The sequence below is a fragment of the Lactuca saligna genome, chromosome 6 (genome assembly GCF_052625555.1).
Source record: "Lactuca saligna cultivar CGN05327 chromosome 6, ASM5262555v1, whole genome shotgun sequence".
Classification (NCBI taxonomy): domain Eukaryota; kingdom Viridiplantae; phylum Streptophyta; class Magnoliopsida; order Asterales; family Asteraceae; genus Lactuca; species Lactuca saligna.
Genome location: NC_136422.1, coordinates 153722073 through 153794161, shown reverse-complemented (window position 1 = coordinate 153794161; position 72089 = coordinate 153722073). Strand labels below are relative to the sequence as shown.

Below are 72089 nucleotides of genomic sequence, written 5' to 3'. Positions count from 1 at the left end.
TTGAAAGAGTTACGATTGTTGATCGGTTCCTGAAGTCGTTCTTGTAGTTATAGTTATTAGAATTATCCAAGTGGGAGACTGTTGGATTAGGTGTCCAAGTTCATAACTATTTCTGGAATGTACTTGACCCGATTAGCATGGTCCATTTGGGTTGCATGGCATTGCAACATTTGGATAGACTAAATGAGAGAAAGGACACTTAAGGATTATTAATATATTATAAGTTCTAATATATTAATAACATTATTTAATTTGTATTGATCAAAGAATTAATTTGGAATTAATTAAGTGATCAAAAAGAGACTAATTAAAGATATAGGGTTGATTGTGTAAATCATCTATTCTTGTATAGTGGGCTAATGATCCATGGTTTGTATGGATTGGGTTAAAACGCATAAGGTGCTCCATGAATAGTCCATGGAGGTTACAAACCCATGGATCATGGAAAATGGAAAACCATGACAATTAGGGTTTACATGGTGTAACCCTACTTGTACCACAACTATATAAAGACCCCTAGACTAGAAAATTGGTACTACTTGTACAAGAAAAAGAGGGTTAGCCGATTTTGAGGTGTTAGTGAACTTCTCTCAAGGTTATTCCAAGTGTTGTGGTACTGTGTGAGACATTTCAGGCATCACACTTGAGGTGCTAGGCTTATAAGGTTCTCAAGGAATCCAAACAACAAAAGGTATGTTCTTCTTCTAGCATTTATGTTTAAAAGTTCTTCATGCTATGCTAGACAGGTTAAGAACCTTGGAAAATCAAATTTGCATGTATCTTAGTCAAACATAGAACCAAGGTTTCTAGGGTTGCATGTACACATTAGGAGTGTTAAGATGCTCAAAACCCTTCAATTGACTACTATGTTTCAGCCACAGAAGTGTTTGGACAACAACTCAGTTGTGTTCGATATTTAGGAAAAGGAGCGTCCGGGTCATAGGAGGAAGTTAGTGTTAGTTATCGAACAGAAAATACAGGCCATGAGGTAGTAAGGTAGTAAGATTAGTGAAGGTGCAGTGGGAAACATCAGTCGGGTTGTAATAGGTAATGGAAGTCGTGGGCATGGCGCGTGAGCAACAGCGGGAGTATGAGATGAGGAAGCATTATCCAGACCTTTGCATCAGCAGACTCCGGGGACGAAGTTTAGTGCAATTGGGGGAGATTTGTAACGCTTGTTCCTGATATCAGTTATTTTTCAAATATTTATGGTTTTGCACTGGGACTTGATGAGTTGAGGAGCCCAACTCGACAAGTAGAGATAGATATTAGATGCGAGACTTAGTGTCTACTCGACGAGTTGGAAGGCCCCAAATCGACGAGTAGATGTTGTAAAGGAAAACCCTAATTTTTAGGGTTTTTTACCCTTTAAAAGAACATATGGATCATTTGTGGCCTCCTTCATCATCCTTACTGTCCAAAGAAAAACCCTAGTTGTGATTTAGTGCCTTTTTGAGTGTGTGTGTGTGTGTGTGTGAGCTTTGGAAACTGAATCTTGTGCTCTTTGGAAGGAAACTTGAAGATTGAAGAGATTTAAGTGAGGAGGGGGATATAGATCCGACATTTACCCTGTGTTAGCAACCATTTCGAGGGGGGTAAAAAGTCTTTACCTTAACTTATTGTTTCTTAGATCTTCTCCCATGTAAGTTTAGTGCATTTTTAGCCTAATTTGGAACCATTTTCGGAGTCGAGCATGATTTGAAGTTGTGACTTCTGATCTAGACACCTTAGACCTCCTTGGGCCCAAAGATTCAAGCTTTATCAAGATTTGGCCATCCTTCATGCCCTAAACCTTCTATTAAGCTTAGTTTTAGTGTTTTAGCCTCTTGAGGCCTTACATGCACGTAAAGTTAGCAACTTTACGTGATATTTCGGTCCTAAGGGACTGGATATGTAGTTTGGGGCTTTAGATTCGACTGAAAGGGATCAATATGTCAACACAGGGGGAAAACTCGACGAGTTTCCCTGGCAACTCGACGAATTGGATTGGGTATTCCGTTTTCGGTATACCGAGTGAACTCGACGAGTTGGTAAGATAACTCGACGATTTGGTTATGTTTTTCCCAGGTTTTCTGAACAACTGAAGGAACTCGATGAGTTTCTAGATGCACTCGACAAGTTGGGTCAACATGGACTGTTGACCTTGATTGTTGACTGTTGACTTTGACCACAAGTTGACTAGGGTTGACCATTCAGCATCTTAGGCCTTTTTGGTATTGGGACTTCTCGAGTTAGGCCCATTGATGGATTATTGACCTTATAGTGTTAGGTTTTTGTTTGGGTTTGGGCCTTAATTTTGGATCATATTGGGCCAGGGGTAGAATGGTTATTTTACCCCATGTATAGATTGAGGGTTATAGTATGGAACCCAATTGCTAATTGTGTATATTGATTAGAAGTGGCGGCTCGGGAAGCTGGCGGGGCAACAACTAAAGATTTCACTCGGGAAGATTCTGCATTCGAGGTGAGTCTTCTCAGCATACCAATGGATCTAAGGCACCAAGACCGACACATTTTATGATACATGGATTGTTAATTGATTATGCATCATGTTGGTATGACTCTTGCATGGAAGACCCCAGGGGTTCCCGTGGTAGTAGATTGAGACCATGTGGGGGGTTCCCATGGCATTGGTGTAAGACTTCAGAAGGTTTCCATGGCATGCTAGTATATTTGCATGTTTAGCTTGCATGAAATTTCTTGGTAATAAAGACCATGTGGTGGTTCCCATGGCAGGAAGACCATGTGGGGGTTCCCATGGAAGGTAATTAAGACAACATGGCGATTCCAGTAACACTAGGTGTAAGACCTTGGAGTGCTTCCATGGCATCCCTATATGTTGTAAGCATAGCTTATATGGTTATGTAGCTTATATAGCTAATATGGATTATGTGATTATGTGGATTGTGTGAGGTATGCTCTGGAGAACTCACTAAGCTTCGTGTTTACAATTTTGTTTATGATTTCAGGTATCATCATTTTGGAAAGGAAGGGCCCGCTTGGATCGTAGCGCACACACATGTGTTTTCCACAATGTGAGATTTTGGGATGAACTCTGATAAATATTTTTAAAGTAGAAATGTTTGGGTTAAATGGTATCGGTGTTTTGATTAAAATGAAAATGAAACTTTTACCCTAAATTTTTAGGTCGTTACAAGAGGGTTTGTATTTATGGGTGAAGCAACCACAGTTGTGGATTGAATCGATTTCAACAGGAGACATATCATATTCCAGTATGAGACGAAAAATCCTACATTTGTTTGCAGATTTGAGCATCCGTGGGTAGTCAATGGTAATGGTGGCGATCTGCAGAGAAGTGTATTTCATGAGAAAAATGGATGCCCATATTATGGGTGGCAAAGGGGTAGTGATGGGCTATCGGATAGGCAACATATTTTTTTTTGGTGGTGGAGCTCCGATGAGAATAAAATCAAACAAGGGAAGAGACGAAGAAGATGTATGTATAGCAGTATAGGGTGGGGGTGGGATATACCCCTTTTTTACTTTTTCTATAACTTATAAATAGTTAAAATGTAATGAAAACAATTCTAAAAACAAATATATATATATATATATATATATATATATATATATATATATATAATGGCAATAAGGTCATTTTATATCTATCAGGGGTGAAAAACATAATAAAACCAAACCAAAAGGATTGTATGAGTGCAAAGAACAAAGTTAGGAACGAAACGCATAATTCTAACTAGAAACCATAAGGAATTTACTCTAAAAGAATAATAAAAATACAAACTCTCATATAAAATATAAACTAAACATGCATCATTTAAATTCCAAATACAAATTATCATACGAAATCCAAATTAAACATACATCATTTAAATCTCAAATACAATTTATCTTACAAAATCCAAATATAAATTATCATACAAAATACAAAAACATAATAAAAATCTTACATATGGGTTTTGTTTTAATAAAGCTAGAACGTCATAAAAATTCATATGTTGTTTTATTTTTCAAATTTTATACTTAAAACTCATATAACAATATAAAAAGGCAAGGACCATTACTAGATTATAATTTTCATTCTAATTTTCCTCTTCACAAGCAGAAAGGCACCCTTCTATTTTGTCCATGATTTCCTTTTGACTCACAGCTTCAACCTTTACTTTACCAATATGTCCTTCAATGCTCGCCAAAAGTTCACTAGGATCCACCAAAATTATATACCACTTACCATAATCAATCATTGCATTGGATTTATCAATAATTCTACTAAGATCAGGTTCAATATGAGTATTGAAACATATATCTTCTAATTCAAACCTTCATTCCATGACCATTTCTCTCATTCGACTCGTTTTCATTTTATTCTACCTCTTAACTTTTTGGTAGACCTGTCCATGGAGCGGGTTTTAACCCTGATTCGCTCCAAACCTATAAGAACTTTACGGGTTTTGATTGTAATTTTTGATTCGTTTATCGGTTTACAACCCATACCCATTTACCCTTTTATTAAATGGGTTGGGTATGGATCATTATCGATTCCCTCCACTTATAATCCGTCTCATATATATATATATATATATATATATATATATATATATATATATATATATATATATATATATATATATATATATATTGTAACATCCCGAAATAGCAAGAGTTGTGTGGAAGGGCTAAAAGTGTAATTTGGGAAGGAGTGACTCGTCGAGTCCATGGATGGACTCGGTGAGTAGAGTCGCGACTTGGTCGCGTGTTAAATAGCCGACTCGGCGAGTCATTGAGATTTTTATTTTATTTTGATTGGGTTTTTAGCTTTGAGTTTAGGTTTTGGTTTTGATTTGTTTGATTTCATGATTGATTTTGATTTGATGCAAGTGGTGACCCGTGGTTGTTAGTAGTAGCTGGTGATGACAACACTGTGGTGGTGGTTAGGTCATTGAATAAGAAAGATGAGATGATGATGTTAGATAAGGTTGTTGTTTTGATAATTGAAGTAGTAACTAAAAATATTAATAAAATTGTAAAAAGTAAATATATTAAGATATGTTAGGTATAAACTTAAAGAAAAACTGAATAATAAGTACGAGTTAAAAAAATTAAGATCAAACAAACAAATTATCCAAAACCTCAGGGTGTAATTTGCCAAAGTTTTAACCTCCTTTTGTTGGGGTCTTTTTGACTTTTAGACATATCTGTGGACCCAATTTATGTATTGTTTAGAAGAAAACCACGCATCAGTGGCGCTTTATGGTTTCTTGTTTTCGTTAAACGGTGGTTTTAACTTGTCAACGTCTTGATCGATGGAAACCCGGCAAATCAAAACCTGGTGGTCGGTTTACAGTTTTGGTATATTCACTCCCTCGACCTATAAATACACAAATTTTCAGATTATTCCTTCATATCAAGCAATTAGCAAACTTAATTCTCTGTTTCAGCGATCAGATAACAAGAAGATTAAATGTCGAGCACTAACCAGGTGATTCGATGCAAAGGTAAGCATTTCATTTTTCTTTTGTGATTTCCCTATCAAGAAGAAAAAGTTTGGTACGGTGCTTGATGATGAGTGTAAATGTGACAGCGGCGGTAGCATGGGAAGCCGGAAAGCCACTAGTGATTGAAGAAGTGGAGGTGGCGCCACCCGAAAAAATGGAAGTTCGAATCAAAATCCTGTTCACCTCCCTGTGCCACACCGATGTTTACTTTTGGGAAGCCAAGGTAACCAATCTACTGGCCCTTTTACTTAAATCTCTGTCAAAAACTCAAATCCTGAATCTTCGTTTCCTTCCTATGAACTTTTCAGGGTCAGAATCCCGTGTTTCCCCGAATTTTAGGACATGAAGCTGGAGGGTAAGTTTTATTCTTGTATTAAATAGAAAAGGGTTTGTAATCGGATAAAAAATCTGATCAATTTAAGTGACGTGAACAGGGTCGTGGAGAGTGTTGGGGAAGGAGTGACTGATCTTCAGCCCGGAGATCATGTTCTCCCTGTTTTCACCGGAGAATGCAAAGAATGTGCTCACTGTAAGTCGGAAGAGAGCAACATGTGTGACCTTTTGAGAATCAACACCGATAGAGGAGTCATGATTCACGATCAAAAATCTCGATTTTCCATAAACGGAAAACCCATTTTCCATTTCGTCGGAACTTCAACTTTCAGTGAATACACAGTCGTTCATGTCGGCTGTCTTGCCAAAATCAACCCTCTTGCTCCTCTTGACAAAGTCTGTGTCCTCAGTTGTGGGATCTCAACAGGTAGAAAAACAAATTATAATCAACATTCTCCGATTACAATTCTAATGGGTATTTTCTTAACCTAAATAATCTTCGTGTCTTCAGGTCTTGGTGCTACTCTTAACGTTGCAAAACCTAAAAAAGGCTCATCAGTCGCCATTTTTGGATTAGGAGCTGTGGGGCTTGCTGTGAGTTTTATGGAACTTTTAACTTTCTCAAAAAAGGCTCATTCATGGCCAAAAAATAAAAAGCTAATGATTCTTGTTTGTGATCAGGCTGCTGAAGGTGCAAGAATTTCAGGGGCTTCAAGGATCATTGGAGTTGATCTCAATGCCAACAGATTTGAGCTTGGTAAGATTTTGCTGCATGAAATTGTAAATAAAAACTAGACATATGATATGATTGATGAATCTAATGTAAATTTTTTTGGCTTCAACAGCAAAGAAATTTGGGGTGACAGAGTTTGTGAACCCAAAAGATCACACGAAACCAGTACAAGAAGTGATTGCAGAGATGACAAATGGAGGAGTTGACAGGAGTGTTGAATGCACGGGTCATATTGATGCTATGATATCTGCCTTCGAATGTGTTCATGATGTATGAATTTAATCAATTCATCTCTCACTCATATAATGAATTAATGATTCATGTTTAATTACACAATAACAAACATTGAAAATTTTACAGGGTTGGGGTGTTGCTGTTCTTGTGGGTGTTCCACATAAAGATGCTGTTTTCAAGACAAGTCCATTGAATCTGTTGAACGAAAGGACTCTGAAGGGAACCTTTTTTGGAAACTATAAACCTCGATCAGATATTCCTTCTGTGGTTGAAAAGTATATGAATAAGGTAACCCGTTTTATAGCTTCAAAGTTGAATTATAATAGAATGATGAATTGAAATCTAACTAGTGTTTGGTTGATATGATTTTGTGCAGGAACTTGAGTTGGAGAAGTTCATAACACATGAAGTGCCTTTTTCTGAGATCAATAAGGCTTTTGATTTGATGCTTAAAGGTGAAGGTCTTCGATGTATAATTCGGATGGGAGAATAAATGGAAGGGAAAGTTTTTCAGAATGTTGTATTGTGGTTCATAACATATGACGAGTCTTCTTTGATCTTATTATAGATAACACATCGAGTGCCTTCTTTAATCTTATTATGTATGAATGTATTGGTAATGAAATCCCAATTTTCTCATCATACTGCAGTAGATAGCTTTTTTGTTTTAAAGTTTAATCCTCTTACCGATTTAATAGAACTTGGATGTTAAACGGTTCATGATACGATACTATGCAGACCTTGAACATTTAGCATTCATGTATATCATAGATTCTGCAAAATCGAACATGCAACTCACCTTGGTTTGATGTTTTATTGTCACCTTAAGCTCCATATGTATATAATTACGATTTCTACGCTTTCCCATCTAATATTTTAGTATATGATCACCTCTCTTAATGTAACATCGTGGATTGGATAAGAATAGTAACTATAAATTTCGGTAAATAAATATAAATTAGAATCTAAATAAACATTCATCAAAGTAACAAGTGTATCTTAAAGTCATTATATATTAACACAACTAAGATTGTATAACAACCACTTAGACGTACTAGATGTTTACTTTGGACACAATAATGTCATTGTGTCTACCTCGAGTGCAGTTCAATTGCCCACTTTTTATCTATCAAGGGTATTGTGGTAATGTTGATTTACAAGAACGATGTTATAAGGACGATTAAAAGCGAAGGTGTCGGTTAGAAATTGTCAGGATCGCTATTCATTATCGTATCCCAAGAGTCGATAGATGATGAGAGTAATCGTAGTCTACCCTTGACGAGTGTTAGTTGTTGTGTAAGTAGGTAGTAATAACCAGAAGCTATGGTTGATGGTATGTGAAATACTATTGGTTAAGAATCCTCGGAGGCATTGAATAACAACTTTATGTTGTGGCGAACATCAATTTTATTTTGTGGTGCATATTAGTTTTATCATGTGACGTGAGTGGATGATTCATAGTTTATTACACTGAGTCGACTCCATGAGTCGACTCCATGAGTCATGTACATACCGTCGTGGAATCGTGGAATAGGAGGGTAAGGTAAGGTACGTGTGTGTTAAATTTTGGAATTCGAGTAAGGTATTATCAAGAGGTTGATATCCTATCTAAAATAGAAAACATATGTGATTCTCAAAAAGGTTGTTTGATAGCTATGAATGGTAATGATGTTGTTTGGATGGCAATATTTCGTTGTTCTGTATTCTCAAAAAGGTTATTTGATTGTTGTTGACTGAGTTTAATGTTGACTAAGTTAGAACTTCTGACTGAGTACATATCCCATTGAAACTATGTTGTTTGATTATATCTTTCAGTGACTGTGGTGAATAATGAAAAAAGACCATATTACCCTTATGTTGTATATTGTGTTGGATAAAATAATGAGTAAATTACTAAAATCGTCATTATGATTTAGTTAAAATTACGTGTTTTGTCCTTAACTTTAACGTCCCAAAAATCTAAGGTAAAATTTTCATTTTTAAAACAATAATTCATATAACAAATTGTTCTCAAAACCATTCATGATAAAAATAACATTTAATCAAGAGAGTAAAAATTAGCAATGCGGAATAAAATCTAGGGAATGTTGTGCAGTCACATCGGACCCTTCCCTTTCGAACCGGAAGTACCTGAAACTATAAACATAAACCGTAAGCACAAAGCTTAATGAGTTCCCCCAAAATACCACATATCATACATATCAATGGGCCTAGCTCGCACATTGGGTTGAACCCATAATAATGGGTCTAGCTCATCCTACTCATTGGGCCCAACCCAACATACAAATAGGCCTAGCCCGTTACACAATGAGCGTAGCCCATGCTAGAATAATGGGCCCAACCCTCTCATGAAATTGGGCCCAAACCTACATGCATGCCCTTGGGCCCAACCCATCACACAAATGCAAGAGTCATAAAGACTGATACCGAGTTCCTCACACTGAACACATCCAAATTACGCTTATTCAATAATTAGGACAGTTTCCCGCAATTCTAGCTCCAATTCATATCTCCCCATTACAATGGGTAAAATACTATTTTACCCTTCCTATAGTTGGCCCAACAAAGCAAGGCCCAAAGCCAAAATGACTCAAGGCCCAAAAAACTGCCCAAAGTCTATCCAGGTATGTACGCCCTTTTTTTGCTCTCAGACCATCTCTATGGTTCTATTTTGTTACGGATTTAGTCCTTAAAAGAAGTACAATGACACTAATACCCTTATATATTTATTTTTTATTTTTTTCATTATTCATTTATCATTTTTTACAAAAGAAAAAAAGGACCGACCGTCCCTTTCCCATTTCTCTTCTAGCAACCTAGAACATCACTACCTACCTCATCGATCACTTGCACCACCGCACACCCATCACAATCCTCATCAGAAAATGAATAACCAAAGCTAAATTTTGCATAAATCAAATGAAACACAAAACTAAAATCGGAAACCATGACCGCAACCATGCAACACCATTACTTAACCTGTTTAAAACCCCCCATTGCAACCCTGCAAAACACCGCCACCATCCAAACCATTGCTACACTCATTGGAAAATTGATACCGGAAATCAAAATGAAAAGCAAAATCATGAACCCTAAATGAAAAGCAAAATTCATAAACCATATAAATTAAAACCCTTGTAACCAGAATCAAAATTAATCCACATAACCAAAATTGAAATTGATTTCTTTAGATCAAGACTCCCCGAAACCATAAATAAATTCGATTTCTAGGTGAGATTGATTTTTCTTTCAGGCTAAAGAATATAGAGAGAGAAAGAGGTGTAACGCTTGTTCCTGGTATCAGTTATTTTTCAAGTTTTTAGGGTTTTGCACTGGGACTCGACGAGTAGATATCGATATTGGACGCGGGACTTAGTGTCTGCTCGACAAGTTGCAAGGCCCCAACTCAATGAGTAGATGATGTAAAGGAAAACCCTAATTATCAGGGTTTTGTACCCTATTTAAAGAACTTATGGCTCATTTGTGGCCTTCCTCGTTATCCTTAATGTCCAGAGAGAAACCCTAGTCGTGCTTTAGTGCCTTCTTTAGTGTGTGTGTGTGTGTGTGAGAGAGAGAGAGAGAGAGCTTTAGAGAGTGAATAGTGTGCTCTTTGGAAGGAAACTTGAAGATTAAAGAGATTGAAGTGAGGAGGGGGCTATAGATCTGACATCTACCTTGTGTTAGAAAGCATTTCGAGGTAAAAAGTCTCTGCCTTGACTTATTGTTTCTTAGATGTTCTCTCATGTAAGTTTAGTGCATTTTTAGCCCATTTTGGAACCATTTTCGGAGTTGAGCATGATTTGAAGTTGTGAATTAAAATTTGGACACCTTACACCTCCTTAGGCCTAAAGATCCAAGCTTTATCAAGCTTTGGCCATCCTCCATGCCCTAAACCTTCTATTAACTTAGTTTTAGTGTTTTAGCCTCTTGAGGCCTTGCATGCACGTAAAGTTAGCAACTTTACTTGATATTTCAGTCCTAAGGGATTGGATCTGTAGTTTGGGGCTTTAGATTCGACTGAAAGGGATCAATATGTTAAGACAGGGGAAAACACAACAAGTTTCCCTAGCAACTCGACAAGTTGGATTAGGTTTTCCCGTTTTTGGTATACTGAGTGAACTCGGCAAGTAGGTTATGTTTTTCCCCGGTTTTCTGAACAACTGAAGGAACTCGTCGAGTTGCTAGATGCACTCGACGAGTTGGGTCAACATGGACTGTTGACCTTAACTGTTGATTTTGACTTTGACCATGAGTTTACTAGGGTTGACCATTCAGTATCTTAGGCCTTTTTGGTATTGGGTCTTCTCGAGTTATGCCCATTGATGGATTATGGACATTATAGTTTTGGGATTATTTTTTGGTTTGGGTTTTAATTTTGGATCATACTAGGCTAGGGGTAGAATGGTCATTTTACCCCATGTATAGATTGAGGGTTGCCAATTGGGTATAGTGATTAGAAGTGACGGCTCAGGAAGCTGGCGGGGCAGCAACTAACGATTTCACTCGGGAAAATTTTGTATTCGAGGTGAGTCTTCTCATCATACCAATAGGTCTAAGGCACCAAGGCCAGCACATTTTATGATATGTGGATTGTTAATTGATTATGCATAATATTGGTATGACTCTTGCATGGAAGACCCCGAGGGGGGGGGGGGGTCCCGTGGTAGTAGATTGAGACCATGTGGGGGTTCCCATGGCATTAGTGTAAGACCTCATAAGGTTTCTATGGATTCCTAGTATATTCGCATGTTTAGCTTGCATGATCTGTCATGGTAGTAAAGACCATGTTTAGCTTGCATCCCTATACGTTGTAAGCATGGCTTTTGTGGTTATGTAGCTTATATAGCTAATATGGATTATGTAATTATGTGGATTGTGTGGGGGTATGCTCTGGGGAAATCACTAAGCTTCGTGCTTATTATTTTGTTTATGATTTCAGGTATCATCGGTTTGGAAAGGAAAGGCCCAGTTGGATCGTAGTGCACACACCCGTGTTTTCTGCAATATGAGATTTTGGGATGAACTCTGATAAATGTTTTTAAATTAGCAATGTTTGGAATGTTTGGATTAAATGGTATCGGTGTTTTGATTATAATGAAAATGAAGTTTTAACCCTAAAGTTTTGGGTCGCTACAAGTTGGTATCAGAGCCTTGGTTTGAGGGATTTAGACATACTCTTCAGTGTGTTTGAAATCAAACTGAGGATCTGTAAAATTTTCAAAAGAAAAATGTTCTCGAGAAAAGAAACTTGCTAAGATAAGAAAAGGTTGTGGTGCTTACAATCCGCCAAGCTCAAGTAAGTTTTCCCAGAATACATGTATATGTTATTTGTGATGACTTTATTTATGAATCAGAGAATCGAAAGCTAGTTAGGGGTAGGAGAGATGCTTTTATATGTTGTATGAGCTGGTAGAATGGCATGCTAATGCTGAGTAGTCAGCGATAGATTGGCCTGATATGTGATGCTTGTAGCCTTGGAGATACTGGATGCCATGCTAGAATGAGAATGACTATTGGTATTGGTAACTGCTAATTTTATGCTTTAAAATGTAACACCTATTCCAGTCCAAAAAGAAACCCTAGTTGCATTTTGGTGCTTCCTTAAGTATGTGTGAGCCTTGGAGGGTGGAACTTGTGCTTTTGAGAAGGAAACTTGAAGGTTGAGGAGATTGAAGAAAGGAGAAGGCTTTGGATCCAGCATCTACTTGTTGTTAGCATCCATTTAGAGGCGGTTGAGTTGGATCAGTGTGTGGGATATATCTAATCTTAGCTTGTCAGTTCAACATTCGAGAGGCGAGTCTCCTCACCATACCAATGAATCTAAGGCACCAAGGCCAACCCATTTTATGATATGTTGTATACTAGTTGTAGTAAAGATATGTGGTATGATAGTTAGCTATATTCTAATTGGTATGCTAATGATTATATGATACTTGCAGGGAAGACCATGGGGGCCCATCATAATTGGACAAGACCATGTGGTGGAGCCCATGACTTAATAGTTAAACACCATGTGGGGAGCCCATGCAATTCGAATGAAAGACCATGCGTGAGAGCCCATGGCTTGTTGTTTAAAGACCATGGGGGAGCCCATGGCACTTTGGTATAAGACCATGTATGGGGAGCCCATGACATCCTTATATGTTTGTATGTATGGCTTATGTGATATATGTAGCTTCTATAGCTAATATGATATGTGTTATGTGGATTGTGTGTGGGGTATGCCCTGGGGAACTCACTAAGCATTAGCTTATAGTTTGTGGATTTGTTTTAGGTACATCCGAGCCTAAGGGCAAAGGCAAAGCTTGATGGCGCGGCGTGCACTCTCTCTCAAACGTTTTTATGGGACACTCTCATGATTTGGAATAAAATTGTAATTGATATGAATTTTGAAATTGTATTTAGGATTTCATGGTTTGTGGAAAGTATTTTGGTTAATAAAAATTAAAATTTTCTATTGAAAAATGGGTCGTTACATAAAAATTGTATACGGTTAGGATCTTACAGCCTTAGAATAATTGATTAGGCCTTATTTCCTATTCCTTGTCTGGTTGTGATACTAGGGTAGAGTCTATTATTAGATAATCTATTAGATCCTGTTCTGTGTATAATTTGCATGCATAAGGCAGCCGGCAGTAGGGTCGATGTGGATAGCATGAGTTGGGTTATGTGGGCTAAATATTCTATGATAGTTTGTGGATTAGAGTGCCTCTGCACGAATGCTGCTTGCTTTGTGCTTTGTGGAACTCTTAAATGATGGGAGTAAGCTACTAAGTAAATATGATGATATTTAGGAGGTGGATGGCTGGCATTATGAGGAGTTCTTTAGCAGCTGATGGCAGGGCGAGGTTGGGAACCTAGGAAAGCCTAGGATATGCTCCAGTGATTTTAGTGAGGCGGTTTGGTGAGGTTGGGAACCTAGGAGGTGCTTCGGTGGATACTAGGTTGCTTCTTAGTAGACATTTAGTGTATTAGTGGAGTAGGTGACTTAGAGGATTCAAGAGGATTGATGAGGAAAGTATGGATATGTGTGGAAGGTAGTATTGGGCCCGTACTGCTGAAAGCACATGATTCATACTCGAATCGGTAAGAGCCGTGGAGAATCTGAGAAGCTTATGGGAAGGAGAATTCTTGGTTATGCTTTGATCGTAGGAATAATTGCTTCGCATAACGAGGATAAGTACGTGTGGGAAGGACCAGGGTTTGGTCCTGGATCCATTGGTGAGCCAGTTAGTAGAGGGACTGCCAAGGTTTTTGAGTTCACCTTGGATCTTTTGTATAAGGCGGAACAGATTGATTGTGCGTTCTATGGCACTTTTGGGATTGGAGACTATGTCTCGGGGATAGTTTATAGCCTGATTTTGAGCAGTGGTTGCTCTATTTATTGCATTTCAGCCATTGACAATTGAACTGGTGAGTGTGTCAGGGTGCCAGACCCATGATAATATGAATCCCAGAGCTCGAGGGCGGGAGATTAATTTGGAGCACCTCGAGAAGAGAGGATCAGTTTAGGTACATTTAGTGGAGGGTCCCGGATGGAGACCCATGACTTCTGAACGGAGTCTGAGGGGCTGACAGGACTGAAGCCCGTTCAGTACGTGCGGGGAACTGTACATTGGAGTTTATCGTTCCGGGGGATTGGGCTGCTACAAGTGTGGCAAGGTTGGTCATGTCAGTAGGAATTGTCCACATGGGGAAGCTCGTTATGTTTTCACTATGATCAGGTGGGCTGCAATAAGGTCGATTTTCAAATGATCAGGTCAGGAGGGGGTGCGCCTACTATGACTATTGTGAGGATCACTGACAGACGAGAAGGTGGGGCAGGAGACCCAACAGAGACGGGCCACATGTCGCAGTATCAGACGGCGGAGATCAGAACTTTAGCAGGCGAGGGTACAAGGTATGTACATTTTTGCTTTCTTACTAGCTTTACTTGTATTTTGTTGTTGTTATCTTGCATTAGTGTGAGTAAGCATATTGTTGGGGTGTTATCTCTGTTTGTGGTTGAGATATATATTCAAGAGGAGTTATATGCCACCTGCATACCATGAATCTTTGGCGAAGTAGTACGAGGTCGTCTCCTTTTCCATGCAAATTTCACAGTGTTTGAATGCCATCTTGGGTATAGTTGGGGTTGGTTCAAGGGCTTGTATGAGGGAATTATGACTAGGACTTAGTAGCCTTAGTAATTGTGCTTGTAAAGGTTTTTAGGGTTGTCGAAGGAAGTGAGAGTTGTTGCTGAATTTTTGATTGGAGCATCCGACCTTTGGACTTCGAGATCTGAGTGTGATATCAGTTTGAGCATCTGGAGTGATTGGCATTGTTGGGATTCTAGAAGTGTTAGCTGGTTTCGGGAATTGTGTTGTTACTATTTTTGGTAGGCATCGGTCGTCAACAGATTCATCATTGGAACAAAAGAAGGATTGGGAATCCTTCAATTTTCATATGCCGAGCAGACTTAGTTGAGTCTAAGTGGGGGAGGACCGTTCGGATATCCAGGACAGAAACGAGTGTGAAACTAGGATGCATTTTACATCCTCATCGGGGGAAGGAAAGTGGCCTTAGGGGCTGACTGAATATAGGATGTTGCGGGATAAGAGTTCGGGAAACTCCCCAACATTTGGATTGCGTCTTCTTGACGTCAGATAGCAGACTTTTGGGAAGGGGACCAGGTTGGGTTCCAGTCAGTAATTGAGGTTAGTTTTGGAGGATAGACTGTGTGGGTGCTCAACCTTGAGAAAGTGTTGTATGACTACGGGGGAGTCGTAGCATTCACTAATGGTCAGTTAGGGAGAACGTATTGTAAGACTACGGAGGAGCCACTTCACTCACTAATGGTTAGTTAGGGTGAAAGTGTTGCAAGACTATGGGGGAGCCGTACCATTTAATAATGGTCAGTTAGGGTAAAGGTGTTGTAAGACTACGGGGGAGCCGTAGCATTCACTAACGGCCAATTAAGGAGAAAGTGTTGTAAGACTACGGGGGAGCCGTAACACTCACTTATGGTCAGTTAGGGTGAAAGTGTTGTAAGACTGTGGGGGAGTCGTAGCATTCACTAATGGTCAGTTAGGGCAAAAGTGTTGTAAGACTATGGGGGAGCCGTAACATTCACTAGAATTCATATAGTGTGAGAAGTGTTGTAAGACTACGGGAGAGCCATAGCATTCCATAGAAGCCGAATAGCATGGGAAGTGTTGTAAGACTGTAGGATAACCGTGTCATTCTTAGATTCTTTTGGAAGATTTAGGCTAGGGTAGGCCAGTTCGAAAGGTTATGGGAAAGCCACAGATTAATTAGAATCAAGACAGAAGACGATTGTTTGATTAGTTATCTGTGGGCGAGCCTAGATGGTTATAGGAATTTGGGATGGGACAAGTAAAGACTGTTGAGTCAAGGGTTTGGGTCTTGAGTTGCAGGATCATGTGGATAATTTGTACACGACGTGGTAGGGCTACAGTTGGGTAGTCCTAATCTTGAACTCTTGGGAACCTGGTGGTTGGACCAGGTGCGAGACTGGTAGCCTTGAGGATCGGCTAAGGCTATATATTTATCGGTCAAATAAGGGATGTCGAAAGTAATGGTGTATTATGCAAATGCAGATTCGTGGAACTCGGGGTAGGAGCGGAGTATCACTTCTCTTTAAGAAAGATCCCGAAATGGAATTCGCGCATGTTCAATAGAGGATTTCGTTTCAGTGAGATGAGATTTGGGAGTATCTATATGCCAAGGGAAACAGTTGCGAGGTCCAAGGGTAATGGGTCCACTTAGTTGATGGAAACCTAAGTTATTGTGACGTGTCCTGATTTAGTCTTAGCCATGAAAGAGCCACATCGTACTTGAAGTGAAGAAAAGATAGGGCGATGGAGACCAGGGGCGATGTAAGATTACATTGGTTCTAGTAGCCGTCACTTTTCATATTAGATTCTGTGGTGACAAGTTGTCAGGCTATTATTGTTGGATGTATCAGAAGGATTGATGGAACCATGAGTAGCGGTATAGCTAGGGCATTTATTGCTAGATGAGGTCTCTTTCGGAGGTCGCACGGGGCAAGTGTGAGGTTGCTAGTCGACTCAGCAACTAGGAAGGAATCTGGTATTCCGAATGAAGGCGTTCGGCATTCGGTTATGGTAAGTGAATTCATTCAGTTGGTAACACCGAGATAATCAGGATTGGAGAGAGTCTGGTGTGGTTGGGTCCTATTGCCTTTTGGAAAGGCCATTAAATGATCAAGGTGACGGTTATAAATTTCCAATCTTAGTTACTTTAGGAAAATGTGAATAAGGTGTTAACCCATGAAATTACACTTTACACTTTGTTTAAGTCATTAGTGGAGCGTGTGTGGTTAACCGACACACTAACCTGGACTTAACAAGGTAGGCGAAGGGTGGCTAAAGGTTTATCATAGGTCGGTGGAGCGTTTGTGGTTAACCGGCACATTGATTGAGTGATAAACATTAAGGGTACCAAGTAATTTGCATGGTTACTTCACACCTTGCTTTGTGATCCTCCGCATCCCAGTCACAAAACCTGAAGGGCACACTCAAGACTGAAACATGCCATTGAAAAGTTCAATGAATCTCAACGAATCTAGGAGTTTCAAAACCAATTAAAGCCTAATAATTTATTTCCTTTTTCATGGTGGAAATTGGTGAATAGTCATTCACCTACCTTCAAATATTTTATAGCTTGGATTACGACATTCCTCTTCTAAGTTATAAAATATTGTGTTGGGTCTTAGCCTTAATATTACATTTGGGTGTCTTATTAAGGACTATTTTTATATCTAATCTAAACTTGTCTTTCTTCTTTTCAGATGTCTTCCAACAATGATGCTTCTGGCTTAAACCCTACAAGCTCCTTCTCTCTCATGAAACTTTGAGGGAGAGTCATCTTTGATGGATCCAACTTTATGGATTGGATCAGGAACAACATGATGGTCACTCAATATGAGGATAAGGAATATGTCCTCGACAAGGCGCTTAAGGAACTTGAGTTATCTGCTACTCCTGAGGAGATCGCTGAATACTAGGCACATGAGAAAGATTCTACAAAAGTGGCATGTATCATGTTAGCCACAATGACAGCCGAGCTCCAAAAGTCCTATGCATGAGGACTACTATCCTTTTGAGATGCACCAGGATTTGATGGACCGCTACCATCAGAGTGCTCGTCAAGAGCAATTTGAAATCATATCCTCTATGATAACAACTCGGATGAAGGATGGTGAACCCATCACGGGCGACATGCAAAAAATGCAAAGGTATGTGGACTGTTTGCTGAAACTGAATGTGAACTTCCCCGAGAAGTTGCCAATTAACATCTTTTTGCACTCCTTACCTTCGTGTTATGATCAATTCCGTATGACATACCTCATGAACAAGGAGGAAGTTACACTCAACAAACTTCAAGGACTCTTGAAGACCGCATAAATTGGTCTTAAGAGTAAATCGGTTGTTACCACTCCTACTCCAACCGTGGCCCCTGTCTTGGCAATCGGGCAAGGCAAAGGAAAGAAAAGGAAGAGCACTTCGAAGGGTACCAAAGGAAAGTCCCTTGATGGCTCCTCTTCAAGTGGAACCAAGAAAGGTTTCGTTACTCCTTCTGCTAACCCTAAAGAGGCTGAATGCTTCTATTGCCATGAAAAGTCGCACTGGAAGCGAAACTGCCCAAAGTACCAGCAGGATGTGAAGGATGGGAAAGTGAAACCCAACCATGCAGGTATATACACTATATTGTCTAATAATTCACCCCATTTTAATTCTTGGGTCCTTGATGATGGGTTTTGAGCATTCTAACACTTCCTAAGTGTACATGCAACCCTAATAACCTTGGATCTATGTTTGTCTAATTTGTCATGCAAAGTTGAATTCCAAGGTTATATCCTATCTAGCATACATGGGGAACAATTTTAACATAAAGTATAGATAGAATAACTTACCTTGTTGTTGCTTGTGTTCCTTGAAACCTTGTGAGCCTAGCACCTCAAGTGGTGATGCCTCAAATGCTTCACACAACACCAAATGCTCTTGGAAGAACTTATGAGAGAATACACACTCTTCAAAATCGGCCAAGCCCCCTTATTACTTAGTGTATATGTGTAACCGATTTGGGAGGAGATCATATTACTTATATAGTGTTGACACATCTAGGGTTAAACCCTAATGTGTCATGACTCTTCATTTCCATGACCCATGGGTTTGTAACTCCCATGGAGCATCCATGGAGCATCCTATGGGTGGAACCCAACTTGATGATCCATGGAGCCTTTTAGCCCACTATACAAGATATGGATGATTTACTTAATCAACCCATATATTTAATTAGTTATCTTTTGATCACTTAATTAATTCTAAATTAATTCTTGATCAAACTAATCAAATAATATTATTAATATATTAGAACTTATAATATATTAATAATCTCCAAGCGTTATTTCTCTCATTTAGTTTATCCAATTGCATGGTGCCATGCAACCCAAATGGACCATGCCGGGTCGGGTCAAGTACATACCAGAAATAGTTATGGACTTAGACACCTTATCCAACAGTCTCCCACTTGGATAAGTCTAGTAACTATTACTGCAAGTATGACTTCAGGAACCGATCGGCAATCGTAGCTCTTTACAAGGTTTCTCGAAACTTGAGAAGATGATGGTACGCCATTTAAGATAAGTGATCATATAATCCTCTGTTCTAGATATCAATCGGACAAATACATGGAACAATGTCTTACTTATTGTCCAACATTTGTTTCCCGATTTCCGATTTGTTTGACAAAGAACTTTATTGAACACATCAATCTAGTTCTGACCGGGCCCGGTACATAGGTCAAAACAAAATCATCGAGGGGCCCAGATATCAGCTTCTAATCCAAGAAGGAACAGATAAACTTCGACTCATATGTTTGTTCTACTACTCATTGAATTACACATAAGAGCACGATTTTATAACATCGAGTTACCAATGCGTTTTTCGTACAATCAATGCATAACCAACTCGTAAGTAACAAATCATATCTCTAGGTTTAAAGACTTATATGATATTACCGTCTCACGATCACTCGAGATAGAATTCCATGAAGTGATTCCAGTGAGCGTGGGTTGAGTCCAATGCTCAGAACTTATGAGCACTCATGATTGTTGTAGCCTTGTCCCAGACCTCTACAACCAAACATGACAGTCTTGATTCATACCTACTTCCGACATATGAACGACTGTGGAGGTTTGAATAATATGTTATACCAAACAAAATTATTCTGGAAGTCAAAACATGCAAAAGAAATATAGTAAACGATCGACAAGAGATAGCAACACTTTACTCATAAACAAACACTTTTATTCATCATCGAATGTCAATTACACTTTACAAATTTCAAGATTATCTAACTACTAAATCTAATATCATCCTTCAGCCCTATGCTCCGAGCATGCTGGAGATGCTTAACCCGAGTCAGTCCCTTCGTGAGGGGATCTGCTGGATTCTCATCTGATGATACCCTCTTTGCCACGAGGAGTCCTTCTTCGATCCGATGTCTGATGAAATGATATTTTCTGTCAATGTGTCTGGATCTCCCGTGATCCCTTGGTTCCTTGGCTAAGGCAACAACACTTTCACTATCACAGAAAATTTCCATCGGCTCTTTAATAGCTGGTACAACTCCAAGGTCTCCAATGAAGTTCCTCAGCCATAACGCCTCCTTTGCTGCTTCGCTAGCTGCAATATACTCTGATTCACAAGTAGAATCAGCCACTGTCTCTTGCTTGGAACTCTTCCAAGAAATTGCTCCTCCATTTAGGGTAAAAACCCAGCCCGACTGAGAGCGGAAGTTATCCCTATCAGTCTGGAAGCTAGCATCACTATACCCTACAACTCTCAAGTCATCACTTCCACCGAGGGTAAGGACCCAGTCCTTAGTCCTTCGTAGGTACTTGAGAATATTCTTTACCGCAATCCAGTGTGCCTTGCCAGGGTTCCCCTGAAACCTGCTAACCATGCTCAAGGCAAAGGCTACATCAGGTCGAGTACACGTCATAGCATACATGATCGAACCTACAGCCGAAGCATAAGGTAATCGACTCATTTCTGCTACCTCAGCCTCAGTGCTAGGGCTTTGTGTCTTACTCAGCTTGGCGCTACTCTGGATGGGCAACTCTCCTTTCTTGGAGTTTTGCATTCTGAATCTCTTTAGAATCTTCTCCAAGTAGGTACTTTGACTAAGTCCAATTAGTCTTTTACTCCGATCTCTCAAGATTCTTATCCCCAAAATATAGGCAGCTTCACCAAGGTCCTTCATAGCGAAACACTTTCCAAGCCAGGACTTTACTTCCTGCAGGGTTGGAATGTCGTTTCCTATGAGTAGTATGTCATCCACATACAATACCAAAAAGCTAACTATACTCCCACTAGCCTTGACATATACACAAGATTCATCTTCACTCCTAGAAAAGCCAAATTCCTTGACCTTTTCATCAAAGAAAAGATTCCATCTGCGAGGTGCTTGCTTTAATCCATAAATGGATTTCTCAAGCTTACACACTCTATTAGGGTACTCGTTACTGACAAAACCCTCTGGCTGACTCATGTAAACATCTTCAGCCAACTTTCCATTAAGGAAAGCGGTTTTGACATCCATTTGCCAAATTTCATAGTCATGAAATGCGGCTATGGCTAACAGAACCCGAATAGACTTAATCTTGGCTACCGGAGAAAAGGTCTCATCATAATCCACTCCAGGAATTTGAGAGAAGCCCTTTGCAACCAGCCTAGCCTTATAAGTGTGTACTTTACCATCCATGTCGGTCTTCTTTTTGAAGACCCATTTGCACCCTACAGTCTTTCGACCTGGTACATTCTCAACCAAGTTCCAAACTTGATTGTCATACATGGATTGTATCTCGCTATCCATAGCCTCTTTCCATTTAGCAGACTCGGGGCCCGCCATGGCTTCCTCGTAGCTGTTAGGGTCATCATGACTTACTAGTGTCTCATCACTAATAAGTGTCTCACCTTCTGCAGTAATATGGAATCCATAGTAATGCTCAGGTGCACTCCTAACTCTCGTGGAACGTCTCAGAGGTACAGATTCGTCAATTGGCTCAACAGGAGTTACCTCCTCAAGTTGAGGGCTAGAGTTTGAAGTTCCTTCACCACTTGACTCTTGAATTTCTTCAAGATCAACTTGCCTCCCACTGTCTCCTTGGCTTGTAAACTCTCTCTCTCGAAAGACTCCTCTTCTTGCTACAAAGACCACGTTGTCACTAGGTCTGTAGAAGAGGTAACCAAAGGAATGCTGTGGGTAGCCGATGAAAATACACCTCTCGCTTCGGGGTTCGAGCTTATCATGAGTCTCGCGTCTCACGAAAGCCTCGCAGCCCCAAATCTTGATGTGGTCTAGTTTAGGTACTTTACCAGTCCACATCTCGTGAGGAGTTTTGGCAACTTTCTTTGTAGGGACTAGATTGAGGATATGGGCGGCAGTCTCTAAGGCATACCCCCAGAATGAGATTGGTAGCGAAGCTCGACTCATCATGGAACGAACCATGTCCAACAAGGTTCGATTACGCCTCTCAGCCACACCATTCAACTGCGGTGTCCTGGGAGGTGTCAATTGTGAGACAATCCCACATTCCTTTAGATAGTCGAGGAACTCTGAACTAAGATACTCACCACCTCGATCGGATCGAAGCATCTTAATGTTCCTGCCCAATTGATTCTCGACTTCCTGTTTAAATTCCTTAAACTTCTCGAAAGTCTCTGACTTATGCTTGATTAAGTAGACATATCCATATCTACTGTAATCATCGGTAAAAGTCAAATAATAACGATTAGCATCTCTCGTGGCATGTTTGAATGGTCCACACACATCCGTGTGTATAAGGTCCAACAAACCTTCACCCCTTTCACATGAGCCTGTGAAGGGTGACTTTGTCATTTTTCCAAGTAAGCATGATTCGCAACTATCATTTGACTTTAGGTCAAACGACTCCAAGACTCCATCCTTTTGGAGTTGGCCTATGCGTTTCTTGCTTATATGTCCAAGACGACAATGCCATAATGATGCTTTATCCAAGTTATTATTATTAGTAGAATCAATACACAAAACATTATTTCCTAAGTTATCTACAATAGATACAGCTTCATACACACCATCACAAGGTAATGCTTTAAAATAAAGTACATTATTAAAGAAAGCATTAATCGAACCAACTTCATTATCAAACGAAAAGGTGAAACCTTGTTTGTACAATGCATGAAAGGAAATAATATTTCTTGCCATTTCTGGCGAATAACAACATTTATTCAAATCTAAATTTAACCCACTACTTAGCGATAAAGTATAAACTCCAATCTTGGTGACAGGTGTAACTTTCCTATTCCCCATGATTAAGTTTATTCTTCCTTGCTCCACATTCTCACTTCTTCCTAGTCCCTGCAAGTCACAACAAATATGAATTCCGCAACCTGTATCAAGGACCCAAGATTTCGAATGGGGTGAGTTATTAGAAATGATAGTGTAAATACCTGCATGGTTGGGTTTGACTTTCCCATCCTTTACATCTTGCTGGTACTTTGGGCAGTTCCGCTTCCAATGAGCTTTTTCGTGGCAATAGAAGCATTCAGCCTCTTTTGGGTCAGAAGAAGGAGTAATGAAACCTTTCTTGGTTCCACTTGAAGAAGAGCCATCAAGGGTCCGAGTCTTGGTACCCTTTGAAGATCTCTTTCTCTTCCTCCCTCGACTCTGCCCGATTGCCAAGACCGGAGTTGTTTCTGGAGTAGGAGTGATAGCAACCGACTTCCCCTTAAGACCTGTTTCTGCGGTCTTGAGAAGTCCCTGAAGTTTGCTGAGGGTGACCTCTTCCTTGTTCATGTGATATGTCATGCGGAATTGATCATAGCACGATGGTAAGGAGTGCAAAATGATATCTATTGCAAGCTCCTCAGGGAAGTTCACATTAAGCTTCAGCAAACGATCCACATACCTTTGCATTTTCTGCATGTGGCTCGTGACGGACTCTCCGTCCTTCATCATGGTTGTTATCATGGAGCAGATGACTTCGTACCTCTCTTGTCGTGCACTTTGATGGTATCTTTCCATCAAATCTTGGTGCATTTCATAAGGGTAGAAGTCTTCATAAGACTTTTGGAGTTCAGCTGTCATGGTGGCTAACATGATGCAAGCCACCTTGGTTGCATCTCTTTCATGAGTATGAAAGTCAGCGATCTCCTGGGGAGTTGCAGTGGACTCGTCAATTTCCTTAAGCTCCTTGTCAAGGACATATTCTTTGTCCTCGTAGCGGGTAATCATCCTGATGTTTCTGATCCACTTATTGAAGTTGGATCCATCAAAGGTGACTTTCCCACATAGACTCATAAGAGTAAAGGAGCCATTAGGATTCGAGCCAGAAGCATTGTTTGAAGACATCTGAAAAGAAGAACAAGTTTAGTTTAGATTTAAGAGAGTCCTTAATAAAACACCCAAATGTAATATTAAGGCTAGGATCCAATCACAATATAATATAACTTAGAAGAGGTATGCCGTAATCTAAGCTATACCATATTTGAAAGGTAGGTGAATGACGATTCACCAATTTCCACCACGAAAACCGAAATATTAAATATTTAGTTTTTATTGGTTTTAGAAATTCCTAGATTCTTTGAGATCCAATGAACTTTTCAAAGGCATGTTTCGATCTCGGGAGTGCCCTCCAGGTTTTGTGACTGGGATGCCGAGGATCACAAAACGAGGTGTGAAGTAACCATGCAAATCACTTGGTACCTTTAAAGTTTATCACTCAATCGATGTGCCGGTAAACCACACACGCTCCACCGATACTATAATAAACCTTAAGTCACCCTTTACCTACCTTGTTAAGTCCAAGTTAGTGTGCCGGTTAACCACACACGCTCCACCAACGACTTTGACAAAGTGTAAAGTGTAATTTCATGGATTAGCACCTTATTCACATTTTTCCTAAAGTAACTAAGATTGGGAATTTAATAAACATTTAGTTACTTTATTATATTCATCATACTTTGAATGAGAATTTATAAGTCCTTGTCTTACCCGTTCGGCTAACGACCCTCCACCAGTCAAGCAAGCGGTGGGTGAGAATATACACCCATTAAGTCACCATTTTATAGGCAACAACCTTATACCCACCTTATAGACCGGCTTCGTGAATGAGGCGTACTAGTGGTAAGATGACTTGTTCTTATACATATATATATAATTATTAAATTATCATAATATAAGTATAAGGGTTGAATTTTAACTTTTAAAATTCTAGGGGTTGGAACTAAAGTTTTAACTTAACTTTACTTGTTCCAAAACTTGAGGGCAAGTTTTGTAACTTTCAAAACTTTTTCATTTCTTGTAACTTATGAGTTTAATAGAGTCATAAAATGAAGACTCTTCATTTTTATAACTCTTGTGTTTTCTTAATGGTTTTTAACTCAAGTGACTCTTGGTTTTCCATAACTTAAGGATAAGTTATGGACTCCATTAAAACACATTATGATCAAGAATTAAACTACCAAATAGGTTACAAATAATTCCTATGATCATCTAAAACATCATAAGAACAAGAACATGAATATGAACATAATCAAAAATTACATAAAACTTTGTAATTTTGATAACTAGTTGTTGTAAATGAATTAGCAAAACATTACACCACCAAAAACAAGTTTATATTTACTAAAACAGTTTAGGGTAATGTTTCTAATTCATTTTCCAGCAACTGAATCGAAATTCTGCACTCATTCGACCCTACTCGCCGAGTGCATGAACATGACTCGCCGAGTTGGTTGAAGATACACATGGACTCGACGAGTCCCCCCTATGGACTCGACGAGTCCGATCGCAGACAGCAAATTTTCGATTAAGTTTTTCAACTTTTAAGAACAAATAAGAACAAACAAGCCTAGGCTCTGATACCACTGATGGGTTTTGAGCATTCTAACACTTCCTAAGTGTACATGCAACCCTAATAACCTTGGATCTATGTTTGTCTAATTTGTCATGCAAAGTTGCATTCCAAGGTTATATCCTATCTAGCATACATGGGGAACAATTTTAACATAAAGTATAGATAGAATAACTTACCTTGTTGTTGCTTGTGTTCCTTGAAACCTTGTGAGCCTAGCACCTCAAGTGGTGATGCCTCAAATGCTTCACACAACACCAAATGCTCTTGGAAGAACTTATGAGAGAATACACACTCTTCAAAATCGGCCAAGCCCCCTTATTACTTAGTGTATATGTGTAACCGATTTGGGAGGAGATCATATTACTTATATAGTGTTGACACATCTAGGGTTAAACCCTAATGTGTCATGACTCTTCATTTCCATGACCCATGGGTTTGTAACTCCCATGGAGCATCCTATGGGTGGAACCCAACTTGATGATCCATGGAGCCTTTTAGCCCACTATACAAGATATGGATGATTTACTTAATCAACCCATATATTTAATTAGTTATCTTTTGATCACTTAATTAATTCTAAATTAATTCTTGATCAAACTAATCAAATAATATTATTAATATATTAGAAATTATAATATATTAATAATCTCCAAGCGTTATTTCTCTCATTTAGTTTATCCAATTGCATGGTGCCATGCAACCCAAATGGACCATGCCGGGTCGGGTCAAGTACATACCAGAAATAGTTATGGACTTAGACACCTTATCCAACACTTGATACATGTTGTGGTATTCACATATGTACTGATTTGCAGGGACTAAGAAGAAGTGAGAATGTGGAGTATGGGAAGATAAACTTGATCACGAGGAATAGGAAAGCTTCACCTGTCACCAAGATTGGAGTTTATTCTTTGTTGCTAAGTAGTGGATTAGTGTTATATTTTAATAAGTGTTGTTACTCGTCTGAAATGGCGAGAAATATTATTTCCTTTCATGGTTTATACAAAAAAGGTTTTACCTTTTCGTTTGATAATGAAAGTGGTGGTATTAATACTTTCTTTAATAATGTTCTTTATTTTAAAGCATTACCTTGTGATGGTGTGTATGAAACTGTGTCGGTTGTAGATAACCTAAGAAATAATGTGTTGTGTATTGATTCTTCCACTAGTTTGGATAAAACATCATTATGGCATTGTCGACTTGGACATGTAAGCAAGAAACGCATAGGCGAACTCCAAAAGGATGGAGTCTTGGAGTCATTTGACCTAAAATAAGATGATAGTTGTGAATCTTGTTTGCATGGGAAAATGACAAAGTCACCCTTCACTGGTACATGTGCTAGGGGTGAGGGTTTGTTGGACCTCATACATACAGATGTGTGTGGACCCTTCAGAACCGCCACAAGAGATGTTAATCGCTTCTATGTGACTTTTACTGATGATTTTAGTAGATATGGATATGTCTACTTAATCAAGCATAAGTCAGAGACCTTTGAAAGATTCAAAGAGTTCAAACAGGAAGTGGAGAATCAATTGGGCAGGAACATTAAGATGCTTCGATCCGATCGAGGTGGTGAGTATCTTAGTACAAAGTTCCTTGACTATCTTAAGGAATGTGGGATTATCTCACAATTGACACCTCCCAGGACATCACAGCTTAATGGTGTGGTTGAGAGGCGCAATCGAACCTTGATGGAAATGGTTTGTTCCATGATGAGTCGAGCTTCGCTACCAATCTCATTATGGGGGTAAGCCTTAGAGATTGCCGCCCATATCCTTAATCTAGTCCCTACAGAGAAGGTTTTCAAAACACCTTATGAGATGTGGACCGGAAAAGTTCCTAATCTGGACCACATCAAGATTTGGGGTTGTGAGGTTTTTGTTAGGCGCAATTCTCACGATAAGTTCGAACCTCGAAGTAAGAGGTGTATTTTCATTGGCTACCCACAGAGATCCTTTGGTTACCTCTTCTACATACCTAGTGATAATGTGGTCTTTGTAGCAAGGAGAGGAGTATTTTGTGAGAGAGAGTTCATGAGCCAAGGAAACAGTGGGAGGAAAATTGGCCTTGAAGAACTTCAAGAGTCAAGTGGTGAAGGAACCTCAAACCCTAGAAACCAACCTGAGGAGGAAACTCCTGTTGATCCGACAGAAGAGTATGTACCTCTAAGACATTCCACGAGAGTTAGGAATGCACCTGAGCATTACTATGGTTTCTATATTACTGCGGAAGGTGATACACTTATCAATGATAGCACACTGGTAACTCTGGATGAACCTAACAGCTACACGAAAGCCAGGGTAGGCCCTGAGGTTGCTAAATGGAAAGAGGCTATGGACAACAAGATACAATCCATGTATGACAATCAAGTTTGGAACTTGGTTGACAATGTACCAGGTCGTAAGATAGTTGGGTGAAAGTGGATCTTCAAGAAGAAGACCGGCATAGATGGTAAGGTACACACTTATAAGGCACGACTGGTTGCAAAAGGTTTTTCTCAAACTCCGGGAGTTGATTATGGTGAGACCTTTTCACCAGTAGCGAAGATTAAGTCTATTAGAGTTATGTTAACCATTGCTGCATTTCATGATTATGAAATATGGCAAATGGATGTCAAAACCGCTTTCCTTAATGAAAAGTTGGCTAAGGATGTTTACATGAGTCAGCCAGAGGGTTTTGTCAGTAGTGTCCATATCTAGTTCTGGTGAGACCTTTTCACCAGTAGCGAAGATTAAGTCTATTAGAGTTTAATGAAAAGTTGGCTAAGGATGTTTACACTTATAAGGCACGACTGGTTGCAAAAGGTTTTTCTCAAACTCCGGGAGTTGATTATGGTGAGACCTTTTCACAAGTAGCGAAGATTAAGTCTATTAGAGTTATGTTAACCATTGCTGCATTTCATGATTATGAAATATGGCACATGGATGTCAAAACCGCTTTCCTATTCATTAAATCCATGAATGCTGCCGGAGCATTGGTTAGTCCAAACGACATAACCAAGAACTCGTAGTGTCCATATCTAGTTCTGAATGCAGTCTTCTCTATATCCTGCTCTCTTACTTTCAGCTGATGATATCCTGACCTAAGATCGATCTTCGAGAAATAGCTCGAACCTTGCAATTGATCAAACAGGTCATCAATCCTTGGCAACGGATATCTATTCTTTATTGTTGCCTTGTTCAGCTCTCTGTAATCGATGCACATTCTCATACTTCCATCTTTCTTCTTCACGAATAACACCGGAGCTCCCCAGGGTGATGAACTAGGTCTAATGAAACCTTTGTCCAACAACTCCTGAAGTTGCATCATTAGCTCCTTCATCTCCGTCGGTGCTAATCGATAAGGTGCTTTTGCTATTGGCGTGGTTCCTGGTAACAAGTCTATTCTGAACTCTACTTGTCTATCAGGTGGTAATCCAGGAAGATCTTCGGGAAATACTTCCGGATAATCACACACCACAGGAATACTCTGCATCACCTTCTTCTCCTTCTTAGCATCAATCACAAATGCTAAATATGATGTACATCCCTTGGTCAAACACTTTCTGGCTTTCATTAGGGAAATGATTCCAGAATTCACTCGGCGTTTGTCCCCATACACCATAAATGAATCTTTTCCAGGCGGGTTTACTTTAACTATCTTCTTCTTGCATAAAATTTCGGCATCATTGGCGCTGAGCCAATCCATTCCCAAGACGATGTCGAAACCGTTAAGTTCAATGGGCAATAATTCTTCACGGAACTTATTCCTATTCAAGTCGATTAAGATGTTTTTCATACGATGGCTAACAGGTACAAACTTGCCACTAGCAACTTCGACTAATAAAGCATTATCTAGTCTATCAACAGGCAAAGCTAGTTTTCTACCAAATTCATGCGATATAAAGGAGTAGTTGGCTCCAGAATCAAATAAAATTTGGGCAGGCAAATTGTTAACGAGAAAGGTACCTGAAGCGACATCAGCTTCATCCTTAGCAGCTTCCAGTGTCATCTGGAATGCTCTCGCCTTCGGCTTTGGTGGAATGTTGGGCTTAGCTGCCTCTTTCTTCTTCGGACAGTCTTTCAAAATGTGCCCCTCTTCATTACACCCAAAACACATCCTTTTGTTGTTCGGACATTCATTGGCAAAATGTCCAACCTTTCCACACTTGTAGCAAGTTACATCCTCGCTACATTTCCCGAAGTGCTTTTTCTTACACTTATCACACCACTTCGCTTCTCCTCCTTTTCCCCCACCAAACCTTTTCGAATCAGATTTCGAAAATTTACTTTTCTTACCGGAACCAGATGTTCCCTCAAACTTCCTCTTCTCACCAACCTCAACCTTGTTGGTGGTTCTCCCCTTTATCATGTTCTCAACAGACTTGGTAGCCCAGATAGCTACCTCTAGAGTAAGTGCCTGACGTACTGGCACCTCGTACTCCCATGGAAGTCCCTTCGCACACCGATCCACCTTCGTCAGCTCGTCTGGAACGATACGCAAGGCAAACTCCATCTTATCGGTGAAGTTATTGGTGTATTCATCAACTGACATGCTGCCTTTAGTCAATGTCAGGAACTTGTTCTCCAACTCCAATAGATTTTGAGCCGAGCAGAACTTGCGCTTAAACTGCACCAAGAACTCTGCCCATGACAATTGCAGTGGCTCATTAGGGCTCAAAGTTTTCCCTAGAGTGTTCCACCAACGAACGGCTCCACCTCGAAATTGACGCACGGCATAGATAGTTTGCAACTTACCTCTGCAGCCACACGTCATGAAGGCTAGCTCCATTTCGGAGATCCAATCCATAACCCCAATCGGATCCTCCTTTCCATTGAAGGTCGATGGTTTGCAAGTCAAAAAGTCCTTGTACTTGCATCCCATTCCATCATTCCTTCCATCGCGGTTATCTTGCCTAACTATCGGCGGGTTGGCTTGACCAACAGACCCACTAAAGTTTCCACCTTCCGAGTGCCCTTCATTTAATTCAGGCTCTTCCACACGAATTGACAGTTCTTCACGATTTTGTTGAAGCAACCGTCTAGTTTCATCCATTTGACGATCCAACATCGTCTGAATCATCAATTGCACACCAGCCATGGTTATTGGCTCAGGTGCTGCTGCTACAGCAGGTCTTTGTTCAATCACTGGTGGTTGATTCCTGTTTTCATCAGCATTTCCAACTCCACTTCTTGTTCTCACCATTTTTGATCTACACACCGAATAAGGTGAAATTAGATCCTTATTCACGATAGATATTCAAATCATCCTTATCACTCCGAAACGTTTACATGCTAGTTCTAATATCGTAGACGTACGTTTAGAATCCTACACACATAAAGTTTCTAGATCCGGTCGGCAACAGACCATAGACCTGAACAAATAATATCATATATGGCAACATATAACATTTAGCACATAAAGCATTTTAGGCAACTTTCCTAAAATAAACTAGTGCTCGTGTCTAAAACATAACAGACACACATCTCAAAATTCCACTTAGCATTCTAAGTTTAAGTCTAGAAATCCTAAAAATTCCTAGTTCGCTTAAACTAATGCTCTGATACCAACTGTGACATCCCCAAAATCTCGGCCAGAAAAGACCGATTTTCATTTATGCTTTTAAATATTTTCAGAGTAAATCCTTTTGATTTGAAAGAGTTGCGGAATTTGTTCCCAAAAACAAAACATGATAAAACAATGTTTACCAAAGCATTTCATAAAAGAAATGTATTTTTCATTATATAATCAAAACTTGGGGTGTCATGTTCCGATACAGACCAACAAGCATAAACGATAACATTACAAGTCATTCAACAAATATTTACATATACAGACTTGTAAACAAAACAACTTGATGGTTCATCCATCTTACGCCCTTGCGCCACTTCCTGTAATACAAATAAAACTGAGTGGGTCAGGCTTGGGAGCCTGGTGAGCATATAGGGTTTTCAACCCACAATAAATAATTAAATTAATTATTATCAACCAACAATAACCCAATTACCCATTCCCGTTATTCTCACTTTACGTCCCTAAAATAACTAACACAAGGGACCTAATGTAAGAATATTTTCATCGGGGTGACAACACATGCTGCGGGGTTTCCTCAGCAATATAAGTCAAATAAGGCAACCATGAGGTGGATGGAATACAGCGAATGAACACCCACGTTCATTAACACCTACAGGTTATGAGCCTGCTAGCGTTCCACATGACTATCAAGAAAAGTCCGTGGTCGTCATCTAAATTCCGCTAGATGACTGGATCAAACAACAACGAGGCCTCTCATCTGTTTATTACACACCAACTATCTACCCATGTTCTACCCAACATATTAGTAGATAAAAACATACATTTTTATACATATTTTCAAAACCTGTATAGCATGCTTGATCAATACCTTTTCCATATAACAGATGAGGCACACACACATAACACGTATTTCATATAGAAATAATCATATCTGTAAGATAGAAGAAAGTGAATATACATTCACACACATAACAACAAAATATACACATAACACGTATCTCGTATAAAATACTTTATAGTTATACGTTAGGAGAAAGTAACAACACCTTCGCACGTATAAACGACGATAAACTTAATACACTCAAACCATAGTTGTATTATTATTGCGTTTATGAAAGGTAGTATACACTCACTTGATCAGAAGATGATCGGACAACACTACGACTCGCAAAAGTAGTAATCCTCCGCAGATCTGGAAGATCTCCACAAAAATCAAACTTCTCGCGGGCAGAGCTTCGGCTCGGAAACCGCACTTCTCGGGATCTTCGGGATCTCGGGACTCGCTTCGGGACTCGGGAATATTACCGGGGCTTCGGGATGGCTTCGGGGGTAAAACCGCAGAGCTTTGGCACAAAAACGAGAGGAAATTAGCAAATTGGCCGGCTGCCCTCGCATGCCTTTTATAGGGGCTGGAAGCCTCTCGTACGCGGGGCGTACGTGCCTCAGAAACGTCATCGCTTACGTATCCGAAGCCACTTGCTGCGATGTCGATACTTTCAGAGTACGTGGGGCGTACTCACTTACGCGGCGCGTAAGTCGGATCGGACCGATGACTCGCCTTCGGATAAGGCTTCCGAATTTTGATTTAAAAATAAATACAAATTATTTAATAAACTTCGGAAATTCATATCTTCTTCATACGAACTCCGTTTTCGACGTTCTTTATATCCACGGAAAGGTGAGACTACGCTATACAACTTTCGTTTAGACTCCGTCGGCTAATTTTGAATTTATTTTTATTATTTATTTTTAATAGGCCGGGACAGAAAATTTCGTTATAAATTCATAACTTCTTCGTCCGACGTCCGTTCTCGCCTAACTTTTTATCGCTTTGATACTAACAACGAGATCTTCGATTCTCGTTTAGATCACTAAGGCTAAATATCGCTTTAACATAAATTCACTTTTTACGTCGCGCTGTGTCGTGCCGGTTCTGTCGCGAAACTTCGATAGGTCATAACTTCCTCGTTATAACTCGGATTTCGGCATTCTTTATATCTTCGGAAACCTTGTTTCAACTAATACAACATTATCTAAAGATATCAAGCTTATTTTACACTTAAATTTTGACGCTTATTTTTATTCTTAATTAATCAAACCACATAATTAAGCAATTAAGCACAAAACACATAATACTCAAATAATACAATCTTATTATTTCAAAACGGGTTACAAAGGTTAACCTAGACCATTACATTGCTAAAAATGGCAAGCCTAGAAACACAGGCGTTACACCGATCCATAGTAACGCTAGACTGAGTAAGACTCAGAGCCCGAGTAAAGAGGCTGAGATAGCAGATATGAGTCGAGTATCGTTTTCTTCCGTTGTAGGCTCGATATTATATGCTATGACTTGTACTCATCCATATTTGGCCTTTGCATTGAGCATGGTCAGAAGATATCAAGGGAACCTTGTCAAGGCTCACTAGACTGCGGTAAAGAACATTCTCAAATACCTGCGGAGGACTAAGGATTGGGTCCTTACCCTCGGTGGGGTGAGGACCTGAGAGTACTAGGGTACAGTGATGCTAGCTTTCAGACTGATAGGGATAATTTCCGCTCTCAGTCAGTTTGGGTCTTTACCTTAAACGGAGGAGCAATTTCTTGGAGAAGTTCCAAGCAAGAGATAATGGCTGATTCAACTTGTGAATAAGAGTATATAGCGGCAAGTGAGGCAGCAAAGGAGGATATATGGGTAAAGAACTTCATTGGAGACCTTGGAGTTGTACCAGCTATAAAGGAGCCTATATAGATTTTCTGTGATAGTAAAAGTGCAGTTGCCTTAGCCAAGGAACCAAGGGATCACGGGAGATCCAGACACATCGACAGACAATACCATTTCATCAGTCATTAAATAGAAGAAGGACTCCTCGTGGCAAAGAGGGTATCATCGGATGAGAACCCGACAAATCCCCTCACGAAGGGACTGGGTAGGGTTAAGCATCTCCAGCATGCGAGGCGCATGATATTAGTTTTAGTAGTTAGATAGCTTTGAAATGTGTAAAGTGTATTTGACATTTGATGATGAATAAAAGTTGTTGTTTATTTATGAGTAAAGTGTTGCTATCTTTTGTCAATCGTTTACTATCGTTTCATTTTGCATGTTTTGACTTCCAGAATATTTGTATTTAATATTATTCAAATTCTCCACAATCGGTCTTATGTTGCAAGTAGATATGTATCAAGACTGTCATGTAGTCGGTTGTAGAGGTCTAAGATGTTGGACATTGCAAAGTGTTGCTACAACACTCAAGAGTGCTTATAAGTTATGAGTATTGGATTCAACCCATGCTCACTGGTATCACTTCATGGAATTTATCGCGAGTGATCGTGAGATGGTAATATCATATAAGTATTCAAACCTAGAGATATGACTTGTTGCCTATGAGTTGGTTATACATTAATTGTACGAAAACGCAATGGTAATTCGATGTTATAAAACGTGCCTTTGTGTATGATTCAACAAATAGTAGAACAAGCATATTAGTCGAAGTTTATATGTTCCTTCTTGGATTAGAAGCAATATCTAGGCCCCTCGATGATTTTGTGTTGACCCATGTACCGGGATCGATCAGAACTAAGTTGATGTGTTCAATTAAGTTCTTTTTCAAACAAATCAGAAATCGAGAAACAAACTGATGGACAATAAGTAAGACATTGTTCCATGTATTTGTCCGCATGATATCTAAAACAGAGGATTATATGATCACTTATCTTAAATGGAGTATCATCATCATCATCATCTTAGTTCCGCGAGACCTTGAAAGAGTTACGATTGTTGATCGGTTCCTGAAGTCATTCTTGTAGTTATAGTTATTAGAATTATCCAAGTGGGAGACTGTTGGATTAGGTGTCCAAGTTCATAACTATTTCTGGAATGTACTTGACCCGATTAGCATGGTCCATTTGGGTTGCATGGCATTGCAACATTTGGATAGACTAAATGAGAGAAAGGACACTTAAGGATTATTAATATATTATAAGTTCTAATATATTAATAACATTATTTAATTAGTATTGATCAAAGAATTAATTTGGAATTAATTAAGTGATCAAAAAGAGACTAATTAAAGATATAGGGTTGATTGTGTAAATCATCTATTCTTGTATAGTGGGCTTATGATCCATGGTTTGTATGGATTGGGTTAAAACGCATAAGGTGCTCCATGAATAGTCCATGGAGGTTACAAACCCATGGATCATGGAATATGGAAAACCATGACAATTAGGGTTTACATGGTGTAACCCTACTTGTGCCACAACTATATAAAGACCCCTAGACTAGAAAATTGGTACTACTTGTACAAGAAAAAGAGGGTTAGCCAATTTTGAGGTGTTAGTGAACTCTCAAGGTTATTCCAAGTGTTGTGGTACTGTGTGAGACATTTCAGGCATCACACTTGAGGTGCTAGGCTTATAAGGTTCTCAAGGAATCCAAACAACAAAAGGTATGTTCTTCTTCTAGCATTTATGTTTAAAAGTTCTTCATGCTATGCTAGACAGGTTAAGAACCTTGGAAAATCAAATTTGCATGTATCTTAGTCAAACATAGAACCAAGGTTTCTAGGGTTGCATGTACACCTTAGGAGTGTTAAGATGCTCAAAACCCTTCAATTGACTACTATGTTTCAGCCACAGAAGTGTTTGGACAACGACTCAGTTGTGTTCGATATTTAGGAAAAGGAGCGTCCGGGTCATAGGAGGAAGTTAGTGTTAGTTATCGAACATAAAATACATGCCATGAGGTAGTAAGGTAGTAAGATTAGTGAAGGTGCAGTGGGAAACATCAGTCGGGTTGTAATAGGTAATGGAAGTCGTGGGCATGGCGCGTGAGCAGCAGCGGGAGTATGAGATGAGGAAGCATTATCCAGACCTTTGCATCAGCAGACTTCGGGGACGAAGTTTAGTGCAATTGGGGGAGATTTGTAACGCGTGTTCCTAATATCAGTTATTTTTCAAATATTTATGGTTTAGCACTGGGACTTGATGAGTTGAGGAGCCCAACTTGACAAGTAGAGATAGATATTAGATGCGGGTCTTAGTGTCTACTCGACGAGTTGGAAGGCTCCAAATCGACGAGTAGATGTTGTAAAGGAAAACCCTAATTTTCAGGGTTTTTTACCCTATTAAAAGAACATATGGATCATTTGTGGCCTCCTTCATCATCCTTACTGTCCAGAGAAAAACCCTAGCTGTGATTTAGTGCCTTTTTAAGTGTGTGTGTGTGTGTGTGTGTGAGCTTTGGAAATTGAATCTTGTGCTCTTTGGAAGGAAACTTGAAGATTGAAGAGATTTAAGTGAGGAGGGGGATATAGATCCGACATCTACCCTGTGTTAGCAACCATTTCGAGGTAAAAAGTCTTTACCTTAACTTATTGTTTCTTAGATCTTCTCCCATGTAAGTTTAGTGCATTTTTAGCCCAATTTGGAACCATTTTCGGAGTCGAGCATGATTTGAAGTTGTGACTTCTAATCTAGACACCTTAGACCTCCTTGGGCCCAAAGATTCAAGCTTTATCAAGATTTGGCCATCCTTCATGCCCTAAACCTTCTATTAAGCTTAGTTTTAGTGTTTTAGCCTCTTGAGGCCTTACATGCACGTAAAGTTAGCAACTTTATGTGATATTTCGGTCCTAAGGGACTGGATATGTAGTTTGGGGCTTTAGATTCGACTAAAAGGGCTCAATATGTTAACACAGGGGGAAAACTCGACGAGTTTCCCTGGCAACTCGACGAATTGGATTGGGTATTCCGTTTTCGGTATACCAAGTGAACTCGACGAGTTGGTAAGATAACTCGACGATTTGGTTATGTTTTTCCCAGGTTTTCTGAACAACTAAAGGAACTCGATGAGTTGCTAGATGCACTCGACAAGATGGGTCAACATGGACTGTTGACCTTGACTGTTGACTGGTGACATTGACCACAATTTGACTAGGTTTGACCATTCAGCATCTTAGGCCTTTTTGGTATTGGGTCTTCTCGAGTTAGGCCCATTGATGGATTATTGACCTTATAGTGTTAGGTTTTTGTTTGGGTTTGGGCCTTAATTTTGGATCATATTGGGCCAGGGGTAGAATGGTTATTTTACCCCATGTATAGATTGAGGGTTATAGTATGGAACCCAATTGCTAATTGTGTATATTGATTAGAAGTGGCGGCTCGGGAAGCTGGCGGGGCAACAACTAAAGATTTCATTCGGGAAGATTCTGCATTCGAGGTGAGTCTTCTCAGCATACCAATGGATCTAAGGCACCAAGACCGACACATTTTATGATACATGGATTGTTAATTGATTATGCATCATGTTGGTATGACTCTTGCATGGAAGACCCCAGGGGTTCCCGTGGTAGTAGATTGAGACCATGTGGGGGGTTCCCATGGCATTGGTGTAAGACTTCAGAAGGTTTCCATGGCATGCTAGTATATTTGCATGTTTAGCTTGCATGAAATTTCTTGGTAATAAAGACCACGTGGTGGTTCCCATGGCAGGAAGACCATGTGGGGGTTCCCATGGAAGGTAGTTAAGACAACATGGCGGTTCCAGTAACACTAGGTGTAAGACCTTGGAGTGCTTCCATGGCATCCCTATATGTTGTAAGCATAGCTTATATGGTTATGTAGCTTATATAGCTAATATGGATTATGTGATTATGTGGATTGTGTGAGGTATGCTCTGGAGAACTCACTAAGCTTCGTGTTTACAATTTTGTTTATGATTTCAGGTATCATCATTTTGGAAAGGAAGGGCCCGCTTGGATCATAGCGCACACACATGTGTTTTCCACAATGTGAGATTTTGGGATGAACTCTGATAAATATTTTTAAAGTAGAAATGTTTGGGTTAAATGGTATCGGTGTTTTGATTAAAATGAAAATGAAACTTTTACCCTAAATTTTTAGGTCGTTACAAGAGGGTTTGTATTTATGGGTGAGAACCCACGAGACGGGTCAGGTTGGCCAGCAACCACAATTGTGGATTGAATCGATTTCAACAGGAGACATATCATATTCCAGTATGAGACGAAAAATCCTACATTTGTTTGCAGATTTGAGCATCTGTGGGTAGTCAATGGTAATGGTGGCGATCTGCAGAGAAGTGTATTTCATGAGAAAAATGGATGCCCATATTATGGGTGGCAAAAGGGTAGTGATGGGCTATCGGATGGGCAACATATTTTTTTTTGGTGGTGGAGCTCCGATGAGAATAAAATCAAACGAGGGAAGAGACGAAGAAGATGTATGTATAGCAGTATAGGGTGGGGGTGGGATATACCCCTTTTTTACTTTTTCTATAACTTATAAATAGTTAAAATGTAATGAAAACAATTCTAAATATATATATATATATATATATATATATATATATATATATATATATATAATGGCAATAAGGTCATTTTATATCTATCAGGGGTGAAAAACATAATAAAACCAAACCAAAAGGATTGTATGAGTGCAAAGAACAAAGTTAGGAACGAAACGCATAATTCTAACTAGAAACCATAAGGAATTTACTCTAAAAGAATAATAAAAATACAAACTCTCATATAAAATATAAACTAAACATGCATCATTTAAATTCCAAATACAAATTATCATACGAAATCCAAATTAAACATACATCATTTAAATCTCAAATACAATTTATCTTACAAAATCCAAATATAAATTATCATACAAAATACAAAAACATAATAAAAATCTTACATATGGGTTTTGTTTTAATAAAGCTAGAACGTCATAAAAATTCATATGTTGTTTTATTTTTCAAATTTTATACTTAAAACTCATATAACAATATAAAAAGGCAAGGACCATTACTAGATTATAATTTTCATTCTAATTTTCCTCTTCACAAGCAGAAAGCCACCCTTCTATTTTGTCCATGATTTCCTTTTGACTCACAGCTTCAACCTTTACTTTACCAATATGTCCTTCAATGCTCGCCAAAAGTTCACTAGGATCCACCAAAATTATATACCACTTACCATAATCAATCATTGCATTGGATTTATCAATAATTCTACTAAGATCAGGTTCAATATGAGTATTGAAACATATATCTTCTAATTCAAACCTTCATTCCATGACCATTTCTCTCATTCGACTCGTTTTCATTTTATTCTACCTCTTAACTTTTTGGTAGACCTGTCCATGGAGCGGGTTTTAACCCTGATTCGCTCCAAACCTATAAGAACTTTACGGGTTTTGATTGTAATTTTTGATTCGTTTATCGGTTTACAACCCATACCCATTTACCCTTTTATTAAATGGGTTGGGTATGGATCATTATCGATTCCCTCCACTTATAATCCGTCTCATATATATATATATATATATATATATTGTAACATCCCGAAATAGCAAGAGTTGTGTGGAAGGGCTAAAAGTGTAATTTGGGAAGGAGTGACTCGTCGAGTCCATGGATGGACTCGGTGAGTAGAGTCGCGACTTGGTCGCGTGTTAAATAGCCGACTCGGCGAGTCATTGAGATTTTTATTTTATTTATATTGGGTTTTTAGCTTTGAGTTTAGGTTTTGGTTTTGATTTGTTTGATTTCATGATTGATTTTGATTTGATGCAAGTGGTGACCCGTGGTTGTTAGTAGTAGCTGGTGATGACAACACTGTGGTGGTGGTTAGGTCATTGAATAAGAAAGATGAGATGATGATGTTAGATAAGGTTGTTGTTTTGATAATTGAAGTAGTAACTAAAAATATTAATAAAATTGTAAAAAGTAAATATATTAAGATATGTTAGGTATAAACTTAAAGAAAAACTGAATAATAAGTACGAGTTAAAAAAATTAAGATCAAACAAACAAATTATCCAAAACGTCAGGGTGTAATTTGCCAAAGTTTTAACCTCCTTTTGTTGGGGTCTTTTTGACTTTTAGACATATCTGTGGACCCAATTTATGTATTGTTTAGAAGAAAACCACGCATCAGTGGCGCTTTATGGTTTCTTGTTTTCGTTAAACGGTGGTTTTAACTTGTCAACGTCTTGATCGATGGAAACCCGGCAAATCAAAACCTGGTGGTCGGTTTACAGTTTTGGTATATTCACTCCCTCGACCTATAAATACACAAATTTTCAGATTATTCCTTCATATCAAGCAATTAGCAAACTTAATTCTCTGTTTCAGCGATCAGATAACAAGAAGATTAAATGTCGAGCACTAACCAGGTGATTCGATGCAAAGGTAAGCATTTCATTTTTCTTTTGTGATTTCCCTATCAAGAAGAAAAAGTTTGGTACGGTGCTTGATGATGAGTGTAAATGTGACAGCGGCGGTAGCATGGGAAGCCGGAAAGCCACTAGTGATTGAAGAAGTGGAGGTGGCGCCACCCGAAAAAATGGAAGTTCGAATCAAAATCCTGTTCACCTCCCTGTGCCACACCGATGTTTACTTTTGGGAAGCCAAGGTAACCAATCTACTGGCCCTTTTACTTAAATCTCTGTCAAAAACTCAAATCCTGAATCTTCGTTTCCTTCCTATGAACTTTTCAGGGTCAGAATCCCGTGTTTCCCCGAATTTTAGGACATGAAGCTGGAGGGTAAGTTTTATTCTTGTATTAAATAGAAAAGGGTTTGTAATCGGATAAAAAATCTGATCAATTTAAGTGACGTGAACAGGGTCGTGGAGAGTGTTGGGGAAGGAGTGACTGATCTTCAGCCCGGAGATCATGTTCTCCCTGTTTTCACCGGAGAATGCAAAGAATGTGCTCACTGTAAGTCGGAAGAGAGCAACATGTGTGACCTTTTGAGAATCAACACCGATAGAGGAGTCATGATTCACGATCAAAAATCTCGATTTTCCATAAACGGAAAACCCATTTTCCATTTCGTCGGAACTTCAACTTTCAGTGAATACACAGTCGTTCATGTCGGCTGTCTTGCCAAAATCAACCCTCTTGCTCCTCTTGACAAAGTCTGTGTCCTCAGTTGTGGGATCTCAACAGGTAGAAAAACAAATTATAATCAACATTCTCCGATTACAATTCTAATGGGTATTTTCTTAACCTAAATAATCTTCGTGTCTTCAGGTCTTGGTGCTACTCTTAACGTTGCAAAACCTAAAAAAGGCTCATCAGTCGCCATTTTTGGATTAGGAGCTGTGGGGCTTGCTGTGAGTTTTATGGAACTTTTAACTTTCTCAAAAAAGGCTCATTCATGGCCAAAAAATAAAAAGCTAATGATTCTTGTTTGTGATCAGGCTGCTGAAGGTGCAAGAATTTCAGGGGCTTCAAGGATCATTGGAGTTGATCTCAATGCCAACAGATTTGAGCTTGGTAAGATTTTGCTGCATGAAATTGTAAATAAAAACTAGACATATGATATGATTGATGAATCTAATGTAAATTTTTTTGGCTTCAACAGCAAAGAAATTTGGGGTGACAGAGTTTGTGAACCCAAAAGATCACACGAAACCAGTACAAGAAGTGATTGCAGAGATGACAAATGGAGGAGTTGACAGGAGTGTTGAATGCACGGGTCATATTGATGCTATGATATCTGCCTTCGAATGTGTTCATGATGTATGAATTTAATCAATTCATCTCTCACTCATATAATGAATTAATGATTCATGTTTAATTACACAATAACAAACATTGAAAATTTTACAGGGTTGGGGTGTTGCTGTTCTTGTGGGTGTTCCACATAAAGATGCTGTTTTCAAGACAAGTCCATTGAATCTGTTGAACGAAAGGACTCTGAAGGGAACCTTTTTTGGAAACTATAAACCTCGATCAGATATTCCTTCTGTGGTTGAAAAGTATATGAATAAGGTAACCCGTTTTATAGCTTCAAAGTTGAATTATAATAGAATGATGAATTGAAATCTAACTAGTGTTTGGTTGATATGATTTTGTGCAGGAACTTGAGTTGGAGAAGTTCATAACACATGAAGTGCCTTTTTCTGAGATCAATAAGGCTTTTGATTTGATGCTTAAAGGTGAAGGTCTTCGATGTATAATTCGGATGGGAGAATAAATGGAAGGGAAAGTTTTTCAGAATGTTGTATTGTGGTTCATAACATATGACGAGTCTTCTTTGATCTTATTATAGATAACACATCGAGTGCCTTCTTTAATCTTATTATGTATGAATGTATTGGTAATGAAATCCCAATTTTCTCATCATACTGCAGTAGATAGCTTTTTTGTTTTAAAGTTTAATCCTCTTACCGATTTAATAGAACTTGGATGTTAAACGGTTCATGATACGATACTATGCAGACCTTGAACATTTAGCATTCATGTATATCATAGATTCTGCAAAATCGAACATGCAACTCACCTTGGTTTGATGTTTTATTGTCACCTTAAGCTCCATATGTATATAATTACGATTTCTACGCTTTCCCATCTAATATTTTAGTATATGATCACCTCTCTTAATGTAACATCGTGGATTGGATAAGAATAGCAACTATAAATTTCGGTAAATAAATATAAATTAGAATCTAAATAAACATTCATCAAAGTAACAAGTGTATCTTAAAGTCATTATATATTAACACAACTAAGATTGTATAACAACCACTTAGACGTACTAGATGTTTACTTTGGACACAATAATGTCATTGGGTCTACCTCGAGTGGAGTTCAATTGCCCACTTTTTATCTATCAAGGGTATTGTGGTAATGTTGATTTACAAGAACGATGTTATAAGGACGATTAAAAGCAAAGGTGTCGGTTAGAAATTGTCAGGATCGCTATTCATTATCGTATCCCAAGAGTCGATAGATGATGAGAGTAATCGTAGTCTACCCTTGACGAGTGTTAGTTGTTGTGTAAGTAGGTAGTAATAACCAGAAGCTATGGTTGATGGTATGTGAAATACTATTGGTTAAGAATCCTCGGAGGCATTGAATAACAACTTTATGTTGTGGCGAACATCAATTTTATTTTGTGGTGCATATTAGTTTTATGATGTGATGTGAGTGGATGATTCATAGTTTATTACACTGAGTCGACTCCATGAGTCATGTACATACCGTCGTGGAATCGTGGAATAGGAGGGTAAGTTAAGGTACGTGTGTGTTAAATTTTGGAATTCGAGTAAGGTATTATCAAGAGGTTGATATCCTATCTAAAATAGAAAACATATGTGATTCTCAAAAAGGTTGTTTGATAGCTATGAATGGTAATAATGTTGTTTGGATGGCAATATTTCGTTGTTTTGTATTCTCAAAAAGGTTATTTGATTGTTGTTGACTGAGTTTAATGTTGACTAAGTTAGAACTTCTGACTGAGTACATATCCCATTGAAACTATGTTGTTTGATTATATCATTCAGTGACTGTGGTGAATAATGAAAAAAGACCATATTACCCTTATGTTGTATATTGTGTTGGATAAAATAATGAGTAAATTACTAAAATCGTCATTATGATTTAGTTAAAATTACGTGTTTTGTCCTTAACTTTAACGTCCCAAAAATCTAAGGTAAATTTTTCATTTTTAAAACAATAATTCATATAACAAATTGTTCTCAAAACCATTCATGATAAAAATAACATTTAATCAAGAGAGTAAAAATTAGCAATGCGGAATAAAATCTAGGGAATGTTGTGCAGTCACATCGGACCCTTCCCTTTCGAACCGGAAGTACCTGAAACTATAAACATAAACCGTAAGCACAAAGCTTAATGAGTTCCCCCAAAATACCACATATCATACATATCAATGGGCCTAGCTCGCACATTGGGTTGAACCCATAATAATAGGTCTAGCTCATCCTACTCATTGGGCCCAACCCAACATACAAATAGGCCTAGCCCGTTATACAATGAGCGTAGCCCATGCTAGAATAATGGGCCCAACCCTCTCATGAAATTGGGCCCAAACCTACATGCATGCCCTTGGGCCCAACCCATCACACAAATGCAAGAGTCATAAAGACTGATACCGAGTTCCTCACACTGAACACATCCAAATTACGCTTATTCAATAATTAGGACAGTTTCCCGCAATTCTAGCTCCAATTCATATCTCCCCATTACAATGGGTAAAATACTATTTTACCCTTCCTATAGTTGGCCCAACAAAGCAAGGCCCAAAGCCAAAATGACTCAAGGCCCAAAAAACTGCCCAAAGTCTATCCAGGTATGTACGCCCTTTTTTTGCTCTCAGACCATCTCTATGGTTCTATTTTGTTACGGATTTAGTCCTTAAAAGAAGTACAATGACACTAATACCCTTATATATTTATTTTTTATTTTTTTCATTATTCATTTATCATTTTTTACAAAAGAAAAAAAGGACCGACCGTCCCTTTCCCATTTCTCATCTAGCAACCTAGAACATCACTACCTACCTCATCGATCACTTGCACCACCGCACACCCATCACAATCCTCATCAGAAAATGAATAACCAAAGCTAAATTTTGCATAAATCAAATGAAACACAAAACTAAAATCGGAAACCATGACCGCAACCATGCAACACCATTACTTAACCTGTTTAAAACCCCCCATTGCAACCCTGCAAAACACCGCCACCATCCAAACCATTGCTACACTCATTGGAAAATTGATACCAGAAATCAAAATGAAAAGCAAAATCATGAACCCTAAATGAAAAGCAAAATTCATAAACCATATAAATTAAAACCCTTGTAACCAGAATCAAAATTAATCCACATAACCAAAATTGAAATTGATTTCTTTAGATCAAGACTCCCCGAAACCAGAAATAAATTCGATTTCTAGGTGAGATTGATTTTTCTTTCAGGCTAAAGAATATAGAGAGAGAAAGAGGTGTAACGCTTGTTCCTGGTATCAGTTATTTTTCAAGTTTTTAGGGTTTTGCATTGGGACTCGACGAGTAGATATCGATATTGGACGCGGGACTTAGTGTCTGCTCGACAAGTTGCAAGGCCCCAACTCAATGAGTAGATGATGTAAAGGAAAACCCTAATTATCAGGGTTTTGTACCCTATTTAAAGAACTTATGGCTCATTTGTGGCCTTCCTCGTTATCCTTAATGTCCAGAGAGAAACCCTAGTCGTGCTTTAGTGCCTTCTTTAGTGTGTGTGTGTGTGAGAGAGAGAGAGAGAGAGAGCTTTAGAGAGTGAATAGTGTGCTCTTTGGAAGGAAACTTGAAGATTGAAGAGATTGAAGTGAGGAGGGGGCTATAGATCTGACATCTACCTTGTGTTAGCAAGCATTTCGAGGTAAAAAGTCTCTGCCTTGACTTATTGTTTCTTAGATGTTCTCTCATGTAAGTTTAGTGCATTTTTAGCCCATTTTGGAACCATTTTCAGAGTTGAGCATGATTTGAAGTTGTGAATTAAAATTTGGACACCTTACACCTCCTTAGGCCTAAAGATCCAAGCTTTATCAAGCTTTGGCCATCCTCCATGCCCTAAACCTTCTATTAACTTAGTTTTAGTGTTTTAGCCTCTTGAGGCCTTGCATGCACGTAAAGTTAGCAACTTTACTTGATATTTCAGTCCTAAGGGATTGGATCTGTAGTTTGGGGCTTTAGATTCGACTGAAAGGGATCAATATGTTAAGACAGGGGAAAACACAATGAGTTTCCCTAGCAACTCGACAAGTTGGATTAGGTTTTCCCGTTTTTGGTATACTGAGTGAACTCGGCAAGTAGGTTATGTTTTTCCCCGGTTTTCTGAACAACTGAAGGAACTCGTCGAGTTGCTAGATGCACTCGACGAGTTGGGTCAACATGGATTGTTGACCTTAACTGTTGATTTTGACTTTGACCATGACTTTACTAGGGTTGACCATTCAATATCTTAGGCCTTTTTGGTATTGGGTCTTCTCAAGTTATGCCCATTGATGGATTATGGACATTATAGTTTTGGGATTATTTTTTGGTTTGGGCTTTAATTTTGGATCATACTAGGCTAGGATAGAATGGTCATTTTACCCCATGTATAGATTGAGGGTTGCCAATTGGGTATAGTGATTAGAAGTGACGGCTCAGGAAGCTGGCGGGGCAGCAACTAAGGATTTCACTCGGGAAAATTTTGTATTCGAGGTGAGTCTTCTCATCATACCAATAGGTCTAAGGCACCAAGGCCGGCATATTTTATGATATGTGGATTGTTGATTGATTATGCATAATGTTGGTATGACTCTTGCATGGAAGACCCCGAGGGGGGGGGGGTCCCATGGTAGTAGATTGAGACCATGTGGGGGTTCCCATGGCATTAGTGTAAGACCTCATAAGGTTTCTATGGATTCCTAGTATATTCGCATGTTTAGCTTGCATGATCTGTCATGGTAGTAAAGACCATGTTTAGCTTGCATCCCTATACGTTGTAAGCATGGCTTTTGTGGTTATGTAGCTTATATAGCTAATATGGATTATGTAATTATGTGGATTGTGTGGGGGTATGCTCTGGGGAACTCACTAAGCTTCGTGGTTATTGTTTTGTTTATGATTTCAGGTATAATCGGTTTGGAAAGGAAGGGCCCAGCTGGATCGTAGTGCACACACCCGTGTTTTCTGCAATATGAGATTTTGGGATGAACTCTGATAAATGTTTTTAAATTAGCAATGTTTGGAATGTTTGGATTAAATGGTATCGGTGTTTTGATTATAATGAAAATGAAGTTTTTACCCTAAAGTTTTGGGTCCCTACAAGTTGGTATCAGAGCCTTGGTTTGAGGGATTTAGACATACTCTTCAGTGTGTTTGAAATCAAACTGAGGATCTGTAAAATTTTCAAAAGAAAAATGTTCTCGAGAAAAGAAACTTGCTAAGATAAGAAAAGGTTGTGGCGCTTACAATCCGCCGAGCTCAAGTAAGTTTTCCCAGAATACACGTATATGTTATTTGTGATGACTTTATTTATGAATCAGAGAATCGAAAGCTAGTTAGGGGTAGGAGAGATGCTTTTATATGTCGTATGAGCTGGTAGAATGGCATGCTAATGCTGAGTAGTCAACGATAGATTGGCCTGATATGTGATGCTTGTAGCCTTGGAGATACTGGATGCCATGCTAGAATGAGAATGACTATTGGTATTGGTAACTGCTAAGTGTATGCTTTAAAATGTAACACCTATTCCAGTCCAAAAAGAAACCCTAGCTGCATTTTGGTGCTTCCTTGAGTATGTGTGAGCCTTGGAGAGTGGAACTTGTGCTTTTGAGAAGGAAACTTGAAGGTTGAGGAGATTGAAGAAAGGAGAAGGCTTTGGATCCAGCATCTACTTGTTGTTAGCATCCATTTAGAGGCGGTTGAGTTGGATCAGTGTGTGGGATATATCTAATCTTAGCTTGTTAGTTCAACATTCGAGGGGCGAGTCTCCTCACCATACCAATGAATCTAAGGCACCAAGGCCAACCCATTTTATGATATGTTGTATACTAGTTGTAGTAGAGATATGTGGTATGATAGTTAGCTATATTCTAATTGGTATGCTAATGATTATATGATACTTGCAGGGAAGACCGTGGGGGGGGGGGCCCATCATAATTGGACAAGACCATGTGGAGGAGCCCATGACTTAATAGTTAAACACCATGTGGGGAGCCCATGCAATTTGAATGAAAGACCATGCGTGAGAGCCCATGGCTTGTTGTTTAAATACCACGGGGTAGCCCATGGCACTTTGGTATAAGACCATGTATGGGGAGCCCATGACATCCTTATATGTTTGTATGCATGGCTTATGTGATATATGTAGCTTCTATAGCTAATATGATATGTGTTATGTGGATTGTGTGTGGGGTATGCCCTGGGGAACTCACTAAGCATTATCTTATAGTTTGTGGATTTGTTTTAGGTACATCCGAGCCTAAGGGCAAAGGCAAAGCTTGATGGCGCGGCGTGCACTCTCTCTTAGACGTTTTTATGGGACACTCTCATGATTTGGAATAAAATTGTAATTGATATGAATTTTGAAATTGTATTTAGGATTTCATGGTTTGTGGAAAGTATTTTGGTTAATAAAAATTAAAATTTTCTATTGAAAAATAGGTCGTTACATAAAAATTGTATACGGTTAGGATCTTACAGCCTTAGAATAATTGATTAGGCCTTATTTCCTATTCCTTGTCTGGTTGTGATACTAGGGTAGAGTCTATTATTAGATAATCTATTAGATCCTGTTCTGTGTATAATTTGCATGCATAAGGCAGCCGGAAGTAGGGTCGATGTGGATAGCATGAGTTGGGTTATGTGGGCTAAATATTCTATGATAGTTTGTGGATTAGAGTGCCTCTGCACACATGCTGCTTGCTTTGTGCTTTGTGGAACTCTTAAATGATGGGAGTAAGCTACTAAGTAAATATGATGATATTTAGGAGGTGGATGGCTGGCATTATGAGGAGTTCTTTAGCAGCTGATGGCAGGGCGAGGTTGGGAACCTAGGAAAGCCTAGGATATGCTCCAGTGATTTTAGTGAGGCGGTTTGGTGAGGTTGGGAACCTAGGAGGTGCTTCGGTGGATACTAGGTTGCTTCTTAGTAAACATTTAGTGTATTAGTGGAGTAGGTGACTTAGAGGATTCAAGAGGATTGATGAGGAAAGTATGGATATGTGTGGAAGGTAGTATTGGGCCCGTACTGCTGAAAGCACATGATTCATACTCGAATCGGTAAGAGCCGTGGAGAATCTGAGAAGCTTATGGGAAGGAGAATTCTTGGTTATGCTTTGATCGTAGGAATAATTGCTTTGCATAACGAGGATAAGTACGTGTGGGAAGGACCAGGGTTTGGTCCTGGATCCATTGGTGATCCAGTTAGTAGAGGGACTGCCAAGGTTTTTTAGTTCACCTTGGATCTTTTGTATAAGGCGGAACAGATTGATTGTGCGTTCTATGGCACTTTTGGGATTGGAGACTATGTCTCGGGGATAGTTTATAGACTGATTTAGAGCAGTGGTTGCTCTATTTATTGCAGTTCAGCCATTGACAATCGAACTGGTGAGTGTGTCAGGGTGCCAAACCCTTGATAATTTGAATCCCAGAGCTCGAGGGCGGGAGATCATTTGGAGCATCTCGAGAAGAGAGGATCAGTTTAGGTACAATTAGTGGAGGGTCCCGGATGGAGACCCATGACTTCTGAACGGAGTCTGAGGGGCTGACAGGACTGTCGCCCATTCAGTACGTGCGGGGAACTGTACATTGGAGTTTATCGTTCCGGGGGATTGGGCCGCTACAAGTGTGGCAAGGTTGGTCATGTCAGTAGGAATTGTAAGACTGTGGGGGAGTCGTAGCACTCACTTATGGTCAGTTAGGGTGAAAGTGTTGTAAGACTGTGGGGGAGTCGTAGCATTCACTAATGGTCAGTTAGGGCAAAAGTGTTGTAAGACTATGGGGGAGCCGTAACATTCACTAGAATTCGTATAGTGTGAGAAGTGTTGTAAGACTACGGGAGAGCCATAGCATTCCCTAGAAGCCTAATAGCATGGGAAGTGTTGTAAGACTGTTGGATAACCGTGTCATTCTTAGATTCTTTTGGAAGATTTAGGCTAGGGTAGGCCAGTTCGAAAGGTTATGGGAAAGCCACAGATTAACTAGAATCAGGACAGAAGATGATTGTTTGATTAGTTATCCGTGGGCGAGCCCAAATGGTTATAGGAATTTGGGATGGAACTAGTAAAGACTGTTGAGTCAAGGGTTTGGGTCTTGAATTGCAGGATCATGTGGATAATTTGTACACGACGTGGTAGGGCTACAGTTGGGTAGTCCTAATCTTGAACTCTTGGGAACCTGGTGGTTGGACCAGGTGCGAGACTGGTAGCCTCGAGGATCGGCTAAGGCTATATATTTATCGGTCAAATAAGGGATGTCGAAAGTAATGGTGTATTATGCAAATGCAGATTCATGGAACTCGGGGTAGGAGCGGAGTATCACTTCGCTTTAAGAAAGATCCCGAAATGGAATTCGCGCATGTTCAATAGAGGATTTCGTTTCAGTGAGATGAGATTTGGGAGTATCTATATGCCAAGGGAAATAGTTGCGAGGTCCAAGGGTAATGGGTCCACTTAGTTTATGGAAACCTGAGTTATTGTGACGTGTCCTAATTTAGTCTTATCCATGAAAGAGCCACATCGTACTTGAAGTGAAGAAAAGATAGGGCGATGGAGACCAGGGGCGATGTAAGATTACAGTGGTTCTAGTAGCAGTCACTTTTCATATTAGATTCTGTGGCGACAAGTTGTCAGGCTATTATTGTTGGATGTATCAGAAGGATTGATGGAACCATGAGTAGCGGTATGGCTAGGACATTTATTGCTATATGAGGTCTCTTTCGGAGGTCGCACGGGGTGAGTGTGAGGTTGCTAGTCGACTCAGCAACTAGGCAGGAATCTGGTATTCCGAATGAAGGCGTTCGACATCCGGTTATGGTAAGTGAATTCATTCAGTTGGTAACACCGAGATAATCGGGATCGGAGAGAGTCTGGTGTGGTTGGGTCCTATTGCCTTTTGGAAAGGCCATTAAATGATCAAGGTGACGGTTGTGTCCCTCGGGACGTCAGGTGTCGGTTTTCACTGGGTTCAGAACGGGTTGCCGATTATTGGTAAGAATTGGATACTCAAGTTTCGTCATAGTTGAAGTGTTATCAAGGCTTCACTCTAAAGAGTGACACCCGATTCAAGATGCATGGTTGAAGGCCAAGTATAGGGAGTCTTTTCAGAATTTGGCCCTGATAGGCAAGTGGTGCATCATGTAAGATTGCGATGGAATCTCAGACTGATTCATATTGTGGTTTGATTAGGTGTCTAAGTTCATAACTATTTCTGGAATGTACTTGACCCGATTAGCATGGTCTATTTGGGTTGCATGGCATTGCAACATTTGGATAGACTAAATGAGAGAAAGGACACTTAAGGATTATTAATATATTATAAGTTCTAATATATTAATAATATTATTTAATTAGTATTGATCAAAGAATTAATTTGGAATTAATGAGACTAATTAAATATATGGGGTTGATTGTGTAAATCATTTATTCTTGTATAGTGGGCTTATGATCCATGGTTTGTATGGATTGGGTTAAAACTCATAAGGTGCTCCATGGATAGTCCATGGAGGTTACAAACCCATAGATCATGGACTATGGAAAGCCATGAAAATTAGGGTTTACATGGTGTAACCCTACTTGTGCCACAACTATATAAAGACCCCTAGACTAGCAAAATTGGTACTACGTGTATAAGAAAAAGAGAACTAGCCGATTTTGAGGTGTTAGTGAACTTCTCTCAAGGTTATTACAAGTGTTGTGGTGTTGTGTGAGACATTTGAGGCATCATACTTGAGGTGCTAGGCTCACAAGACTCTCAAGGAATCCAAACAACAAAAGGTACGTTCTTCTTCTAGCATTTATGTTTAAAAGTTCTTCATGCTATGTTAGATAGGTTAAGAACCTTGGAAAATCAAATTTGCATGTATCTTAGTCAAACATAGATCCAAGGTTTCTAGGGTTGCATGTACACCTTAGGAGTGTTAGAATGCTCAAAACCCTTCAATTACCTACTATGTTTCAGCCACAAAAGTGTTTGGACAACAACTTAGTTGTGTTCGATATTCAGGCAAAGGAGCATCCATATCATAGGAGGATGTTAATGTTAGTTATCGAACAGGAAATCCAGGCCATGAGGTAGTAAGGTAGTAAGATTAGTGAAGGTGCAGTGGGAAACATCAGTCGGGTTATAGTAGGTAATGCAAGTTGCGGGCGTGGCGCGTGAGCAGTAGTGAGAGTATAAGATGAGGAAGCATTATCCAGACCTTTGCATCAGCAGGCTTTGGGGATGAAGTCTAGTTCAAGTGGGGGAGATTTGTAACGCTTGTTCCTGGTATTAGTTATTTTCCAAGTATTTATGTTTTTGCACTGGGACTTGACGAGTTGGGGAGCCCAACTCAACGAGTAGAGATAGATATTAGACGCGGGACTTAGTGTCTAATCAACGAGTTGGAAGGCTCAAAATCGACGAGTAGATGCGATAAAGGAAAACCCTTATTTTCAGGTTATGGATTACCAAAAGTCAGTCTTTTAAAGTCCATTATGCAACACATATGTTACATAAAATGAAAAGTCTCTCATTTTAATAAACCATTAACTCATAAGTTATGAAAGATGAAAATCTTTGAAAGTTACAAAACTTGCCCTCACATTTTGGAACATGTAAAGTCACTTTAAAAACTTTAGTTCCAACCCTTAGAATTTTAAACGTTAAAGTTCAACCCTTATACTTTATAATATTATAAGTTTAATAATATATATATATATATATATATATATATATATATATATATATATATATATATAAAAGGGCAGCTTAATGGGTGTCCACTCTCACCCACCGCTTCCTTGACCGGTGGAGGGTCATTAGCCAAATGGGGAGGAAAAGGACTTTAAATCTTCATTAGAAGTATGATGAATGTAAAGTAAATAATTTTTTTTTTATAAATTCCCAATCTTAGTTACTTTAGAAAAATGTGAATAAGGTGCTAACCCATGAAATTACACTTTACACTTTGTTTAAGTCATTAGTGGAGCGTGTGTGGTTAACCGACACACTAACCTAGACTTAACAAGGTAGGCGAAGGGTGGCTAAAGGTTTATCATAGGTCGGTGGAGTGCGTGTGGTTAACCGGCACATTGATTGAGTGATAAACATTAAGGGTACCAAGTAATTTGCATGGTTACTTCACACCTTGCTTTGTGATCCTCTGCATCCCAGTCACAAAACCTGAAGGGCACACTCAAGATTGAAACATGCCATTGAAAAGTTCAATGAATCTCAACGAATCTAGGAGTTTCAAAACCAATTAAAGCCTAATAATTTATTTCCTTTTTCATGGTGGAAATTGGTGAATAGTCATTCACCTACCTTCAAATATTTTATAGCTTGGATTACGACATTCCTCTTCTAAGTTATAAAATATTGTGTTGGGTCTTAGCCTTAATATTACATTTGGGTGTCTTATTAAGGACTATTTTTATATCTAATCTAAACTTGTCTTTCTTCTTTTCAGATGTCTTCCAACAATGATGCTTCTGGCTCAAACCCTACCAGCTCCTTCTCTCTCATGAAACTTTGTGGGAGAGTCATCTTTGATGGATCCAACTTTATGGATTGGATCAGGAACAACATGATGGTCACTCAATATGAGGATAAGGAATATGTCCTCGACAAGGCGCTTAAGGAACTTGATTCATCTGCTACTCCTGAGGAGATCGCTGAATACTAGGCACATGAGAAAGATTCTACAAAAGTGGCATGTATCATGTTAGCCACAATGACAGTCGAGCTCCAAAAGTCCTATGCATGAGGACTACTATCCTTTTGAGATGCACCAGGATTTGATGGACCGCTACCATCAGAGTGCTCGTCAAGAGAAATTTGAAATCATATCCTCTATGATAACAACCCGGATGAAGGATGGTGAACCCATCACGGGCGACATGCAAAAAATGCAAAGGTATGTGGACTGTTTGCTGAAACTGAATGTGAACTTCCCCGAGGAGTTGCCAATTGACATCATTTTGCACTCCTTACCTTCGTGTTATGATCAATTCCGTATGACATACCACATGAACAAGGAGGAAGTTACACTCAACAAACTTCAAGGACTCTTGAAGACCGCATAAATTGGTCTTAAGAGTAAATCGGTTGTTACCACTCCTACTCCAACCGTGGCCCCTGTCTTGGCAATCGGGCAAGGCAAAGGAAAGAAAAGGAAGAGCACTTCGAAGGGTTCCAAAGGAAAGTCCCTTGATGGCTCCTCTTCAAGTGGAACCAAGAAAGGTTTCGTTACTCCTTCTGCTAACCCTAAAGAGGCTGAATGCTTCTATTGCCATGAAAAGTCGCACTGGAAGCGAAACTGCCCAAAGTACCAGCAGGATGTGAAGGATGGGAAAGTGAAACCCAACCATGCAGGTGTATACACTTTATTGTCTAATAATTCACCCCATTTTAATTCTTGGGTCCTTGATACATGTTGTGGTATTCACATATGTACTGATTTGCAGGGACTAAGAAGAAGTGAGAATGTGGAGTATGGGAAGATAAACTTGATCACGAGGAATAGGAAAGCTTCACCTGTCACCAAGATTGGAGTTTATTCTTTGTTGCTAAGTAGTGGATTAGTGTTATATTTTAATAAGTGTTGTTACTCGTCTGAAATGGCGAGAAATATTATTTCCTTTCATGGTTTATACAAAAAAGGTTTTACCTTTCCGTTTGATAATGAAAGTGGTGGTATTAATACTTTCTTTAATAATGTTCTTTATTTTAAAGCATTACCTTGTGATGGTGTGCATGAAACTGTGTCGGTTGTAGATAACCTAAGAAATAATGTGTTGTGTATTGATTCTTCCACTAGTTTGGATAAAACATCATTATGGCATTGTCGACTTGGACATGTAAGCAAGAAACGCATAGGCCAACTCCAAAAGGATGGAGTCTTGGAGTCATTTGACCTAAAATAAGATGATAGTTGTGAATCCTTTTTGCATGGGAAAATGACAAAGTCACCCTTCACTGGTACATGTGCTAGGGGTGAGGGTTTGTTGGACCTCATACATACAGATGTGTGTGGACCCTTCAGAACCGCCACAAGAGATGTTAATCGCTTCTATGTGACTTTTACTGATGATTTTAGTAGATATGGATATGTCTACTTAATCAAGCATAAGTCAGAGACCTTTGAAAGATTCAAAGAGTTCAAACAGGAAGTGGAGAATCAATTGGGCAGGAACACTAAGATGCTTCGATCCGATCGAGGTGGTGAGTATCTTAGTACAGAGTTCCTTGACTATCTTAAGGAATGTGGGATTATCTCACAATTGACACCTCCCAGGACATCACAGCTTAATGGTGTGGTTGAGAGGCGCAATCGAACCTTGATGGAAATGGTTCGTTCCATGATGAGTCGAGCTTCGCTACCAATCTCATTCTGGGGGTTAGCCTTAGAGATTGCCGCCCATATCCTTAATCTAGTCCCTACAGAGAAGGTTTTCAAAACACCTTATGAGATGTGGACCGGAAAAGTTCCTAATCTGAACCACATCAAGATTTGGGGTTGTGAGGTTTTTGTTAGGCGCAATTCTCACGATAAGCTCGAACCTCGAAGTAAGAGGTGTATTTTCATCGGCTACCCACAGAGATCCTTTGGTTACCTCTTCTACATACCTAGTGATAATGTGGTCTTTGTAGCAAGGAGAGGAGTATTTTGTGAGAGAGAGTTCATGAGCCAAGGAAACAGTGGGAGGAAAATTGGCCTTGAAGAACTTCAAGAGTCAAGTGGTGAAGGAACCTCAAACCCTAGAAACCAACCTGAGGAGGAAACTCCTGTTGATCCGACAGAAGAGTATGTACCTCTAAGACATTCCACGAGAGTTAGGAATGCACCTGAGCATTACTATGGTTTCTATATTACTGCGGAAGGTGATACACTTATCAATGATAGCACACTGGTAACTCTGGATGAACCTAACAGCTACACGAAAGCCAGGGTAGGCCCTGAGGTTGCTAAATGGAAAGAGGCTATGGACAACAAGATACAATCCATGTATGACAATCAAGTTTGGAACTTGGTTGACAATGTACCAGGTCGTAAGATAGTTGGGTGAAAGTGGATCTTCAAGAAGAAGACCGGCATAGATGGTAAGGTACACACTTATAAGGCATGACTGGTTGCAAAAGGTTTTTCTCAAACTCCGGGAGTTGATTATGGTGAGACCTTTTCACCAGTAGCGAAGATTAAGTCTATTAGAGTTATGTTAACCATTGCTGCATTTCATGATTATGAAATATGGCAAATGGATGTCAAAACCGCTTTCCTTAATGAAAAGTTGGCTAAGGATGTTTACATGAGTCAGCCAGAGGGTTTTGTCAGTAGTGTCCATATCTAGTTCTGGTGAGACCTTTTCACCAGTAGCGAAGATTAAGTCTATTAGAGTTTAATGAAAAGTTGGCTAAGGGTTTTTACACTTATAAGGCACGACTGGTTGCAAAAGGTTTTTCTCAAACTCCAGGAGTTGATTATGGTGAGACCTTTTCACCAGTAGCGAAGATTAAGTCTATTAGAGTTATGTTAACCATTGCTGCATTTCATGATTATGAAATATGGCACATGGATGTCAAAACCGCTTTCCTGTTCATTAAATCCATGAATGCTGCCGGAGCATTGGTTAGTCCAAACGACATAACCAAGAACTCGTAGTGTCCATATCTAGTTCTGAATGCAGTCTTCTCTATATCCTGCTCTCTTACTTTCAGCTGATGATATCCTGACCTAAGATCGATCTTCGAGAAATAGCTCGAACCTTGCAATTGATCAAACAGGTCATCAATTCTTGGCAACGGATATCTATTCTTTATTGTTGCCTTGTTCAGCTCTCTGTAATCGATGCACATTCTCATACTTCCATCTTTCTTCTTCACGAATAACACCGGAGCTCCCCAGGGTGATGAACTAGGTCTAATGAAACCTTTGTCCAACAACTCCTGAAGTTGCATCATTAGCTCCTTCATCTCCGTCGGTGCTAATCGATAAGGTGCTTTTGCTATTGGCATGGTTCCTGGTAACAAGTATATTCTGAACTCTACTTGTCTATCAGGTGGTAATCCAGGAAGATCTTCGGGAAATACTTCCGGATAATCACACACCACAGGAATACTCTGCATCACCTTCTTCTCCTTCTTAGCATCAATCACAAATGCTAAATATGATGTACATCCCTTGGTCAAACACTTTCTGGCTTTCATTAGGGAAATGATTCCAGAATTCACTCGGCGTTTGTCCCCATACACCATAAATGAATCTTTTCCAGGCGGGTTTACTTTAACTATCTTCTTCTTGCATAAAATTTCGGCATCATTGGCGCTGAGCCAATCCATTCCCAAGATGATGTCGAAACCATTAAGTTCAATGGGCAATAATTCTTTGCGGAACTTATTCCCATTCAAGTCGATTAAGATGTTTTTCATACGATGGCTAACAGGTACAAACTTGCCACTAGCAACTTCGACTAATAAAGCATTATCTAGTCTATCAACAGGCAAAGCTAGTTTTCTACCAAATTCGTGCGATATAAAGGAGTAGTTGGCTCCAGAATCAAATAAAATTTGGGCAGGCAAATTGTTAACGAGAAAGGTACCTGAAGCGACATCAGCTTCATCCTTAGCAGCTTCCAGTGTCATCTGGAATGCTCTCGCCTTCGGCTTTGGTGGAATGTTGGGCTTAGCTGCCTCTTTCTTCTTCGGACAGTCTTTCAAAATGTGCCCCTCTTCATTACACCCAAAACACATCCTTTGGTTGTTCGGACATTCATTGGCAAAATGTCCAACCTTTCCACAGTTGTAGAAAGTTACATCCTCGCTACATTTCCCGAAGTGCTTTTTCTTACACTTATCACACCACTTCGCTTCTCCTCCTTTTCCCCCACCAAACCTTTTCGAATCAGATTTCGAAAATTTACTTTTCTTACCGGAACCAGATGTTCCCTCAAACTTCCTCTTCTCACCAACCTCAACCTTGTTGGCAGCCCAGATAGCTGCCTCTAGAGTAAGTGCCTGACGTACTGGCACCTCGTACTCCCATGGAAGTCCCTTTGCATACCGATCCACCTTCGTCAGCTCGTTTGGAACGATACGCAAGGCAAACTCCATCTTATCGGTGAAGTTATTGGTGTATTCATCAACTGACATGCTGCCTTTAGTCAATGTCAGGAACTTGTTCTCCAACTCCAACAGATTTTGAGCCGAGCAGAACTTGCGCTTCAATTGCACCAAGAACTCTGCCCATGACAATTGCAGTGGCTCATTAGGGCTCAAAGTTTTCCCTAGAGTGTTCCACCAATGAATGGTTCCACCTCATAATTGACGCACGGCATAGATAGTTTGCAACTTACCTCTGCAGCCACACGTCATGAAGGCTAGCTCCATTTCGGAGATCCAATCCATAACCCCAATCGGATCCTCCTTTCCATTGAAGGTCGATGGTTTGCAAGTCAAAAATTCCTTGTACTTACATCCCATTCCATCATTCCTTCCATCGCGGTTATCTTGCCTAACTATCGGCGGGTTGGCTTGACCAACAGACCCACTAAAGTTTCCACCTTCCGAGTGCCCTTCATTTAATTCAGGCTCTTCCACACGAATTGACAGTTCTTCACGATTTTGTTGAAGCAACCGTCTAGTTTCATTCATTTGACGATCCAACATCGTCTGAATCATCAATTGCACACCAGCCATGGTTATTGGCTCAGGTGCTGCTGCTACAGCAGGTCTTTGTTCAATCACTGGTGGTTGATTCCTGTTTTCATCAGCATTTCCAACTCCACTTCTTGTTCTCACCATTTTTGATCTACACACCGAATAAGGTGAAATTAGATCCTTATTCACGATAGATATTCAAATCATCCTTATCACTCCGAAACGTTTACATGCTAGTTCTAATATCGTAGACGTACGTTTAGAATCCTACACACATAAAGTTTCTAGATCCGGTCGACAACAGACCATAGACCTGAACAAATAATATCATATATGGCAACATATAACATTTAGCACATAAAGCATTTTAGGCAACTTTCCTAAAATAAACTAGTGCTCGTGTCTAAAACATAACAGACACACATCTCAAAATTCCACTTAGCATTCTAAGTTTAAGTCTAGAAATCCTAAAAATTCCTAGTTCGCTTAAACTAATGCTCTGATACCAACTGTGACATCCCCAAAATCTCGGCCAGAAAAGACCGATTTTCATTTATGCTTTTAAATATTTTTAGAGTAAATCCTTTTGATTTGAAAGAGTTGCGGAATTTGTTCCCCAAAACAAAACATGATAAAACAATGTTTACCAAAGCATTTCATAAAAGAAATGTATTTTTCATTATATAATCAAAACCCGGGGTGTCATGTTCCGATACAGACCAACAAGCATAAACGATAACATTACAAGTCATTCAACAAATATTTACATATACAGACTTGTAAACAAAACAACTTGATGGTTCATCCATCTTACGCCCTTGCGCCACTTCCTGTAATACAAATAAAACTGAGTGGGTTAGGCTTGGGAGCCTGGTGAGCATATAGGGTTTTCGACCCACAATAAATAATTAAATTAATTATTATCAACCAACAATAACCTAGTTACCCATTCCCGTTATTCTCACTTTACGTCCCTAAAATAACTAACACAAGGGACCTAATCTAAGAATATTTTCATCGGGGTGACAACACATGCTGCGGGGTTTCCTCAGCAATATAAGTCAAATAAGGCAACCATGAGGGGGATGGAATACAGCGAATGAACACCCAAGTTCATTAACACCTACAAGTTATGAGCCTGCTAGCGTTCCACATGACTATCTAGAAAAGCCCGTGGTCGTCATCTAAATTCCGCTAGATGACTGGATCAAACAACAACGAGGCCTCTCATCTGTTTATTACACACCAACTATCTACCCATGTTCTATCCAACATATTAGTAGATAAAAACATACATTTTTATACATATTTTCAAAACCTGTATAGCATGCTTGATCAATACCTTTTCCATATAACAGATGAGGCACACACACATAACACGTATTTCATATAGAAATAATCATATCTGTAAGATAGAAGAAAGTGAATATACATTCACACACATAACAACAAAATATACACATAACATGTATCTCGTATAAAATACTTTATAGTTATACGTTAGGAGAAAGTAACAACGCCTTCGCACGTATAAACGACGATAAACTTAATACACTCAAACCATAGTTGTATTATTATTGCGTTTATGAAAGGTAGTATACACTCACTTGATCAGAAGATGATCGGACAGCACTACGACTCGCAAAAGTAGTAATCCTCCGCAGATCTGGAAGATCTCCACAAAAATCAAACTTCTCGCGGGCAGAGCTTCGGCTCGGAAACCGCACTTCTCGGGATCTTCGGGATCTCGGGACTCGCTTCGGGACTCGGGAATATTACCGGGGCTTCGGGATGGCTTCGGGGGTAAAACCGCAGAGCTTCAGTACAAAAACGAGAGGAAATTAGCAAATTGGCCAGCTGCCCTCGCATGCCTTTTATAGGGGCTGGAAGCCTCTCGTACGCGGGGCGTACGTGCCTCAGAAACGTCATCGCTTACGTATCCGAAGCCACTTGCTGCAATGTCGAAACTTTCGGAGTACGCGGGGCGTACTCACTTACGCGGCGCGTAAGTCGGATCGGACCGATGACTCGCCTTCGGATAAGGCTTCCGAATTTTGATTTAAAAATAAATACAAATTATTTAATAAACTTTGGAAATTCATATCTTCTTCATACGAACTCCGTTTTCGACGTTCTTTATATCCACGGAAAGGTGAGACTATGTTCTACAACTTTTGTTTAGACTCCGTCGGCTAATTTTGAATTTATTTTTATTATTTATTTTTAATAGGCCGGGACAGAAAATTTCGTTATAAATTCATAACTTCTTCGTCCGACGTCCGTTCTCGCCTAACTTTTTATCGCTTTGATACTAACAACGAGATCTTCGATTCTCGTTTAGATCACTAAGGCTAAATATCGCTTTAACATAAATTCACTTTTTACGTCGCGCTGTGTCGTGCCGGTTCTGTCGCGAAACTTCGACAGGTCATAACTTCCTCGTTATAACTCGGATTTCGGCATTCTTTATATCTTCGGAAACCTTGTTTCAACTACTACAACATTATCTAAAGATATCAAGTTTATTTTACACTTAAATTTTGATGCTTATTTTTATTCTTAATTAATCAAACCACATAATTAAGCAATTAAGCACAAAACACATAATACTCAAATAATACAATCTTATTATTTCAAAACGGGTTACAAAGGTTAACCTAGACCATTAAATTGCTAAAAATGGAAAGCCTAGAAACACAGGCATTACACCGATCCATAGTAACGCCAGACTGAGTAAGACTCAGAGCCCGAGTACAGAGGCTGAGATAGCAGATATGAGTCGAGTATCGTTTTCTTCCGTTGTAGGCTCGATATTATATGCTATGACTTGTACTCATCCATATTTGGCCTTTGCATTGAGCATGGTCAACAGATATCAAGGGAACCCTGGCAAGGCTCACTAGACTACGGTAAAGAACATTCTCAAATACCTGCGGAGGACTAAGGACTGGGTCCTTACCCTCGGTGGTGTGAGGACCTGAGAGTACTAGGGTACAGTGATGCTAGCTTTCAGACTGATATGGATAATTTCCGTTCTCAGTCAGTTTAGGTCTTTACCTTAAACGGAGGAGCAATTTCTTGGAAAAGTTCCAAGCAAGAGATAATGGCTGATTCAACTTGTGAATCAGAGTATATAGCGGCAAGTGAGGCCGCAAAGGAGGATATATGGGTAAAGAACTTCATTGGAGACCTTGGAGTTGTACCAGCTATAAAGGAGCCTATATAGATTTTCTGTGATAGTGAAAGTGCAGTTGCCTTAGCCAAGGAACCAAGGGATCACGGGAGATCCAGACACATCGACAGACAATACCATTTCATCAGTCATTAAATAGAAGAAGGACTCCTCGTGGCAAAGAGGGTATCATCGGATGAGAACCCGACAGATCCCCTCACGAAGGGACTGGGTAGGGTTAAGCATCTCCAGCATGCGAGGCGCATGATATTAGTTTTAGTAGTTAGATAGCTTTGAAATGTGTAAAGTGTATTTGACATTTGATGATGAATAAAAGTTGTTGTTTATTTATGAGTAAAGTGTTGCTATCTTTTGTCAATCGTTTACTATCGTTTCATTTTGCATGTTTTGACTTCCAGAATATTTGTATTTAATATTATTCAAATTCTCCACAATCGGTCATATGTTGCAAGTAGATATGTATCAAGACTGTCATGTAGTCGGTTGTAGAGGTCTTAGATGTTGGACATTGCAAAGTGTTGCTACAACACTCAAGAGTGCTTATAAGTTATGAGTATTGGATTCAACCCATGCTCACTGGTATCACTTCATGGAATTTATCTCGAGTGATCGTGAGATGGTAATATCATATAAGTATTCAAACCTAGAGATATGACTTGTTGCCTATGAGTTGGTTATACATTAATTGTACGAAAACGCAATGGTAACTCGATGTTATAAAACGTGCCTTTGTGTATGATTCAACAAATAGTAGAACAAGCATATTAGTCGAAGTTTATATGTTCCTTCTTGGATTAGAAGCAATATCTAGGCCCCTCGATGATTTTGTGTTGACCCATGTACCGGGACCGATCAGAACTAAGTTGATGTGTTCAATTAAGTTCTTTTTCAAACAAATCAGAAATCGAGAAACAAACTGATGGACAATAAGTAAGACATTGTTCCATGTATTTGTCCGCATGATATCTAAAACAGAGGATTATATGATCACTTATCTTAAATGGAGTATCATCATCATCATCTTAGTTCCGCGAGACCTTGAAAGAGTTACGATTGTTGATCGGTTCCTGCAGTCATTCTTGTAGTTATAGTTATTAGAATTATCCAAGTGGGAGACTGTTGGATTAGGTGTCCAAGTTCATAACTATTTCTGGAATGTACTTGACCCGATTAGCATGGTCCATTTGGGTTGCATGGCATTGCAACATTTGGATAGACTAAATGAGAGAAAGGACACTTAAGGATTATTAATATATTATAAGTTCTAATATATTAATAACATTATTTAATTAGTATTGATCAAAGAATTAATTTGGAATTAATTAAGTGATCAAAAAGAGACTAATTAAAGATATAGGGTTGATTGTGCAAATCATCTATTCTTGTATAGTGGGCTTATGATCCATGGTTTGTATGGATTGGCTTAAAACGCATAAGGTGCTCCATGAATAGTCCATGGAGGTTACAAACCCATGGATCATGGAATATGGAAAACCATGACAATTAGGGTTTACATGGTGTAACCCTACTTGTGCCACAACTATATAAAGACCCCTAGACTAGAAAATTGGTACTACTTGTACAAGAAAAAGAGGGTTAGCCGATTTTGAGGTGTTAGTGAACTCTCAAGGTTATTCCAAGTGTTGTGGTACTGTGTGAGACATTTCAGGCATCACACTTGAGGTGCTAGGCTTATAAGGTTCTCAAGGAATCCAAACAACAAAAGGTATGTTCTTCTTCTAGCATTTATGTTTAAAAGTTCTTCATGCTATGCTAGACAGGTTAAGAACCTTGGAAAATCAAATTTTCATGTATCTTAGTCAAACATAGAACCAAGGTTTCTAGGGTTGCATGTACACCTTAGGAGTGTTAAGATGCTCAAAACCCTTCAATTGACTACTATGTTTCAGCCACATAAGTGTTTGGACAACGACTCAGTTGTGTTCGATATTTAGGAAAAGGAGCGTCCGGGTCATAGGAGGAAGTTAGTGTTAGTTATCGAACAGAAAATACAGGCCATGAGGTAGTAAGGTAGTAAGATTAGTGAAGGTGCAGTGGGAAACATCAGTCGGGTTGTAATAGGTAATGGAAGTCGTGGGCATGGCGCGTGAGCAGCAGCGGGAGTATGAGATGAGGAAGCATTATCCAGACCTTTGCATCAGCAGACTTCGGGGACGAAGTTTAGTGCAATTGGGGGAGATTTGTAACGCTTGTTCCTGACATCAGTTATTTTTCAAATATTTATGGTTTAGCATTGGGACTTGATGAGTTGAGGAGCCCAACTTGACAAGTAGAGATAGATATTAGATGCGGGTCTTAGTGTCTACTCGACGAGTTGGAAGGCTCCAAATCGACGAGTAGATGTTGTAAAGGAAAACCCTAATTTTCAGGGTTTTTTACCCTATTAAAAGAACATATGGATCATTTGTGGCCTCCTTCATCATCCTTACTGTCCAGAGAAAAATCCTAGCTGTGATTTAGTGCCTTTTTGAGTGTGTGTGTGTGTGTGTGAGCTTTGGAAATTGAATCTTGTGTTCTTTGGAAGGAAACTTGAAGATTGAAGAGATTTAAGTGAGGAGGGGGATATAGATCCGACATCTACCCTGTGTTAGCAACCATTTCGAGGTAAAAAGTCTTTACCTTAACTTATTGTTTCTTAGATCTTCTCCCATGTAAGTTTAGTGCATTTTTAGCCCAATTTGGAACCATTTTCGGAGTCGAGCATGATTTGAAGTTGTGACTTCTGATCTAGACACCTTAGACCTCCTTGGGCCCAAAGATTCAAGCTTTATCAAGATTTGGCCATCCTTCATGCCCTAAACCTTCTATTAAGCTTAGTTTTAGTGTTTTAGCCTCTTGAGGCCTTACATGCACGTAAAGTTAGCAACTTTATGTGATATTTCGGTCCTAAGAAACTGGATATGTAGTTTGGGGCTTTAGATTCGACTAAAAGGGCTCAATATGTTAACACAGGGGGAAAACTCGACGAGTTTCCCTGGCAACTCGACGAATTGGATTGGGTATTCCGTTTTCGGTATACCAAGTGAACTCGACGAGTTGGTAAGATAACTCGACGATTTGGTTATGTTTTTCCCAGGTTTTCTGAACAACTAAAGGAACTCGATGAGTTGCTAGATGCACTCGACAAGTTGGGTCAACATGGACTGTTGACCTTGACTGTTGACTGTTGACTTTGACCACGATTTGACTAGGGTTGACCATTCAGCATCTTAGGCCTTTTTGGTATTGGGTCTTCTCGAGTTATGCCCATTGATGGATTATTGACCTTATTGTGTTAGGTTTTTGTTTGGGTTTGGGCCTTAATTTTGGATCATATTGGGCCAGGGGTAGAATGGTTATTTTACCCCATGTATAGATTGAGGGTTATAGTATGGAACCCAATTGCTAATTGTGTATATTGATTAGAAGTGGCGGCTCGGGAAGCTGGCGGGGCAACAACTAAAGATTTCATTCGGGAAGATTCTGCATTCGAGGTGAGTCTTCTCAGCATACCAATGGATCTAAGGCACCAAGACCGACACATTTTATGATACATGGATTGTTAATTGATTATGCATCATGTTGGTATGACTCTTGCATGGAAGACCCCAGGGGTTCCCGTGGTAGTAGATTGAGACCATGTGGGGGGTTCCCATGGCATTGGTGTAAGACTTCAGAAGGGTTCCATGGCATGCTAGTATATCTGCATGTTTATCTTGCATGAAATTTCTTAGTAATAAAGACCATGTGGTGGTTCCCATGGCAGGAAGACCATGTGGGGGTTCCCATGGAAGGTAGTTAAGACAACATGGCGGTTCCAGTAACACTAGGTGTAAGACCTTGGAGTGCTTCCATGGCATCCCTATATGTTGTAAGCATAGCTTATATGGTTATGTAGCTTATATAGCTAATATGGATTATGTGATTATGTGGATTGTGTGAGGTATGCTCTGGAGAACTCACTAAGCTTCGTGCTTAAAATTTTGTTTATGATTTCAGGTATCATCATTTTGGAAAGGAAGGGCCCGCTTGGATCGTAGCGCACACACATTTGTTTTCCACAATGTGAGATTTTGGGATGAACTCTGATAAATATTTTTAAAGTAGAAATGTTTGGGTTAAATGGTATCGGTGTTCTGATTAAAATGAAAATGAAACTTTTAGCCTAAATTTTTAGGTCGTTACAAGAGGGTTTGTATTTATGGGTGAGAACCCACAAGACGGGTCAGGTTGGCCAGCAACCACAGTTGTGGATTGAATCGATTTCAACAGGAGACATATCATATTCCAGTATGAGACGAAAAATCCTACATTTGTTTGCAGATTTGAGCATTTGTGGGTAGTCAATGGTAATGTTGGCGATCTGCAGAGAAGTGTATTTCATGAGAGAAATGGATGCCCATATTATGGGTGGCAAAGGGGTAGTGATGGGCTATCGGATGGGCAACATATTTTTTTTGGTGGTGGAGCTCCGATGAGAATAAAATCAAACGAGGGAAGAGACGAAGAAGATGTATGTATAGCAGTATAGGGTGGGGGTGGGATATACCCCTTTTTTTCTTTTCCTATAACTTATAAATAGTTAAAATGTAATGAAAACAATTCTAAAAACAAATATATATATATATATATATATATATATATATATATATATATATATATATATATATATATATATATATATATATATATATATATATAAAATGGCAATAAGGTCATTTTATATCTATCAGGGGTGAAAAACATAATAAAACCAAACCAAAAGGATTGTATGAGTGCAAAGAACAAAGTTAGGAACGAAACGCATAATTCTAACTAGAAACCATAATGAATTTACTCTAAAAGAATAATAAAAATACAAACTCTCATATAAAATATAAACTAAACATGCATCATTTAAATTCCAAATACAAATTATCATACGAAATCCAAATTAAACATACATCATTTAAATCTCAAATACAATTTGTCTTACAAAATCCAAATATAAATTATCATACAAAATACAAAAACATAATAAAAATCTTACATATGGGTTTTGTTTTAATAAAGCTAGAACGTCATAAAAATTCATATGTTGTTTTATTTTTCAAATTTTATACTTAAAACTCATATAACAATATAAAAAGGCAAGGACCATTACTAGATTATAATTTTCATTCTAATATTCCTCTTCACAAGCAGAAAGCCACCCTTCTATTTTGTCCATGATTTCCTTTTGACTCACAGCTTCAACCTTTACTTTACCAATATGTCCTTCAATGCTCGCCAAAAGTTCACTAGGATCCACCAAAATTATATACCATTTACCATAATCAATCATTGCATTGGATTTATCAATAATTCTACTAAGATCAGGTTCAATATGAGTATTGAAACATATATCTTCTTATTCAAACCTTCATTCCATGACCATTTCTCTCATTCGACTCGTTTTCATTTTACTCTACCTCTTAACTTTTTGGTAGATCTGTCCATGGAGCGGGTTTTAACCCTAATTCGCTCCAAACCTGTAAGAACTTTACGGGTTTTGATTGTAATTTTTGATTCGTTTATCGGTTTACAACCCATACCCATTTACCCTTTTATTAAATGGGTTGGATATGGTTCATTATCGATTCCCTCCACTTATAATCCGTCTCATATATATATATATATATATATATATATATATATATATATATATATATATATATATATATATATATATATATATATATATATATATATATATAAATAACAAAAAGTATGTAAGTCTATGTCTAAATAAAATGAAAATTTTATTGTATTGGATTTTGAGTATTAAGTAATGTATATTTGTTTACGTAGATATTTTATATTTTTTGATAAATATTACTTCGTGACATGCATCAAAATTGTGAAATTTAATATTATAAAATGGTCGGGTTAATGAAACACAAAACTAAAATCGGAAACCATGACCGCAACCATGCAACACCATTACTTAACCTGTTTAAAACCCCCCATTGCAACCCTGCAAAACACCGCCACCATCCAAACCATTGCTACACTCATTGGAAAATTGATACCGGAAATCAAAATGAAAAGCAAAATCATGAACCCTAAATGAAAAGAAAAATTCATAAACCATATAAATTAAAACCCTTGTAACCAGAATCAAAATTAATCCACATAACCAAAATTGAAATTGATTTCTTTAGATCAAGACTCCCCGAAAACCAGAAATAAATTCGATTTCTAGGTGAGATTGATTTTTCTTTCATGCTAGAGAATATAGAGAGAGAAAGAGGTGTAACGCTTGTTCCTGGTATCAGTTATTTTTCAAGTTTTTAGGGTTTTGCACTGGGACTCGACGAGTAGATATCGATATTGGACGCGGGACTTAGTGTCTACTCGACAAGTTGCAAGGCCCCAACTCAATGAGTAGATGATGTAAAGGAAAACCCTAATTATCAGGGTTTTGTACCCTATTTAAAGAACTTATGGCTCATTTGTGGCCTTCCTCGTTATCCTTAATGTCCAGAGAGAAACCCTAGTCGTGCTTTAGTGCCTTCTTTAGTGTGTGTGTGTGTGTAAGAGAGAGAGAGAGAGAGCTTTAGAGAGTGAATAGTGTGCTCTTTGGAAGGAAACTTGAAGATTGAAGAGATTGAAGTGAGGAGGGGGCTATAGATCTGACATCTACCTTGTGTTAGCAAGCATTTCGAGGTAAAAAGTCTCTGCCTTGACTTATTGTTTCTTAGATGTTCTCTCATGTAAGTTTAGTGCATTTTTAGCCCATTTTGGAACCATTTTCGGAGTTGAGCATGATTTGAAGTTGTGAATTAAAATTTGGACACCTTACACCTCCTTAGGCCTAAAGATCCAAGCTTTATCAAGCTTTGGCCATCCTCCATGCCCTAAACCTTCTATTAACTTAGTTTTAGTGTTTTAGCCTCTTGAGGCCTTGCATGCACGTAAAGTTAGCAACTTTACTTGATATTTCAGTCCTAAGGGATTGGATCTGTAGTTTGGGGCTTTAGATTCGACTGAAAGGGATCAATATGTTAAGACAGGGGAAAACACAACGAGTTTCCCTAGCAACTCGACAAGTTGGATTAGGTTTTCTCGTTTTTGGTATATTGAGTGAACTCGGCAAGTAGGTTATGTTTTTCCCCGGTTTTCTGAACAACTGAAGGAACTCGTCGAGTTGGTAGATGCACTCGACGAGTTGGGTCAACATGGACTGTTGACCTTAACTGTTGATTTTGACTTTGACCATGAGTTTACTAGGGTTGACCATTTAGTATCTTAGGCCTTTTTGGTATTGGGTCTTCTCGAGTTATGCCCATTGATGGATTATGGACATTATAGTTTTGGGATTATTTTTGGTTTGGGCTTTAATTTTGGATCATACTAGGCTAGGGGTAGAATGGTCATTTTACCCCATGTATACATTGAGGGTTGCCAATTGGGTATAGTGATTGGAAGTGACGGCTCAGGAAGCTGGCGGGGCAGCAACTAAGGATTTCACTCGGGAAAATTTTGTATTCTAGGTAAGTCTTCTCATCATACCAATAGGTCTAAGGCACCAAGGCCGGCACATTTTATGATATGTGGATTGTTGATTGATTATGCATAATGTTGGTATGACTCTTGCATGGAAGACCCCGAGGGGGGGTCCCATGGTAGTAGATTGAGACCATGTGGGGGTTCCCATGGCATTAGTGTAGGACCTCATAAGGTTTCTATGGATTTCTAGTATATTCGCATGTTTAGCTTGCATGATCTGTCATGGTAGTAAAGACCATGTTTAGCTTGCATCCCTATACGTTGTAAGCATGGCTTTTGTGGTTATGTAGCTTATATAGCTAATATGGATTATGTAATTATGTGGATTGTGTGAGGGTATGCTCTGGGGAACTCACTAAGCTTCGTGCTTATTGTTTTGTTTATGATTTCAGGTATTATCGGTTTGGAAAGGAAGGGCCCAGCTGGATCGTAGTGCACACACCCGTGTTTTCTGCAATATGAGATTTTGGGATGAACTTTGATAAATGTTTTTAAATTAGCAATGTTTGGAATGTTTGGATTAAATGGTATCAGTGTTTTGATTATAATGAAAATGAAGTTTTTACCCTAAAGTTTTGGGTCGCTACAAGTTGGTATCAGAGCCTTGGTTTGAGGGATTTAGACATACTCTTCAGTGTGTTTGAAATCAAACTGAGGATCTGTAAAATTTTCAAAAGAAAAATGTTCTCGAGAAAAGAAACTTGCTAAGATAAGAAAAGGTTGTGGTGCTTACAATCCGCCGAGCTCAAGTAAGTTTTCCCAGAATACATGTATATGTTATTTGTGATGACTTTATTTATGAATCAGAGAATCGAAAGCTAGTTAGGGGTAGGAGAGATGCTTTTATATGTTGTATGAGCTGGTAGAATGGCATGCTAATGCTGAGTAGTCAGCGATAGATTGGCCTGATATGTGATGCTTGTAGCCTTGGAGATACTGGATGCCATGCTAGAATGAGAATGACTATTGGTATTGGTAACTGCTAAGTTTATGCTTTAAAATGTAACACCTATTCCAGTCCAAAAAGAAACCCTAGTTGCATTTTGGTGCTTCCTTGAGTATGTGTGAGCCTTGGAGGGTGGAACTTGTGCTTTTGAGAAGGAAACTTGAAGGTTGAGGAGATTGAAGAAAGGAGAAGGCTTTGGATCCAGCATCTACTTGTTGTTAGCATCCATTTAGAGGCGGTTGACTTGGATCAGTGTGTGGGATATATCTAATCTTAGCTTGTCAGTTCAACATTCGAGAGGCGAGTCTCCTCACCATACCAATGAATCTAAGGCACCAAGGCCAACCCATTTTATGATATGTTGTATACTAGTTGTAGTAGAGATATGTGGTATGATAGTTAGCTATATTCTAATTGGTATGCTAATGATTATATGATACTTGTAGGGAAGACCATGGGGGGCCCATCATAATTGGACAAGACCATGTGGAGGAGCCCATGACTTAATAGTTAAACACCATGTGGGGAGCCCATGCAATTCGAATGAAAGACCATGTGTGAGAGCCCATGGCTTGTTGTTTAAAGACCATGGGGGAGCCCATGGCACTTTGGTATAAGAGCATGTATGGGGAGCCCATGACATCCTTATATGTTTGTATGCATGGCTTATGTGATATATGTAGCTTCTATAGCTAATATGATATGTGTTATGTGGATTGTGTGTGGGGTATGCCCTGGGGAACTCACTAAGCATTAGCTTATAGTTTGTGGATTTGTTTTAGGTACATCCGAGCCTAAGGGCAAAGGCAAAGCTTGATGGCGTGGCGTGCACTCTCTCTCAAACGTTTTTATGGGACACTCTCATGATTTGGAATAAAATTGTAATTGATATGAATTTTGAAATTGTATTTAGGATTTCATGGTTTGTGGAAAGTATTTTGGTTAATAAAAATTAAAATTTTCTATTGAAAAATGGGTCGTTACATAAAAATTGTATACGGTTAGGATCTTACAGCCTTAGAATAATTGATTAGGCCTTATTTCCTATTCCTTGTCTGGTTGTGATACTAGGGTAGAGTCTATTATTAGATAATCTATTAGATCCTATTCTGTGTATAATTTGCATGCATAAGGCAGCCGACAGTAGGGTCGATGTGGATAACATGAGTTGGGTTATGTGGGCTAAATATTCTATGATAGTTTGTGGATTAGAGTGCCTCTGCACGAATGCTGCTTGCTTTGTGCTTTGTGGAACTCTTAAATGATGGGAGTAAGCTACTAAGTAAATATGATGATATTTAGGATGTGGATGGCTGGCATTATGAGGAGTTCTTTAGCAGCTGATGGCAGGGCGAGGTTGGGAACCTAGGAAAGCCTAGGATATGCTCCAGTGATTTTAGTGAGGCGGTTTGGTGAGGTTGGGAACCTAGGAGGTGCTTCGGTGGATACTAGGTTGCTTCTTAGTAGACATTTAGTGTATTAGTGGAGTAGGTGACTTAGAGGATTCAAGAGGATTGATGAGGAAAGTATGGATATGTGTGGAAGGTAGTATTGGGCCCGTACTGCTGAAAGCACATGATTCATACTCGAATCGGTAAGAGCCGTGGAGAATCTGAGAAGCTTATGGGAAGGAGAATTCTTGGTTATGCTTTGATCGTAGGAATAATTGCTTTGCATAACGAGGATAAGTACGTGTGGGAAGGACCAGGGTTTGGTCCTGGATCCATTGGTGAGCCAGTTAGTAGAGGGACTGCCAAGGTTTTTGAGTTCACTTTGGATCTTTTGTATAAGGCGGAACAGATTGATTGTGCGTTCTATGGCACTTTTGGGATTGGAGACTATGTCTCGGGGATAGTTTATAGCCTAATTTAGAGCAGTTGTTGCTCTATTTATTGCAGTTCAGCCATTGACAATCGAATTGGTGAGTGTGTCAGGGTGCCAGACCCTTGATAATATGAATCCCAGAGCTCGAGGGCGGGAGATCAATTTGGAGCACCTCGAGAAGAGAGGATCAGTTTAGGTACAATTAGTGGAGGGTCCCGGATGGAG

At 39.2% G+C, this 72089-nt stretch overlaps 2 protein-coding genes across 4 annotated transcripts; both read left to right on the top strand.

Moving 5' to 3' along the window:
- Positions 1-5295: 5295 nt before the first annotated feature.
- On the top strand, positions 5296-7416 carry LOC145000411 (alcohol dehydrogenase 2-like). Of its 2 annotated transcripts, XM_078959635.1 has the most exons (10): positions 5296-5328; positions 5418-5474; positions 5561-5697; positions 5783-5829; positions 5909-6234; positions 6319-6401; positions 6489-6564; positions 6653-6810; positions 6901-7062; positions 7151-7416. In XM_078959635.1, exons 2-10 carry the CDS (start codon positions 5441-5443, stop codon positions 7265-7267), a joined length of 1140 nt encoding a protein of 379 aa, XP_078815761.1. In that variant the 5' UTR covers positions 5296-5328; positions 5418-5440; the 3' UTR covers positions 7268-7416. The 2 variants fall into 2 exon arrangements, with proteins under 2 accessions (XP_078815761.1, XP_078815760.1); XM_078959634.1 differs by lacking the exon at positions 5296-5328 and having other exon boundaries at positions 5336-5474.
- Positions 7417-40242: 32826 nt separating this feature from the next.
- LOC145000406 (alcohol dehydrogenase 2-like) lies at positions 40243-42363 on the top strand. Of its 2 annotated transcripts, XM_078959628.1 has the most exons (10): positions 40243-40275; positions 40365-40421; positions 40508-40644; positions 40730-40776; positions 40856-41181; positions 41266-41348; positions 41436-41511; positions 41600-41757; positions 41848-42009; positions 42098-42363. In XM_078959628.1, exons 2-10 carry the CDS (start codon positions 40388-40390, stop codon positions 42212-42214), a joined length of 1140 nt encoding a protein of 379 aa, XP_078815754.1. In that variant the 5' UTR covers positions 40243-40275; positions 40365-40387; the 3' UTR covers positions 42215-42363. The 2 variants fall into 2 exon arrangements, with proteins under 2 accessions (XP_078815754.1, XP_078815753.1); XM_078959627.1 differs by lacking the exon at positions 40243-40275 and having other exon boundaries at positions 40283-40421.
- Positions 42364-72089: the final 29726 nt, after the last annotated feature.

What these genes read in the sequence shown, in the direction of transcription:
- LOC145000411 (XM_078959635.1), top strand. Translation starts at nt 5,441, where the DNA reads ATGTCGAGCACTAACCAGGTGATTCGATGCAAAG. An exon ending in CAGTTGTGGGATCTCAACAG is followed by an intron (nt 6,235 to 6,318) that starts GTAGAAAAACAA and finishes TCGTGTCTTCAG; the next exon opens with GTCTTGGTGCTACTCTTAAC. An exon ending in TGCCAACAGATTTGAGCTTG is followed by an intron (nt 6,565 to 6,652) that starts GTAAGATTTTGC and finishes TGGCTTCAACAG; the next exon opens with CAAAGAAATTTGGGGTGACA.
- LOC145000406 (XM_078959628.1), top strand. Translation starts at nt 40,388, where the DNA reads ATGTCGAGCACTAACCAGGTGATTCGATGCAAAG. An exon ending in TTTACTTTTGGGAAGCCAAG is followed by an intron (nt 40,645 to 40,729) that starts GTAACCAATCTA and finishes TGAACTTTTCAG; the next exon opens with GGTCAGAATCCCGTGTTTCC. An exon ending in TAGGAGCTGTGGGGCTTGCT is followed by an intron (nt 41,349 to 41,435) that starts GTGAGTTTTATG and finishes GTTTGTGATCAG; the next exon opens with GCTGCTGAAGGTGCAAGAAT.